Consider the following 63,604-nt stretch of genomic DNA (forward strand, 5'->3'; position numbering starts at 1 on the left):
GGGGACCACACACCTGTTTATATCAACGGGGCAGCAGTGGAGACGGTGAGCAGTTTTAAGTACCTTGGGGTCAACATCACCGAGAACTTATCCTGGGCCCACCACACCAACACCGTGGTCAAAACAGCACGGAAGCGTCTATTCTTTCTCCGCAGGCTGAAGAAGTTTGGCGTGCAATCCCATATCCAGGCCAATTTCTACAGGTGCACAACTGAGAGCATCCCGACTCTGGCTGCATCACTGCTTGGTGTGTGAGCTGCTCAGCCCAGCATTGTAAAGAACTGCAGAGGTTGGTGAAGTCAGCACAGCTCATTACTGGCTGTGAGCTTCCAAACATCCAGGATATCAGTGCAGCCAGATACCTTAAGAAGGCCAGAGCTAAGCTCAAGGATATCCTGGTCACACACTATTTTCTCTCCCGCCGTCCGGTAAACGTTACCAATGTATCCAATCAAAATCAAATAGGCTGCGGGACACAGTGGCTTCTACCTCCAGGCTGTTAGACTCCTAAATAGTCAAGCAGCATCCAAATTCAACAACTCATCTGGTTTTCGTTAAATAGTGTTACTTAGTGGTTATTAGTTTTACTCAATTCCTATTGTGTTGTTTTGCAAATGTTAACTTATTTGTAATCTTAATATATGTTGTTACTTTTTTAATCCCCCCCACCCATGAGCTTGAAGAAAAAAACATTTCATTGCCAGCAACCACTGCTGTACGCTGTATTGTGGTGCATTTCATCAATAAGCCTTTGATTGATTGAGTTGCTTAATTCCATTTATTCATTTATCTGATGCTTTTCTCCAAAGCAACTTATAATGTTAAGGGTACAAGGAGTTACCTCTTTACATAGCTGGCTAATTTTACTGGTGTAATGTAGGATACCTAGGGTCTGCAATTTAAAGACATTACACAAGGGTACTACAGCCAGAGGTGAGGATTAAACCTGTAGAGCCAAAGTCAGCAGCACTAACTACTATGCTACCAGCTGTCTCCTATAACACCTCTGAGAAGTTACTCGAATACGACTGGACTCAACTCTGTAATTTATTGTCACTCCAAAAAAATACTAAGCTAATAACTAAGTTTGTAATGGCAAAAAGTTTGTTTTTCTCAGACCCACTGTACTACATATGTGTAATTTTTTATAATCTACTGTATTATATACATTATTAATATTTTATATAACTGTCTTAAATTTCTTCTTAAAACTTTCTTAAAACTTTTGTGTCTTGACATATAAAACAGAGCTGATTATGTCTCTGGGAACATCCTGTGAAGGCGTACTGGAGTGAGACCAATTCTGTGTATGAACTTTAGTTTCATTCCTGGATGCTGAGGGAGGTGCAGGCAGGGAAGACTTTAGTACATATAGATGACCATTCATGGTCGCTAAAAGAAGTCAAGGCTCTGCTCCCAAGTGTCCCTCACTGCGTCAAAAGAACTAGTACTAGCGCTTTATAAAATGATATCTAATGCTGAAATCATGCTCATACAGATGTTTGGTTGTAGTGAGCTGTTTCTCAACTTCTGTTAATTCTGTCTGTAATCTGTTCTCCTTTTCTAGTGTGGCAATAAAGTGACGGAGCTTTAGATATTTATAGAAGTCCATGTTGGGTAAAACGGGGGCACAGTGGCGCAGCGAGTTTGGCTGGGGTCTACTCTCTGGCAGGTTTGGGGTTTGAGTCCTGCTTTGGGTGCTTTGTGATGGTCTGGTGTCCAGTCCTGGGTGTGTCCCCTGCACCCTGTGTTGCTGAGTTGGACTCTGGCTTGGAACAAGTGGTTTCAGACGGTGTGTATTTGGTAGGTTGTAATTGTTTCTTAAAAGGTTGAAAATCACCAGTGATTGATCTGGAAATAGATATGGAATATCCAACACACCTTTAAATAGCCATTTGTGGAGCCCAGTTTGGCAAATAGCTGGGGGTAGATCTGGGTTGAGAGCTATAGGAGACCATGATAATAAACTGTTCAGGATCCCCGGGTGTCTCTTAATATCTTTCTAAACAAGAGGAATGTTGAATATGACAAAATGCATGAGTAGAGATGGGATCTTATGAAATGTCTTAATGAAAGGCAAAGATCTTAACAGTCTCTTGTGGCATGAAGCAGTCTCCACATCCACTCAGAGAGACTTTGGCTTAGCCTGGAAAAAAATTAGTCATTTGTTTAAAATCTCAACTGCCCAGGGGTAAAATCTCATATTTGGTACAAAAGCCCTGCCCTTGTTTTTGGGTTGATAAAGTCTGGATAGCCTAATTCTGGGTCTTGTATTGTTACAGATAAACCTAGATCAAAGTGTCTAAAAAAAATGTTTTGCAAGTAACAGGGTAGATTTTGGAAAAAGAATAACTAATTCTATCAAACACTGAACTAGGTAAAGAAGTCCACGGGGCAAAATTCTCTTTAATCTTTTTAATAAGCAGCGAGTAGTTGGTGTCTAGAAGGCAGCTAAGAATGAGAATAATAAAGATACTTAGGTATCTAAAACCAGTTTAAAGGGGAAACACCAGGTAGAATTAAGAGGGGTACTCAGTTGCATAGCCAGAGATTTAGAGATTAATTTAATAACCTGAAAGTATACTATAGTAGGATATCACCTTTAATACTGTTGGAACCTACGTCTCCAGTTGACTCAGATGTAATAGTACATGAGCAGATAGAAAAATGTAATGGTCCTATTTGTATACCCTAGTACCAGATGTCTTGATTGCTCCTAATAGCTTTTGCCAAAGGTTTGATCAGAAGTGTGAATAGCAAGGCGGAGGAGAGAGAGCAGAAAAAGTTTCTGACAAAAGCCATTTGTGTTGACATGCAGCAAAGCATTTGAATATAAAAGCTTGATTAGGTTGGTAAAGTTATTACCCATTTTAAGTCTATCCAAGACAGCAAATAAGAAACACAGGAATGTCCTACTGAGTTAGATTGTCAAGAGCACCAAATTCCTTGGTGTTCACCTGGCGGAGAACCTTACCTGGTCCCTCAACACAGGTTCCATAGCCAAGAAAGCCCAGCAGCATCTCTGTTTTCTGCATAGGGTGAGAAAGGTCCATCTCCAATCCCCATCCTCACCACATTCTACAGAGGGACTATCGAGAGCATCCTGAGCAGCTGCATCACTGCCTGATTCGGAAATTGCAACGTTTCGGGTCACAAGTCCCTGCAGCGGATAGTGAGGACAGCCGAGATGATCATCGGGGTCTCTCGCCCCCTTAACACAGACATTTACATCACATGCTGCATCCGCAAAGCCACCAGCATTGTGGATGACCCCACGCACCCCTCACACAAACTCTTCACCCTCCTGCTGTCTGGCACAAGGTACCGAAGCATTCGGGCCTCATGGCCAGACTGTGTAAGTTTCTTCCCCCAAGCCATCAGACTCCCATCCAGTCTGATGAATGAATACCCAAGGACTGGACTGACATCAACCCCACACACACTCATACTCAACTGAACATCATTCCACTCGTTTGGCAATTTTTTGCACTCTTCTTAAATTTCTGATAAAACCTTACTGGTATGTTTACATTTACAGCATTTATTGTATATTGTGTAGGTAGCTCTGACTTGTTTGTATGTAACGACCCGTGTTACTGTGTTCGAGCGGGGAATGCGTTTATTGTAAATAGTTGCATTGTGGGTAACTTGTAAATAACATGTTCAACCACTGGGGGCACTTCTAGGGAAAATGATAGGGTGACCATGTTTGCCAGATAAAATGTTCGAGATGAGCGCTGCCTGTGTGTCCGCCTTCGTCCCATCCAACTCCACGGTGCTGCGTGCCACAGTATGTTCCTATTCTGGAAAAGGCTGAAATGACAATGAAATGACTGAGTTAATGGGAGTTTGAATCCAGTTCATTCTGTGTAGCGTTTACATGTTCTCCCCATGTTCAAAAACATGCGTTTCAGGCCAGGGTACAGGTTCCAGGCAACCACTACCCTGGACAAGTAGTGCAATCAATACATTATTGGTCAACATTTTTTCTGTAGCATTTTTCCCAAGAATTGATATACACACACACATTTTCTGAACTGCTTGTTCCATACGGGGTCGCGGGGAACCGGAGCCTACCTGGCAATACAGGGTATAAGGGGAGGGGACACACCCAGGACGGGACGCCAGTCCGTTGCAAGGCACCCCAAGTGGGACTCGAACCCCAGACCCACCGGAAAGCAGGACCCGGTCCAACCCACTGCGCCACCGCACCCCCCTAGAATTGATATGTTACTGTGCAAATTCCTCTTTTATATATATATTTTATAGTACATGTTTTGTATGTGGGCAATCTAAAAAATTAGTTTCTTCTTGGTGTGAGGTTTGTTTGTACGGATTCTCCATCTCCAACAGCATTTTCAAATTTACACAACTAGGTTTCTTTTACAAGTGTGTAAATTATACTCCACGTATTTGTCCAAGAACTGGCTTTCTTGTCATATCAACCGCTGCTTATTATTTATATGTTAATTCTTCATGGATGGAAAACCTCTTCTGATTTTGGGTAGGTTTACCTCATCAATATCACAATAAACATGGCTCAGCGTCTGTGGTCAAACGTGATACCATCTCTAAAATGTTGCATCTAATCAGCTGCATGAAATATCCAAAGAAAATGTTTCCAGCACAGTACATTAACCGCTGGAGTACCACAGTGTAAAGGGATGTGTTTGTACTGAGACACTTTTTTGGTGTCACACGCATCTCTATTCATGTCAGGCATGAATTACATGTTGCATCCCCCTACAAACACGAAATGATGGCTTGGAACACAGCTGAATCAGGTGTGCTGAATGCAGAATAAAACAAATGAAAGGAATAGCTGGGAGGTCACTGGGTAGTCATTTGGGGTCACTGGGTAGTGTAAGTGAGGGGTGGTGTCTTGTACTCATAAAACTTTGGTTCAAATTGCTGCTGCCACTGTGGCTCACTTTGCAACATACTTAGCCTTAATTGCTCCAGTAAATGTTGCCTAGCTGTATAAAAGGGTATATAATGTAAGTAGTTTAGAATACAGACCTGACATTTCACGGTTCCTTCTACAAAGGTATCAGCTGATTTATGAGGAAAAAAAGATTTATAGTGATGCTCTACTAATTTCTTCCCTTTTTGGTTTTTCTAGTTTGAGGTACTGTACAGTCATGCAATGACATTATTCAGATATTATATAAATCCACTCTGTAATGACAGAATGCCTTTATTGATTATGTATCTTGGTCTTTCATCCTTATGATTTCATCAAAACAAGTCCAAAGCCTTTGGCTGGACTATGAATGACCACTCTTTGGAGTATAATGTATTTTAACTATTTAAAAATAAACTCAGTTTAAAGTTTTCTGGTTAAAACATCCTACCATCATTTTCAAGTATGTTATTTGTATGTAGCTACAGCAAATCTAGTAGGTGTTTAATTGCTAGACACAAGTAATGCAAGGGGTAATAGATATAAGTAACTGAAGAGCATTTCTCTTTACTATTTTACCTGCTCCATGAATGACCTTTATGTCTATAGTAAATGACACATAAGAAAACAGGTAATTTCAAAGTTGATCAAATTTGGAATTTACAGTTTATACAGGCCCAGGAGCTATTCAGAAAAGCTTTCTGTTCAATACAGAGTAGAAACAAACCTTTTAGGCTCTGTGGAATATTCTCACAATGATCAAATCCATTTTGTGCATTTCAATGCATAAATATCCATAAATATTTAATCTCATCACATGACCTTACTAAACTCAAGTAGGTTTTTTTTTTTTTTAATTACAAAAACATTTTAGCATAATACATACATTATTCATTAGAACAACTGCCAACAATTGCCAGTTTTTTTTTTTTTTTGACTGACTTATATTATGAGTCTCAATCTAAAAAAATAATAACAAGGACCACCTTTGTAAAGAGCAGTTTCTTTTTCGCATTTAAAGAGTTAAACAACCTCAGACACATTATTTATTTACCTATAGAATAAAATCCTTTCAAACAAACCTGATATTTTCATGCAATTAAATATATCCTGATCCATTTTCATCTGCTTTACCATGACATTTTCTATATTTTCATTGCTAAAAAAGTCTTGCAACTTCACACTGGTATACTTCAATAAAGTAAGTCTCGATCAGTAACCAAACAATTCTACTGAAAAGCAAGAACAGAGGAAAAACATCCCTATCAGTGTCATCCATAAAAATGCTGCTTTGAATACAGTGCTACAAAAAGAAATGTTCAAGGGAAAATGCAACTGGTATAACAGTTAAACTGGTAAACTCTAGGGTCACTTTAATAATTCAGTCTGGCTCCAGTCAAAATCATCATATTCCTGCCCCATTTTAATAATGATCAATTTTCTCAGGAAAATGTCCTAACAGTCAAAAATCCACATTTCGGGGGGGGGGGGGGGAGAGATCACCAGTTTTTCTTTAAGTGAGAATTTGGAAAGAACCTCTGCCCTTATGCACTCAGAATATGCCTAATACTTCAGAGGAGTGTCAATGTCTTTTTAATCCAGAATGCATGCTGCTAAAATACCACTGTCTGTTAATGTGAAGTAGTGCTAAATTTCATTTGAAGAGAAGCACAGACTATATTCCGAGGGAACGCTAAAGCTGCAAACATAAAACCATCAAGCATGTAAGCCTATAAATGCCCATGAAAACAAAGAGCATTATTTTTACTATGCCGATGCAGCCTGCTTAGTGTAATAATGAACCTAAAATAAATGACCCTCCACAGCCATTATGGGACTGTTCACCTGTATAACATGAGGTTTTGCATTAAACACACTCAGTTAATAGCACAAATTTAAATCGGATTATCAAACAACAGAAGGGAAGTTTCACACAAGCTTGGTGGTTGCCTTAGTAACAGGCTTGAACATGGCCGCATTTCATGATTGTTTTGTTTTTTTTTTTGTTACTATCTGCATTTCCATGGTTGGCACAGCGTTTCCCAGGAAAGCAGGTAAGATCCAATTGTAAGACACACAAACTGAAAAACCTGCTACACGGGAAATCTTAATGGACAAAAACAGGGATATAAGCAAAGAATGCCAGTGTAGATGCAAAAAACTCACACAGCATATCCAGCAGGAACAGCAGCAGTGGGAGAGTGTACAGTGTGAACGATAAACGGAACAGGCATGCCTCGCCTGGCTTCGCCCCGTGAGAAGTATGCTGGGGGACCAGTCGAGACCAGAGACCCTCCCAGGTCCTTCAAAGGCACCTGCTACCCTCGCCACTGCTAATCTCTTCTTTTCACTCCGCTGGACAATCACTCGTCGTCAAAATTCTGCTGAAGCAGGAAGTTTGCCGCAAGATTCTCGTTCTTTTCACAGGCAAAATAGGCTTGAATGACCAGTCCTTCCGGAAATCCCAAGGCTTTTAGCTGCAACGTAAATGAGAAAACGTTCTGAATCTTTTCACACTGTTAAAAGTAGCTTTCTTCAATTTATGGAAGCCATGCAAAGTTGTGTTCTTCTGAGTCACATTGTTACTTGACGACGATTTATCAGTAACAGAACGAGTAGGCTACCCTTTCGATTGCCTCTTTTTCCTGCGGTGTGACCTGGATGTAGTTCGCCTGTGTTACCCTCTGTCCTTCAGCTCCTTCCCCTCCCAGGTCTCCTCCAAGGGGTTCGTTCAGCATCTGCACAAACCGCTCTTGATGCTGGGTGATTTGCTAAAGAAAGCCGATGTGAATATGAACAGATAACCATGCGCTTCTTGAGTGTACATCCCTTCAGTGGCTGCCAAACAGTGCTTCACCTTTAATACTTCTGGAGAACAAGCAAGCAAATTTCAGTTGCTTTTCTTATGTTCTTGTACACTTCAGTCTACAATATAAACTATTCAAAGACACGCAAATGTACACAGGGCTTTCATTTTTTTAAAAATACAATACGTACCATACTTTTAAACCTTTTCAAATTCAATGGACCTATGAAACATCAATTTCCTGGGATCAGTTTTGCAAAAGAACTGGGCAGAAGATATTTAAGGACAATATTTAAGTCTGTATACACACACACACACACGCTGGCTGAGGCTGCTTGCCCCAAGCGGGGTCGCAGCGAGCCGGAGCCTAACCCGGCAACACAGGGCGCAAGGCTGAAGAGGGAGGGGAGACACCCAGGACGGGACGCCAGTCTGTCGCAAGGCACCCCAAGCGGGACTCGAACCCCAGACCCACTAGAGAGCAGGACCCGGCCAAACCTGCTGCGCCACCACACCCCCCCTCCTTTAAGTGCTCATTAACCTCAAATAAGACATTCTAGCATTATTACATCAAAGGTTTGGGGGGGGGGGAAGCCGTAGTGCACTGATTTCTGACCGCTATTAGGCACAGAGCAGATTTTGGATGGGGAGGGCACAGCTTTGCACACACTGACTTGGAGCAGCTGGGGGTTGTCTCTGCCCAACTGCTGGAGCAAAGCAGGCAGCAGCGCCGGGTTCTGCTGGATGATCTGTCGCATCTGCTGGAACTGTGGTTGGTTCCTCAAAAACTCCAGGGGGTTGCTGGAGGACTGCGCTGGGGACGAGGACACAGCGCCTGCTAACCCCACCCCCCGGGTGGAAGTCACACACAGTGAAATAAAACACCTAAAACTGGCAAGGAACCACTGTGAATTCACTGCCAGTTTCAGTGGCAACAGCAAAGAACACAGTAATCCTATAACAGATATCTGCTCCAAGGATAAGAGTGAAGGTGAATGCCAGACAATTACATGACAGCATTTGGTGGAAGCAACGCATTTCAGGTTTGCCAAAGACACGTAAAAGAGAAAGACAAAGGGCTCCTCACTGCTTCCTGCTGGGGGAGGCTGAGGTCTCTCTGCAGCTGAAGGGCTGGGGTTTGCTGTCGGTGGGGGGTGGGTCGATTCCCGGAGCGGAATATCCGCTTCCACAGGAATACCCTGTTGAGGATCATAAAGGGTGCACACTCCTCGTGATGAATGTCCAAACTGGTATAGCTGGTAACACCAATATTGGCCCTTACTGTGCAGTGCATAACAAGTATAATATACATTGAGAAAGTAATTATAAAGCAGATATTATGACGAGAAATAACTACATAGGTACATACTGCAATACATTTACTGCACGCAACTTTGCCGTAGTCTGGGTAGGGAAGACCTCCAGCATTACACTCCTCAAAGTCATCCCACCCTAAAGTGTTTTCTGTTGACACATCCCTCTATCATGAGTATGAGCATGGACTGGCTTATCAGACTTTATCACATTCCTCCCTAGTTCAGTACTGCCTGTATTTCCTGGTCTGATTTCTGTCCTCAGGCCTGCTGGCGTACTGGCTTTTTCAGAGCTTGTCTGCAATATATAGAACCTACAGATATACAGTATATACGGTATATGTATTTTTTTTTATTTAAAGGACTACCTCTACGCTAGTCTGTAGTCAACTGTCTTCTTGTTGTATTTGTTTCTTTGCCTCATGCCTGTGTTAAGCGCTCTGTGTCACCGCGGGAGAAGAGCGCTCCGCAAAAATAAATTGAACTGAATTTAGCCGATGCTTTTCTCCAAAGCTGACTTATGGTTCTGAAGTACTAACTCATACAGCGATTTGCACATTTATACAATAGGATCATTTTTACTCTATCAATTCATGGTAGGTACCATGCAACTCCTGTCTCCAAAGCAACTTACAATTTTTTTTTCCCCCCCATTTATACAGCTAGATAATTCTTACTGGAGCATTTCAGGGTATTTACCTTGCTGAGGGGTACTACAGCAGGGATGTGGTTCAAACCTACATCCTCAGACTGGAAGGGAACAGCTACAGCTAACTACAACACTAACAGCTGCCCCTGTGTTATCCTGAGTGATACATATATGGATATGTGCCTTAGCCAGGAATGGCTGTAAATAAATACTGACAGTTTAACAGCTACGATCAGAATTTGCAACAAGTTCGCAGTTCAAAAACAGCCAGACGATACAGCGTAATTCTATGGGTGAAGGCAGGCCTGAAAAAGAGAGACTTCTAACATGTGCTGACTGTAAGATATTAATTCTGACTTTCTGACAGGCACTGGGAGTTCATTCCACCAGCGAGACATGATGGTAGAAAATGCGAAAGCCCCAGGACGGTACAGAAGCCCTGAAAGGTGGGTACTTGCTGATAATGAGGGCCTACGATTTTTGTTTGTTTTTAACTTGGCTCCAGCCACAATCTGTATAAAGATCCAGAGATGTATTGTGGGAGATTGAAAGCCATCATGGAAATTCTGCTTTGTATCAATTAGGGAGGTGTCCAGCAGAACGGAATGCCTAACAGAAGAGAGCTGCAGTGGTGCACGCATGACGTGATGAGGACCTAATTTGAAGCTGCACAAAAGGCAACCGAAGAGGAACCCAGGAGATGCCGCAGACTTTGCAAAGAAACAGTCCCCAAAGTTAGTGCCGTGTAAAAGATTAAGCGCTCCTCCATGGGGTTTTCCAGCTTGTCCACATAAGCACACCATGACGAGAACATGAACCAGCATGGCTGCATGGGATTTAAATGTGTACCCAGCATTCTGGAAGCACAGAGCTGCAAATGACAGGCATTTTTTTTCTATCTGTACGTAACCAGTGGCTATAATAAATATGTATTTCTTAAAATGGGCTTCTGAGTGAGGCACTGCCCTGAGCACAGTTCATTCTAAATGCACAAGGTGAGGTTACATCTGGGGTTCTCAACCTGGCAACTGTAAGAAACTCCCGAGGGTCAGTGGATGGGCTTCAGGAGGCCTGCGAAGTACAGGCTTGCTTCAAAACAGTCTAACTAAATAAATTAGAAATAAAAATATTTTTATGGCTCCATCATTTAAGGCGTTCTTCTTTGAGAGGGTAGCCAAATTTCTGTTCGATACATTCAGTGCAATATTTATTCAGATTTTATTTTTGGACATTTTTCCAAGAGGGGGGCCTTAGCATTCCTCAGATACTTAAAAGGGGTCCGCAGCCTAAAAAAAGGTTAAGAACCTGTGGGTTAAATGAATTACCGTGAGAAGATATTCCACCGCTCTGTCCGGGTTGTTGTAACTGGCTCGCAATGCTGCGATCACCTGCTCCCTTTCATAGCCCATTGACATTATTTCTGCAACCAAATTCTCATACGCCTGCCCTGTCACTGGTGAAGAGAAAGCAAAAGGATGTTACAATGTCATACCTAACAGTATCAAATAGTATGTTTATTTGGTACTGTAAAGAAGGTGTGGATACATTACCCAGTATTGATGCAGCTTCTTCTAAAAGGTTCAATTCTTCAGCAATGCTGTAGGGAAAAATTGTTAAAGTCAAATACCATGGGTAGCACAAAGGTTGAGCTAAGCTTTAAGCATGCAGATCTTTAGCAGCAAAAAGTATGTTTGAAAAGGACAGGAATGCTTAAATATCCAGCTGGGCACCTGGAAGAAATGAGGGTCGGAGAGGTAGCCAGTGGCTCTTCTCGTGGTTCTTCCTGAGGTTTGGCTTCCACCACCGTAGGAGTACTGGGGACGCTGGAGGCTGCTGCTTCTGTGCTTGTTTCCATGGTTGTGGGGGGTATGGAGGTGGCAGGCTCTGTCTGAGGAGCGTGCTGTTCCTCTGAGGGTGCGGAGGCTGGGACAGGTGCAGGTGTAAGGACAGGGGCAGGGGCTGGTGCTGGTGCTGGGGGAAGTGCAATGGTAGCTGCTATAGCAGGGGTAGGGGTAGGGTCAGGGTCAGGGCCAGGGTCAGGGGCTGGGGCTGGGGCTGGGGCAGGGGCAGGGGCCGGGGCAGGGGCAGGGGCAGGGGCAGGGGCTGAAGGAGCAACAATGGGCAATGGGGTGCTAACAAAAGGTGGAGAAGGTACAGGCTGAGCTGGAACCTGTGGTGTTGATTTTGGCTGTTGGGAAGAAAAACATCTAATCAGAGCTCCACAAAACTACATGCTCTGATTTTTTTTTAAAATCTAAACACAAAGGGCAACAGATATAGTTTCTTGGATTAAAATTTCTTTTTCCAACTTAAAAATTCATTACACTAATTTAGTGACGAAATTTCTGACAAAACATAAACAAGCAGGTTTTTAATGTTTTTGCAACCATGAATTGTCTACATTCTGTGAAGTCTTACCTTTGTTACCATCACCACAACAAAATTCTTCTCATCTATTTTGTACTCCTTTAGGGGTATGTCATCATTTAAGATTTTACCTGAAACGGCACAAATGCTTTTACAAAATCTGAAATTGATAAAATTGACCACAGGCATGAAAAATAATAATAAAAAATCTAGCAAGGAATTTTTTTTTTTTTTTTTTGCACAACATATCACCTGCATAGATGAGCTTCTGTCCAGAAGCTGGATATGCATCCTTCCCCTTTTCTGTTTCAATTTTCTCCTTCAAGGCTCTTACCTGCAAAGGCATTAAGCAGACAGTTTAAAGTATTCCAGAAAGGAGGGATTCTGCAACAAAACCCTAAATTGTAAGAAAAAGTGCAGATCACTGGTTGTGTATAAAAACAGCATTCGTTTCTGATCATGTATTTCATACTGAATTTATATTTTATACACACTGTGTTGAGACTGGAGCCGCAGTTAGGTGATCCATTCGTGATCTAAGCCAATTGTATCATATAAACACCTAAGGAGAGTAAACTTGGGCTTTTTTATGTGTTTCATTTGAAGTCACAGGACCAGAACACTTTTGATGACCAAGTCTGTTAACAGGAATTTAATTAACTAGCTCCACCTTGGCAAATTCACAGTGAAGCAGATTGCCAGAGAATGTGCTGATCAGTTCATTAATCACAATTTTCATCTGATGGACACACAAGAGTTTTGTTTGTTTTCAAATGTACTCATATGTTACTTTATATGGGTACATGGGGTTCCCAGACATATGTAAATGTAGACCAAAAAGGGCTGTGTATAGTAAAACAGTGCATCACTGGAACATCCTCATTGTATAAATAATGATACTACTACTGAAAAGGAAGCAGACCAATATAGCTTTTAATTTCTTTCCAGGGGGCACCTTAGTTTCTCTCTGGTCAGCTGTTAATGACACTTTAGATGAATAAATAGCAGAGATGTAAAAAGTTGCACTGCACAGCATAAAACCACACTTTGTGCAAAAAAAAAAAAAAAAAAAAAAAAAGGCAAAGCAATGATAACAAACCAATGACCTATAGAGGCCATAAGCACAGGATGCATGGAGTATAGAAAAAACAATGAACTACATTCAATATTTACTTTATGGTTCTTATCTAATTACTGTATCTGATAATTTTCCATCCTTTTTTGAGGGTGACTGTACACATACTGTACTATACAGTAACTGAACTTGGGGTATACTTGGCTTTTTATAGGATGCTGTACACACATAATGGCAGCACAGTGCAGGAAGCAACAACACATCAAGAGTAGAGTGGTGTAAAAAGTAAGTACCTGTAACCCAACACCAAATTTCGCTATTTTTGGAAAGTGAGCGCTGTATTTTTAGGGGTTGCACTGTATTACACAGGCTTCCCTCACATAAGTGTTTCTTCCCTGAAAATCTGCTCATAAAATGAATTCCTGTAAAACAAGATCATGACTACTATTCACTGAAATGGGGGGAAAATAAATTAGATTCACCTTTCTTTTTCTTTTTACTATTTTTTTAACCAAAAATGCTAAATTCCTGCCTTACACAGTATTTTAAGCACACAAAAATCAAGTCCAGAATATCAGCTTCTTTGGATAACTTTAAATCCCGGCTCACCTTTAAATCCAATTTACGCTCACAATTGCTTATACAAAACATATTTGCATACCTTCTTTTTCCATTCCATCCTTTCCTTTTCAACATTTATCTTTTTAACTACTGTTTTCACTTTTTATTTGGCTTTACTCTGTTGTTCTTAGGTGGCATCGTGTCACAGCAAGTAGCACTGGTGCCTCACAGCTCTCGGCTCAGTCTGTTTGCTCTGCTTTCCTCCATGTGCTCTAGTTTCCTCCACAGTCTCCACGTTTCAGGTGAACGGGTGATTCTGAACTCTTTGCTCTGCTTCTGTGCGTTAATGAATATGTGCGGGGTGGCACATCGAGTGGTGCTGCAGCCTCACAGCATCTGAGGGGTGTGAGAGGATGTGGGTTCGATTCCCCGCTCAGTCTGTTTGGAGTTTGCATGTTCTCTCCGTGGGTTTCCTCCCACAGTCCCAAGACATGCTGTTCAGGTTCCCACATAGTGTGTGAGTGTCACAGAGAGTGTGTGTTCCACTGATCTATGTATGGATGAGTGATGCAGTGTAAGTGTTCTGGTGCTCTGGTTTCCTCCCATAGTCCAAAGAAATGCTGTTCAAGTTCACCAATAGTGTGTGAGTGAGAGAGTGAGTGAGAGTGTGTGTTCCACAGATGTATGGATGAGTGACCCAGTGTAAGTAGTGTATCTAGCAGTGTAAGTCACTGCGGTGAAGAAGGTGTGTGGGCTCATAACACTACATAGAGTTCATTGGAAGTCGCTTTGGACAAGTGTGTCTGCTAAATAAATGTAAGCATGTGTGACGGTCCAGCAAGACTCAAGTTCAGTCTAGGGTGTACCCTGCTTCATACCTTGTGCTTCCAAGCACCAGACAATTATTAATAAGGAATGGATTTGTTTGTTCTTTCATTTTTGTCACATTTTAAATGCTTATTTTTTGTTTTCTTTTTCCCTGTACTTTTTAACACACATTTATTGCAGAAGTAGTTGCTTTACAGGTGCAACCCACATTTTCTTTTTTGTAAAGCACTGTGAGAAGCTTTTTTTCCAAGACACTCAAAGATTATTGCTAGTGACACTAATGGAATACAACTCAATGAGGACGTTCTTCTAATTTTTGCAATCACTTGTAACCTCTCTCCGTTAAGCAATTCATAAAACATCATTTAAATTTAGCTGACACTTTTCTATAGTGATCTATAACGGGGGCGTAGCACGCCAAGGTTGCCCGGGGAGGGGGCGGAGACAGGATTAAAGCAGCCACAGCTGGGGTTAATTTCATCCCCTATTTCTTCCCCGGTGCCTAGCAGTAGAGAGAAGAGACCAAGGAGAACCACACCGAGACAACCGCCGAGCTGGTCCCTGACACGAAGCCCTCGCCCCTATCGACCCTACTCTCCCAGCCTGCACGAAGCCCTTCCCTACCTGTTCCCTGCTCCTCCTTTCCCATCTCCGTCCTTCTCCGCTGCCTAGCAAATAAAAGCCCACAGCTACGGGCGACCTCATCTCCCCTCTCCTGCTTCGTCTCTTAGAGGGACTAGTTAAGAAATTTATGAATTTTAGCATTTTTACTTTTAAACTGGTAGGTAAGGCTTTCCTTTGCTTTTTGAAGTTTCAGGATTTTCCTAATAACTTTGATTTAGGGCTATTATAGGAGATAAGTTTTACATTATGATGAAAGTCCCAAGATTTGAGAGAATCAGGGAACGCACCCATGTAATGTGCAGGAAAAACCATACCGCTTGAGTGGCGGAGCTGGCTCGCCAAGGCTGAAATTGACTTAAAAGTTTATCGTAAGGAATTTCTCATGCGAGAGTTGATAGCTCACTACACAAATTTTAAAGTGAAAATCACTCGTGCTTCTATGTGAAAATCCTCGCGAATAGAGTATTTGGTACGCTGGAGGAGCCGAAACTGGATATTTTGGAGCCAGTGTCACCGTAAGGGAGTCCAGAGCGCTCTCGTATTGGGACTGAATCCTGTCTGTATACTGGCGCAGCATTAAATTGAAGAAAAAAAACCTTTTTATAATCATATAAAAATTTAATAATACATAAAACCTGACTAAAATGCATTCTTCTGTGGCTCTAGCAATGAATATGCAGGACAGGTCATATAACAAGGCCCATCTGTATTAATGTTCCTATAAACCTATTAATATTAGTGCGGGAATATATCCTGCAACAGGCTGCCATCCAGTCCAGGGTGTCCTCTTCCGAGCCTGGTAACGCCCTGTAGCTCCAGGATAGGCTCCGCACCACCGCAACCCTGACTTGGACAAGTAGTTACCAAAAAGAAAGTGACCGTGTATAGACATACATACATAGTTGCAGGACTGAACAGATGAATTCCTAAGACGAAATTCATAATTCTGTTTTACTTAGCTGCTATTTGGTAATACTTAATTACGTTGCAGAGTCTAACGTAAAAAAAAAAAAAAAAAAAATCGTATTTGGTAAACAGTAAAAACGCTGCTTGTAAGTGACTATTAACTTTCAAGAGATTTCTGTCATACAATATTCAGGTCCGTCACGTGTCACCCCGTTACTAAGAATTTATAAAGGGGACCTTATTATAGCTCAAATATAATCTGACAAGCGCTATTATAGATAAATTCATGTATATTCGCTAGCTAAGCTAACCCTCAGACTTGTTTCGTCGTCAGATTAACCGCAGCACTACTGCCACTACTATGGCAAGAAGAGTCAGAGAAAGTCTGCAAAAATACGCGGTAAAACACGTGAAACGCAACAATAACGGCACGCGCCGCGCGCGGCCCGCCGTGTCGGGGCAAGACGAAGAAGAAGAAGAAGAAGAAGAAGAAGAATTAGAGGAGCCCCCAGCGGGAACTTGCTAGACTTTTCCAACGATGGGCGCTCGCGCAGCGCCGCCAGTCACTGTGTGAGCGACGGGAAAAAGGGCTCGGGCACAACTAGTGCTCCGTCATTCCCGGCTCCACGCAGAGCGCAGGACAGGGCAGGGCAGGGCAGGGCAAGGCAAGGCAAGGCAAGGCAAGGCAGGCCAGGGAAGGAAGCCGTGCGTGCTCCCGGCACGCGAGTCGCGCATGCACCACCCCCGTTCGTCTACGAGATGCCCCCCGCCGCCGGAGGGTGGGGAAGGAGGGAGGCAGGAGGGGAGGAAGGCGGCGGGAGGAAGGCGGCAGGAAGGCCCCGGCTTTGCCCCGGCTTTTCCCCGCTGCTCCTGCTGGCCTCCAGCGTTCCTGCTCGGGCGCCACTTCGAGCCACTTACCGTGAGCTCCTCGTCTATCTCTATTTTAAAGGTCTGCTGCTGGAGCGTTTTGAGCGTAATAGTCAACATCTTCAGGGCGAGTGTGAAGACTGAGCAGCTTCCACAGTGGAGCACACACCGTTAGTTCGCCGTTAGCCTCGCTGCTGGAGCGGCCGCCGCTTGTGTGACTCAGCTTTCTCAGCGCAAGGCTCTGCCTGGTGGTCCGGCGCCGTCTACTTGCTGCCTGAGACAGAGCACGAACGGGAGGGGGCGGGGGCGCACGTGTCACGGGAGGTTCCTCCCACGAACACACCCACTCCCGCCCACACGCGCCGGCAGAGGGCGCGCTTCGCTCGTCACGCGCCGCGAGCGTTCGACTGCTTGAGTAGCGGAGCTACAGGTGCCAAGTGTTGCCCGCCGGTTCTGTTTATAGCTCGCACTTACACTCCTTTTCATTGGTGAACTTATAGTTGGGTTCAATGAAAACGGTGGCGCGGTGGGTTTGGCCAGGTCCTCTCCTCTGGTGGGTCTGGGGTTCGAATCCCGCTCGGGGTGCCTTGCGACGGACTGGCGTCCCGTCCTGGGTGCGTCCCCTCCACTTCTGGCCTTACGCCCTATGTTGCCGGGTTAGGCTCCGGTTCCCCGTATGGGACAAGCGGTTCAGAAAGTGTGTGTGAAAACATTACATATATTTGTCCAAGAATAGACAATTTCATTTTCCTTCAGATAACAATGTGCTGTTCTGCTGATGCTTCTCACAAGTGACTTACATTAAGCTGCTTGCTGTTTTATCAATTTATACTTTGGCTAATTTTCACCGGAACAATTCAGGCTCAGTACCCTGCTGAGGGGTACCACCGCAGAAGCCCTTCCAGTGTTTCTTTCCATATTAACACATACTAGTCCTTCCAAAACGGATCAATCCGAAACCGAGAATGAAAATTTATTTTAAGATTTAACACAAAAAAAAAATCTCAATTTATATCCACCCAAAACACAGATTCATCTTTAAGTACCTGTGCCTTCAGGAGGAGTCTTGTCTTTAAAGGGTCATCATTTTAGTTTTTGGAATCCCCGCTGTGGTAGTCACATAATCCAAAATTTCTACCAGAACAGGTGAGACTTCACACAATGTTAAGGCAACATGCTTTACATACAAAGAGCCATCATACCTAATGTTACCAGCTCTTTAGTACTTCCGAGCATTTCCCCATTATCCCACAATTGTGCGATGCCTAGCCAGTAAAGTATAAGGGAGCTGCTTACTTTTCGTCGTGATAAATTTGTAAATTAAATTCCATAGAAAATATTTACATGATCAGAGGAAATCATTTATAGTATCCATAAGTACCCTTCAAGCAGAGACACTACTTCTCAGCTCAAGTATGGACTGCATTTTAACTTGTTCTTTATATTGGCAAAGACAGGTTTTGACCACTGTCATTAGCCCCTCTGGTTCAAAGAAGACAGTGATAAAATTTTAGTTAATTTTGGGCATGAGTTCTACAGACAGTTACTGTATAAAAGTGCAAAATTCCACCAGTGAAGAAAAACATCATCACTCTGGCTCCCAAAATGTATTGATGAACAGCTGGATGAACCAAGAACTCTCCCATTGGCTTGTAAACCAGGGGAGGTCGGTAGTACTGGTGAAGACAGAGGCACAAGCAGCTACTTTGAGCAATGGCAGAACCTGTGTGCTGGCCTCTAGCCTTCATTTTTATTAAAAAAAAAAAAAATTTAACCCCCTTTCTCCATGCCCCTATCCCCCCCAAAAAAGGCCAACCATTCCATCAGCAAAAAGACCCTGAACTGCTAGAGAAGTCTGAATGACATTAGTCAAGATACTGATGCACATCAATAGTGTCCCTGCCCACAGATGAGGTGTATCTTCATCATGCTTTACAATTCATCTTTTGTTGGGACTTCATTGTCTTCTGCACCCTCATTAACCTCTTCCTCTTCTTCTTCCTCCTCCTCCTCATTATCTTCATCCTCTTCCTCCTCACCATCACCATCTTCCTTTTTATTCTTCTCTTCTCTTTGCTTTCTCTCCTCCTCCTCTATCTGCTCCTTCATTTTCTTCTCTGGATCCTGTTCAGATGAACCATCAAGACAAAGTAAGAAATCTGATCTCAATGGTTATTGTCAAATACTTGGAAGCAATAAAAATTGATGTTACTTCCAAGTGTAGCCCTTGAAGCTCAAAATATATTACTGTGATTTGACTACATGTAATTTGATTCGACACCCCTTGAGGCATTTCTTCACCTTTACAATGATCGAATTGGGATTTCACATGCATCCTGACAGATTAGCAGCACAAGACATTTACTTATATAGCATACACTTTTCTCTAAAGTGACATACTATGATTATTCACTAGCCGACACCTTTATCCAAGTCAACTAGATGCACTGAACTCCTACAGCCATTCTCCCATTTATACAGCACAGCGATGAACCATATGCTATGAGCCATTTAGAGACAATTACCTGAAACTTAACTGTAGGAGGAAACCCCCACAAACAAGGGGGCTATATTCATGGTGTATATGCTTATTTGAGCACATTGCGGTTTTTTTTTTTTTTTTTTTTTTTTAAATAGTTCCTTTCGTATAGTTACAATAAAAACCTAAAATGTTTAAACATTTCTTACTTTTAGTGCAAGTTTCACATATCCCATAAGGTTTATGACGACAGGGTTACACGTTTTTTGGTTCGATATGGTCTCAGCAGCAGAGTGATGTCTTTAAGGAACATGTCTATTACAATTTAAAATAACTAGTTCACCTGAAACTGGTTACAGGGGCATGGGGAAACCAGAGCACCCATAGGAAGCCTACATTAAGCATGTGGTACATAAATGATGTAAGAAGTACAGGTAGAAAGCTATAGAATAGTGTAAAGTAATGAAAGGAAACTTTTTGCTATGATGTGCCCATTTTAAATGGAGATCTGTGATATTTTAGAATTGGTGCTCCTTTCAGGCCTTAGGAATGCATAAAAATTGAAACATAACTAGTTAAGTGAGTTATGAGAATTCATCTCATGAAGGGTTTTTCAAGAACATTACCTACATAAAACATGGGGGGGGGGGGACTAAAGTGTACAAACTTGATTGTCTCATTTGTGTTATACCATCGGTATCAGGGCTTGACATTAACACCCGCCAAACACGGGAATGGGGGGGGGTAACCCCATCATCCATACTAGGCATTTTGGTGGGTGACGTTTTGGTGGCGTGTTTTTTTTTTTTTTAGAAAGTACTTCACAAAAAACTGTTCTTAAACAATAAGTCAATGTCATCCTAAATAATATAAACCACCATGAGCACTTTCTGCAGTGTGCAGCGTTTTGGCACCAGACTCCAGCAAGAGGTGGAGGGAAGAAAATGTGCTGCCACACGTTCAACTTAAGGGCACGAAAAGAGCGTTGCTGCGAAAGCACTTGTCATGATGCGGTTACTACAGTTCCAAAAAGATGATGCTGCTGCTTTTCTGAAATGTCCATGCAATTGGGAAGCATAGCAGAACCTTTGCTGATTAATGTTTACTCACATCCACAAGTAATCGAAACTAATATTACTGTACTTGATTGCTAGTAACTACATTAATTTTACAAATTTTAAGATAAGCAAGGTAACAGTTCACATGTAACACTATTGTCAGCGAGGCAATCTCAGAATATGGGCAGATGAGGTCTGAGCAGCGTAAATTAACATTAAGACTAGACCAGCAATATATATTAATCTTTAAAAAAAGTTACCTATTTTAAGCGAGATGAAAGATGTCAACAGTGTGGATACAGAAAAAGACTGAACTCATTTTTGTTCAAATAAATGATAAAGGTTACTGGAGACTAACTGCCTTTGTGTGTGTGGGGTGCATTTTGGCTAGTAATGTTGGGGGGGAGGGAAGAAAAAAAAAACCCCACCAGCCACAGTGGCTGATGAGCCAAAAAGTTACTCTGATCAGTATATAGAAAAATTTCTCCAAAATTAATCCAATTTCATCAATAAAACTTATTTCTACCTTCATCTGTAGTCCCAATTTTAGGCAAATACATTTTAACAGGTTCTAAAACTAAACACTTGTCTTCCTTTTCAAAAAAAAAAAAAAAAAAAACTGCATACATTTAACTGTGCAAACTGAATTTTTAACTGCAACACTTTGCTATAACAGCTGCATACCTTAGTAGCTCCCCAGGTCTCGTTGCCAAAGTCTTCTGCCGCTTTTTCGTCATCAGTTATTATGAAGTTATCAAAGATGGTGCCCGACTTGACCTATTTAAAAACGAAAGGCAAGGTTAACACAGCCCATTTGTTTCCATTTTCACCTTTTCCACAGGACCAGGTGGAAAGACATTTACCTGCCACAGATCGAGGCCCAAGACCCCAATGTTGTCAAACTTGTAAATGCTGGGGTCAGGAGAGTATTCAGGGTTGTCAATTTCAGGATGGACCCAGACACCTTTGTAATTTGGATTATCAATCTTTCTAGGTTTCCATTCCCCCTGGGGAGAGAGAAAGAAGGAGAGGGGGAAGAAAAAAAAAAAAAAAAAAAAAAAAAAAACCCACTTCATTTGCATGTAGACTAATGGATGCATTGTTCCATGTCTTTAAACAGCATTTCTAAATCTTTACAACAGAATTTTAATACCCATATCTGCACAATTTTGTCTGATTATCTTTACAAAATTATGAAGAAATCATTTTAATGATTTAAAAACACTCTGGTGGCCTACATTTAATTAATGGAAGTTATTTCCATACTCCGGTGGGTCTGGGGTTCGAGTCCCGCTTGGGGTGCCTTGCGACGGACTGACGTCCCGTCCTGGGTGTGTCCCCTCCCCCTCCGGCCTTACGCCCTGTGTTACCAGGTAGGCTCCGGTTCCCCGTGACCCCGTATGGGACAAGCGGTTCTGAAAATGTGTGTGTGTGTGTGTGTGTGTGTGTGTGTGTGTGTATTTCCATACCTTGTACTCAGGGTTAGGAATCATGGGTGGCTCCCACTCGCCATCCATTTCCTCATCCCAGTCTTCAGGTTTTTTAGCATCAGGGTCAGGAACATTCTCTGGTTTGTCCCAGTCCTAAAACAAACCAATACCATGAGTCAGCCAGTAGGAAGCAAGACTACACAGAGGCTATAGATGAAAGTAGTTTAACAATTCATGTCTTACTCCATGTCAGTGCTCAGTGGAACATGTAACAGAATCTAGTGTACTAGCCCCACAAGTTAAACAATTAGGAAGGTCCAATTTGTTTCATTCATAACTCTCAAAAGTACCTTTACACAATAAGTGGCTCCCGATCAAGAAAACTGAGCAGCACAGTGAGTAGCGCTGCAGTCTCACAGTGCCTGGTTGGTGCGAGAGGATGTGGGTTCGATCTCTGCTCAGCCTGTGTGGAATTTGCATGTTCTCCCTGCGTCTGTGTGGGTTTCCTCCGGCTGCTCTGGTTTCCTCCCACAGTTCAAAGACATGCTGTTCAGGTTTGCCCATAGTGTGAGTGACAGAATGTGTTCCACTGATGTATGGATGAGCAACCCAGTGCAAGTAGTTTATCATCTAGCAGTGCAAGTCACCTTGGGTAATTAAGGCGTGGACTCATAACACTAGATACTGTTCACTGGACGTCGATATGGAGAAAAGCGTTTGCTAAATGAAGTAACGTAGATGTAAAACATGAAAGCAAACACCCCTCAATTTACTGCACGTGTTCTGGAAAATTACCAGAATGAGCCTTTTATAAAGCTTCAGACTATGCCAGATTTAAACTACTCTAAAGTTACATGGGGATTTCTGGATTGTGTTAGTCTAGATCTTCACTTCATGTCTGTTTGCCTTGAGAGACCCTACCAGGAGCATACTGCTTCCACCAATATAGCTCTGGAGAGCTCTACATCACACAAGCCCTTCTGCCATGATAAGGCCACGATCCAAGAAGTGAGGCCCCTATCCAAAAATCTCCATGAAAGAGATTAAGAGTACAATGTGTACCCTGCCCGGAATAGGGTCACCGGTGCCTACCCCTGGAGCCAGGCCTGGGGGTAGTGTTCCTGGGTGAGTGCCTAGTGGCCGGGCAGCCCACGTAACCCACCTGGGCTCAGCCCAAAAAGGCAACGGGGGGGACATGTAGGCCCACCACCTGCAAGGTGGAACATGGGTGTTGGGTGCAATGCCTTTCAGGCAGCAGGAGGAGGGGGCAGGGTAGCACATGGCATCCCAGTCCCTTGCAGCAGAAATCTACTCTTGGCACATGGAATATCACCTCACTGGGTGGAAAGGAGCTGGAACTGGTGCAGGAGGTGAGAAATACCAACTAGATAGAGCTCGGCTTACCTCCACTCTGTCGGATCCGGAACCAAACTCCTCGACAGGGAGGCGGTCTCTCTCCTACTCAGGAGTTGCACAGGGTGAGAGGCACCGGGCAGATGTGGGGATACTCACAAGCCCCTGGCTGGTTGCCATACAGTTAGAGTTTGTCTGGAGAGGGTCGCCTCAATGCGACTTAAGGTCGCAGAGAGGAAAACTGTTGTGTGTGCCTATGTGCGCCTATGTGCCAAACAGCAGTTCAGAGTATTCAACCTTCTTTGACAGAGTGTGTGGGGTTCTGGACAGAGCCCCACCTACAGACTCCATAGTTCTGCTGGGGGACTTCAACGCTCACTTTGGCAAGGACTGGGAAGAACAGCTTGCCCGATCTAAACCCGAACGGTGAAATATTATTGGACTTCAGTGCTTGTTATGGACAAACCATGGCTAACACCATGTTCGAACACAAGGATGCTCTAAGTGTACTTGGTACCAGAGCTCCTTGGGCCAAAGGTCAGTGATTGACTTTGTAGTCATTTCATCTGACTTGAGGCCACATGTTCTGGACACTTTGGTGAAGACATTTACATTTTAATTTTACATTTATTCACTTAGTAGATGCTTTTCTCCAAAGCGACTTACAGTGGATACTATGTAGTTACTAGCCCACGCACCATATTCACCAAGGTGACTTACGCTGCTAGATACACTACTTTTAATGGGTCACTCACACACACTGTGGATGAACCTGAACAGCATGTCTTTGGACTGTGGGAGGAAACCAAAGACCCAGAGGAAACCCACACAGACACAAGGAGAACATGCAAACTCCACACAGACTGAGCAGGGATCGAACCCACGTTCTTTCGCACCACTCAGGCGCTGTGAGACAGCAGCACTACTTGCTGTGCCACCATGTCCCCCATGAGGTGCTAAGCTGTCAACCGATCACCATCTGGTGGTGAGGTGGATCAGATGACGGGGAAAACTGATAGACAGACCCAGTAGACCCAAGTGTATAGTGAGGATGTGCTGGGAACGACTGTCAAAGGACCCTGTCCGGAACGATTTTTTAACTCCCACTTCCGTGAGAAGTGCTCTCAGGTGCTGGAAGAGGTAGGGCACATGGAGTCTGAATGGACCCTGTTCAAAACCTCCATTGTGGAAGCAGCCAGGCACAACTGTGGCCAAAAGCTTGTGGGTGTCGGTCACAGTGGCAACCCAAGAACCTGCTGGTTGGACACCGGTGGTAAGGGAAGCCATCAAGCTGAACAAGGAAGCCTTTAGGGCGTGGTTGGCTCTGAGGACTCCTGACACAGCAGGTAAGTACCAGCAGACAAAAAAAAAAAAAAAAAAAGGCAGCAGCAGCTCCAGAAGCAAAATCCAAAGCAAGAGGCTTCCAGGGTATCAGAGTCAATTTCCCTGGTGGAAATCACTGAGGTAGTTGGAAAGCTCCACAGTGGCAGAGCACCGGGGGTGGGTGAGATTCACCCGGAACTGCTTAAGGCCCTAGATGTTGTAGGGCTGCCATGGCTGACACGCCTCTGCAATGTTGCATAGACTTCAGGGACAGTGCCCTTGGATTGGCAAACTGGGGTGGTGATCCTATCTAAGAAAGGGGACCAAAGTGTGTGCCAACTACCAGGGTGTCACACCTCTCAGCCTCCCTGGGAAAATCTATGCCAGGGTGCTGGAAAGGAGACTCCGGCCGATTGTTTCTCTTCAGTCTGAGGTTCAGCTATGCGGATTCCGCCCTGGCCGTGGAACAGCGGACCAGCTTTTTACCCTCACAGATCATTGAAGGGGCATGGGAATTTGCTAATCCAGTCTACATGTGCTTTGTGGACTTGGAGAAGGCCTATGACTGTGTTCCCTGGGAAATTCTGTGGGAGGTGCTTAGGGAGTATGGGGTACCGGGGCCCACTATTTCGGGCCGTTCGGTCTCTGTGCACACGGAGCGGGAGCTGTCTGCATACTCGGAATTAAGCCAAGCCCCTTCAATGTGGGTGTGCGACTCCGCCAAGGTTGCGCCTTGTCTCCACTCCTGTTTGTGGAGTTCATGGACAGGATATCAAGGCACAGCTGGGGTCAGGAGGGTATTTTATGTGTGGGTGGGAAGGCTGATGTCTCCGCTTTATGCGGATGATTATGTCCTTTTGGCACAGTCACATGGTTGCCTCCAGCACACAGTGGAACGTTTTGCAACCAAGTGTGAAGCGGCTGGTATGAAGATCAGCACCTCCAACTGAGTCCATGGTTCTCTCACAGAAAAGGATGGCATTCCCCTTCAGGTAAGGGGAGAGAATTTGCCCCAGGTGGAGGAATTTAAGTATCTTTGGGTCTTGTTCATGAGCGAGGGAAGAAGGGAGCATTGGATCAGCTGCAGGCTGGGAGCAGCGGCAGCAGTAATGCCGTCGCTGTACCGGACCAAAGTGAAGGGGGAGCTGAGCCATAAGGCAAAGCTCTCCGTTTACCAGTCAACCTACCTCCCTACCCTCACCTTTTGTCATGAACTCTGGGTAATGACCGAATGAATAAGATCATAGATACAAGCAGCTGAAATGAGCTTTCTCCGCAGGGTGTTGGGACTCACTCTCCATGATAGAGTGAGGAGTTCGGACATCCGGGATGAACTCTGAGCAGAGCCGCTACTCCTCTGCATTGAGAGGAGCCATTTGAGGTGGGTCAGGCTAGGTACCCCCTGGGCACCTCCCTTTGGAAGCATACCAGGCACGGCCAACTGGGACGAGGACCTGAGGTCATCCCAGTACCCGCTGGAGAGATTATATCTCTCAGTTGGCCTGGGAGCAGCTAGAGATCCCCAGGGTTGAGCTGGAGGAAGTTGCAAGGGACAGGGATGTTTGGGTTTCTCTGCTCTCCCTATTGCGACCCTAGCTGGACAAGCGGTCTGGAAAATGGATGGATTAAAGTTGGATAAACTCCAATTCATCCCATAAGCAATCGATTTAAAAATGAGGCAGGAAGGTGGTTTTATTCATCCAACTTTGGTATCCATTATATTAACAACGAGCTTCTTATAGGCACTACAAAAAAAAAGCTGTAAACACTAGAGGAGAGCTAAAATAAGACTCACCCCTATCCTGCTTTGGTGCACCTTACTGCCATCTAGTGACTTGGAGGATAAGCCTTGACTTAAATTTGAAACATGTCATGTTTCCTCTACTATAAAGTCACTTTTTATAAGCGACTGTCCTGGTCAAGCACACAGCGGTCCAGAGCCTGTCCTGGAATCAACAGGCACAAAACTGGGGGGGATATATTCATGGACAGGACATCAGTGCATCACAGGAAAGCCACATGTGCAATTTAGCATCACCAATGCACCTGGACTACATGTCTTTGGACTTCGGGAAGAAAACCCATGCATACACTGGGAGAACATGCAAATTACAGAGAATTGTCTTTTTTCAATGGGTCCCCATATAGGGACCTTTATATGCTAAAATAATTGGAATGAACATTATGGGAAAAGCATCATATGGATTACACAGAGAGCAAAATTATACTGCTGAGAATTTCTACAGTACAAAGTAGATTTTGCACTACATTCCATTAATTTCAATTCTTAATGAATGTATCAAGTTATTGTAACTGAACTATTACTAGCCAAACAAGTAGCTTTATCTATTTCAGTTTGCATCTCTGCACTGCTTCCACAAGCAGTTTCAACCTTTTCATTGTAGCAAGTCTACATTGTCAAACACTTTTCATATTTTAATTCCTACACTACAAAAAAAGTTTCCATAACCTTGGATTTATAATACATTATGCTTACTTTGTGGGCTGATTTTCCAGAAACACCATTAAGCATAGTATTTAACACCATGAATAAAATGTCTCCGTTGAATGTAGCAAGAAACCAGCCCTTAATTTTTTTTTTTTTTTTTTTTATACACACACACACACACACACACACACGAGCATCAATGCATATAGAATAGATTTTAAAAACTCTGACCAAGATGAAGACAAAACATACTGCATCAGGGTCAAAACATATGTGCCATGTTAAAGGTATGGCGGAAGCATTTATGTTCAATGAGGGAACAAGGTATCCCTCACCTCAGGTTTGGTGTCTGTAACGTCATCAATTTTGGCACGATCATCCCAGTCTTCTGGTTTTTTGGCCTCTGGGTCCTTGATCCGTTTTGGTGGGAGGAAGTCCCAGTCTTCTTCCAGGGAGCCAGACTCCACTTTCTCATTGTCAATCTTCACTTCGTACGTCTGATCGGGCCGCAGAATCAAGGTGTAAACGTGCGTCAGCTCATCATCCTGGAGACAACATACCAGAAACCTGGGAGTCAGAGCCAGACGGGCAGAAGAGCCATTTCGGCTTATCCGAGTCTTAGCACTTACCTTGCACTTTATGTCTTTCTTGGTCAGGTGGTTCTTGCCCTTATAGTTGAAGATAACATGCACCTTCTTTGTGCTGTAACCACAGATATCAGGTCCTGTTTGATGGGATTGAAAAGAGTTAAATTTCCTTACTATTGTACTAAGACCTTTGCAAAGTTTATTATGAAGTTATTCTTGAACTGTTCTTTTCAGGCCCTGAAGACAAAGCGGCACAAAAGCCCTAGAGAAGAAAGTACTGAAGGTACTCACCAAACATGATGTAGTACTGTGACTCTCCATGCATGTCTGCCTGATCCAGGTCTGTCGGGAAGACTTTGACATACCCTCCCCCGCAGTCGATCTTCTGCTCGTGCTTGACCGTGAATTGGATCACAAGTGCTTTACCTTCATTGCTAAAAGGGTTAAAGCGGGTGGAGAGCGCGTAGAAACGGGCATCCTGGCTGGTTTGCAGACCTTGGGGAACAAGCCAAAAAACCATTAAGAGCTTTCTGTATAAGAATGGCACAAAAACAGCAAGCCGTCAGTGTTCCTGGTTTATATGCTTGTTGATGTTTCGACCCGTCATACAGGAAGAGCGCAAGAGGTGTTTGGACAAAAGTATCGTTCCTGGCCAATATGCAGCCCAATCATGATTATTTCCGGAAACCAATTGTTATGGTCATTTAGAGAACATCCTTCCCTCCTGACTGACATTTTATCCACAGTCCACGCTCAGCTTATTTTTGTTCAATACTTCGGAAAGGGCCGATATCAGTGCCATTCAACGAATGAAGTATGTGACCAGACAGACTGGAACCGAAAGAATGTGCCGACTGCTTTCGCTTTCGGGGGATTGTTCGAATCACACGTTACGTACTACGCAAAACGTAACATAACGCAGAAACCGTGCGTCATGCGAAGTGGTCAACCGCGATCCATTTTAAAACGGAGCATTACCGTACCTTTGTCTTTCTCAGCATCGCCGTAAAACTTCCCAGCACTTAGTTTCCAGTCTCCATAGTCAGACTTGTGTTTGGATTCCACCCAGCGACTCTTCCACGCATCTGAGGGGGAAGAACAGGAACGTGATGAGCGAGCCAATGTCTCACTTCAGAAAGGAGGAAGGAAAAGGAGTCCCTTCACACATATTTAGCACTGAAGATCATGAGACGAATGATCCAGACACCTATAAGCTCTAGCAGCTGGCGATCACCTAGTTGAACCCAACTTCCTCAGACCACATGTCTCCAGCCAGTTCCTCCACACATGGATGCGAAAGCTTTCTACACCTTCACACATGGTTAGAAGGGACAAACTGCACCGGCTCGTTTCGGTTTCAACAGGTTGCCAGATGACAAAGCGGACAGTTTTGTAAAAACACTACAGAATGATAGAAAGGACAGAAGAAACCAGGAATCTACACACCAAAGCCCAGCTAGGGTCTTGCTTTATGGAATATATAATTGAGCCCCCTGAAAATGAAAGTGTCAAGTGGCGTAGCAAAAAAAAAAGAAAAGTGGCTTGAAGCTGCTTTACACAGAACCACATCAAATGATCACAGCAAATTAACTGGCTTATGAGGAGGACACACCGCATCTAAGATGCACAAAACGAAAGCGGCTGATCGAGAGAGTGAAGAGAGACGGCAGTGGACTTTATACATTAAGGCTGCACACACAGTAAGTGCTTAAATAATTTCCAAGTGAAAAGAAATTGCGCCTCTTTATGAAACCAAAACGAGAGAACAAACAAACGACACACATGATGATCATGATGCAGACAGGCAAGACAACAGCAAAATCATTCGGAACAGCTGCGGTTTGATCCCATGATTAAGAAACTTACCGCCATCTACAAACTCTTCCTTTAAATATACAGCAGCATCAACTGTACAAGCTACTAGAAACGCAGTAATTAACAACCGAGCCCCCCGCATGTTTGCCCTGCGCGCCTTCTCGCTGCCCCGATCCCGCTGCCTATTGACACCCCGTTTGCGTAAAGCGCCCCACACTCTATTTCTTACTGCTTTTCCTGAACAGATGGCTGTTCCTCATTGGACAAGCGGGTGGCCAATCAGAAGAGACCACGAGTTACTCCGAGGAGGTGCTCGAATTACAATACGGACACTTTGAATTAGTGGGGCGTTAACCCCGGCACGAGCGCTGATAGGGGGCGTGGCTACGACGTGAGCGATGGGCTCTCATAATATTTCAAATGAAAATACTGTAATAAATCCAGTTCTTTTCAAGGCAGACAGCTTCGGGTATATTTGGATTTTAAAAACACGTTCACGTTAAAAACCTTTAAAGTATTGAGCATTTTAGTTGCTATGGGCCGTTTCATTAGTTCCCTATCGCAACTCCGTGCTACCAGTTTCTATCATTATGGGAGGGATTTGAATCATGTGTTTAGTGGCTGAAGAAGATATTTAAGTTGATTCTTAAATTCGTGGTGGTTGCAGATATTTTTGTATTTACATTATTAATGCCACATCTGAACAAGGGCTACAATATAAATTTGATGATGTTATACTTTACATATTTCTTAATTGGTTCTGATATGGCGAAAATCAAATTATTGTTTGTGGGGGTAATTTGCATACGTTTCTGACTGAACAGCTACATTTTTGGTCACTGTACTCAGTTTTACTGTCTGTGCAGTTCAACAACGGTTAGCTAATAAAAGTGGTATTGCAAATGGCTCTTAGTGCTGTACTCATCTGCATTCTCTTACTTCCCTGAAAGGCGTTTCCTCTGTTAACTTGGTTTTTCTCCGCCCAGTGTCTTCTGCTGTCCGTGAATCACCATGGCATGAATACCACCATGTAACTGTTTTTTCATCAGCTGTGGCGTTTTATTTCTCATCCTGATGAAGACAGGTGACGGACTGAAACATTAATCTATGTGACAATGTATAATGATAATCAATCTGACAATGTGTGTGTGTGTGTGTATTTCATATAAGAGGGGGTGCGGTGGCGCAGTGGGTTGGACCTGGTCCTGCTCTCCAGTGGGTCTGGGGTTCGAGTCCCACTTGGGGTGCCTTGCGATGGACTGGCGTCCCGTCCTGGGTGTATCCCCTCCCCCTCCGGCCTTGCGCCCTGTGTTACCGGGTAGGCTCCGGTTCCCCGCGACCCTCTATGGGACGAGCGGTTCTGAAAATGTGTGTGTGTGTGTATTTCATATAAGATATTAAGGTAATTTCCAAACGAAGTGAAATACTAACATCACTAAAATCTCAATTCAGCTTGCCTTACTTTGGTTTTGAAGACCCAGATTTATTTTAGGGCAAATTAGTAGAAAAATGAAATTGAGAAAACTGATTAAAGATTTTTGCATTCAAGAAGTTTTTATGTATTTTTTTCTTATTCAAGTTAATGAAAATGTATGCCCAGTTTTACCAGCAACTTTAAAGAATGCATTGGGTGCCTAAAGTAAGGGTTTGATCTCTTTTTGTGTTGTCAAAATATTATGTCTGAAATTACACAATGGTCGAACCCCAAATATTTTCTCACGTTCTCTGTAGTTTTGATTCTTACACAAATGCTACTTAGGCAGTCACGTATTGTAATTTTCTTTTTTCCCGAGTATGAAGTTTGCTGAATGAATTGAAAATATTGTAGACGAAAATTTAAAAATAGCAATAATATTAAACGGAGTTTAGGACTTACGGAGGTGCAGATTATGCCGGACTGAAAACCCCACAGTTCCCTACATGTGAGGAAGGGGCGCAGAGTTGGTAGGTGGGTGGTGTGGCGCACTTACCTTCATTTGCAAATCATTTATGATCAGTTTAGCTGCATATATTATTTCTACAAACAAAAAATATGAGGTCCAATTGACATGGATTCTGATAAGGGAACCGATAAGGGAACTTGTAGCGCTTAATATGCAGTATTTGCACTTGTTTTGCCTCAATACTATAGCCTCTGTTAAGTTTGTCCTTGCGCCGATCCGTACAGCGTCGTGTGCCGCGGCGACGCTCTTCTGGATACGGACTCGTTAGGAGTCGCTTATTTGTCTTCGGCCGTAGTATGGGTTCATTATGGACTTTTTACGTTCAGTTTCTTTTTTTGCGAGAGGTTACCTTACATTTTCTATGGGCTCTTTGTAATGTTAATAATATTAGACAGGACAAAGTAGCCCTAGCGCGCTACATGAACTGTATCTTTCCGTACCCAGCATCATCTCACCTGTGCGCGTGCGCAGTGTAACTGGTCTGTTACTGAACAGCGTAGGAAGGCAGCATGTGGAATCGCAGCGGCAGCGGCAGCAGGGCGAAGAGTTCAGCGCTCGAAAGAGCCATGGCACACCTGCAGAGACAGAGGGGTCCCACTCGAACCGACCGGCTTGTTGTCCAGATGCCTGCTGCTGCTGCTGCTGAACTACAGGTTGGGAAACAGAAGCAGCACAACCACAAGGCTGTTCAGTCAGCTAGTGTACTGTTGTTGGTTTGTTACAATACTGCTGTTGCCAAAATGTGTGCAACTTCTTTCTGTCCCAAGGAACATTTGGGTTCCCTGACTAAGATGACACATACTAGGATATCGGAAGCCGCCCGGTCCCGCCTCTTCCGGAACTTGGGTGACATCTCCTCCGACGAAAGCGCACCCGAACAGCAGCTCGTAGACGCCGGGCGAGGCGGTCGGGAAGACCCAGCGGCAGCAGGAGGCACGAGGAGCCCCGTGGTGAGTAGGTTCCTCAAAAAGGCATCCTTCCCTCAACTGACTTCCAGTAACCCGTCGCTTGAGATGATCGAGACAACCGAAGGAAGGTCTGCTGGGACGGGCTTGGGCCAGCACCGCTCGCAGAGCCTGGCCCTAAGCAGGCTGGCGCTTGTCGAGGATCGCATTAGGAGCCGCAGACAGGCAACAAGTGGCTCCGGTGCAGGAGCGGACCCACCCCCACCGGCGGCTGCTGAGAGTAGTGCCGAGTCCTCTCGGTCCGGCGTTGAGCCCAGCGTGAAAGGGAGCCGCTTCCTGAAGAAGAGGGACGGGCCAGCGATCTTGCGGAAAGACCCGAATGTCACAGCCGCTTCCAGTTGTACTGCACCACAACCCAAGTTTGTGAGTAAAGGAGTGAATCTTGACAGCGATGAGGAGGATATGAAGAAACTCCTGGGGAACTACGTTCATTCCGATGAGATTCTGTTAGATGAGGGCAGGCCCGTGCCTCAAGACACCTCAGTTCCTTCGCAACAGGTAATGACTTTTTCTTTAAAGTACTCTTGCAGATATTTAAAAGTCATATTAAATGTATTATTGAACTCCTGACTCACTCCACCCATGATCTAAGTTCATGTAATGTGTAAATGTTCATGAGCTATAACTTTTGAGATCATACCCGTTAAACCTTCACGCAGCTACTCCTGTAATGTAAATGTTTATTTAATATATAAGGGATGTGATTAGGAATCGATATGTAGATGGAGGGTTATGCAGCTACTCGTGCGATGTATATTGGTTCATGTGGTGGAAGGTAACAAATTGTACTTTAGAATCACACGTCTGCATCTAAGTGTCTCTTCCTGCTAATGTAATGAACGCATTGTATTTTCTGTGTGATGTACGTCGTTTTGCAGAAAAGCACCTGCTAAATGAATAAATGTAAAATGTAATTTATGAGTGTGTTGCTTTTAGATAGCATTTCATTCTGTTTTAAATCTAGATAAATTAGACCATCTATAGCAACCCTGTTGTGTAAGTACTGTTTTTCTGAATGTAAAAGTTAATAATTGTTGATGTGTACCGCGCTACATTATGCATTCTCTGCCGTAACCTTTGCTGAGTCTGCTTTACTCTCCTCCTTAAAAGTCCTTCGTTTCAAAACGGACCAAACTTTCATACTGCTTTGTTGCCACAGTTCAGCAAAATAACCTCAATCAAAGGCAAATCCCAGTCTCCCTCAGACTCAAGTTATGGTTCAGAGGAACCGTCTGACAAAGTAAATTTTCAGGGAAGCTCATCGTACTCAGTGGAATCTGCCTCAGTGGTTGGCTCCCTTTCCTCATCGCCATCCAATATCACCACAACTGGAAAGACTTTGTCCTCAAGCCCCCAGCTTTTGAGGCCTTCCCAGTCATCAGTTGGGGCGCCCAGTGATGTCAGATCATTGGATGAGCTCTTTGTGGATGGTCCACCTTCCACCGATTCCACCTGTGAGAAGAGTATACTGTCAGATGGTAAGAGTTAAAGTGAGGACATTATTTCAGTGTTATTGAACTTCAGCATTCATTTGTAAAGGTTTTTTAAATGTCAAACAGAGTTCAAGATTAATGTCATGACCTTGGATGACTTAGCCCCTGATGTTTCTGGAACATCTCAGACATCTAAAAAAGAGGTAAATTATGTATTGTGTTCTATACAGCATTTTGCCTATAGTTCTAGTTATTACTTTTGCTAAATAAACTTTGAATGTATTTAACAGGCCAAAACCACCGTGAATGCATTCGAAGAGACTAAGTCATCCTCACACAGCCCAAAAGGAGTGGATGCCAACGAAGAAGTGACTGAAGGGGAGCTGGAGCCAGCAGAAGCTGATTATGAGAGTGATTTTGAAAGCGAAATCAAGACTGAGACGGAGCAGAACGTCAGTGACACATCTGAGCTCCGTGGAGCTCGGAGCAGGGACAGGACCGCCAGTAGTGAAGGCCAGGATTCTGTTTCTGAAAGACTGCAGCAGCATGACCTTTCTAGTCAATCAGAGAGGGAAGGAGAAGCTCCAAGATCTGAACTGAACTTGATCCAGTCAGGAGCAAATAAATATTCTGAGTCACGGAGTAGTTGTAGCAGGGGTTCATATTCGAGAATTGCATCTGAAGCCATCACTCCACTCCAAAGAGAATGCACCCCATCAGAAAGCAGAAATGTGAGAGACACTGCTACTCAGACACAAGCAGATGGGCTGTCCTACACCTGCTCTACTGGTTTGTTACCTTAATTTAAGCATTGTTTGTTTTTACATATACCACTCTTTGCTTAAATTAATTAATGAATCTCCTCTCTTTGGAGGTATGGCTACTTTGGGTCCTTTGGGAGGAATATCCTACACTGATCCTACTCCTGTAGCAAGTGGTATTGTCTGTACTGAGGCACTAGAAGGTAACCATAAATTACTCAGTGGAAAGCACAAATACTTATTAATGAGTTTGGTCTAATAAAGGATTTATCTTTCTGATTTTCCTCATCACCTTGTTTTCTACTCTATTCAATGACACAATTTAAATGAAATTTTCTGTAATTGTCACTTATTGCCTTAGATTACTTTAATACAGGCAATAATTACTACCAGTCCTGTTCTTTCTCTCACCAGAGGCATGTGATAGGGAGGTGTTTATTGGTTGTATTGTCTTCCTGCAGCCTTCACAGCCTACAACCCAGCAGTGCTTGTGCTCAATGACATGCTGAGGCAACAGCTGGCTCTGACCAGGCAGTTTGTGGAAACCAGTAGACACCTTCACAATTCAGTCCTGGAGTCATTGGGACCTGCAAACTACCATTACGCAACCCTACGGGACACCAAGGAGGTGAGCTTGCTTGTCCTTGTGGCACAAGGCTAGGAGAAATTTTGCTGTTCTTGCTCAAACAGCTAGAAGTACACACACACACACACACACACATTTTCAGAACCGCTTGTCCCTTACGGGGTCACGGGGAACCGGAGCCTACCCGGCAACTCAGGGCGTAAGGCCGGAGAGGGAGGGGACACACCCAGGACGGGACGCCAGTCCGTCGCAAGGCACCCCAAGCGGGACTTGAACCCCAGACCCACCAGAGAGCAGGACTGTGGTCCAACCCACTGCGCCACCGCGCCCCCCTCAGCTAGAAGTATCAATTGATAAAAGTTTGTATGTTCTTTTGATTAAACAACTCAGATAATCACAAATGATAAAAATAATATAATTATATTGGGCCATAATACAAATTTAATTCAATTTCAACTGCTTGATAGGTTACAAACCCAGCAAAGGTCATGATTTTAAAATGCAAAGCATCATGTTGTGTTCAATTTGTTTTCCTAGTTCATTAAAAGTCACAAGCCTCCCAGGCTGACAATGGAGGAAGCACTTGAGGAGGTACTGCAGGAGATGCGGGAGTATCACTATATATGATTTGGAAGATCGGAGGCTGAGAGGGACTGAAGTGACTTGTTTCAGTCCTAGGTTTCACATTTCAATCTGTAACTGTGAATACTAAGTATTTTGTAATTTTGGGACATGAAATGAATTGGTGTCAGAGTCGCAGTTTACATTTGATTGTTTTCTTTCTAGCTTCATATTCAAAAACCAGTGAATTACAAACCTTCATTGTAAGTGAATATTGTGGAATAACAATTTGCAGTAATATAGATTACAAATTCTGTACCTTTCACGTTTAAAAATGTTTAACAAGAAAGGATTGAACATGGATGTACATAAGTTTTCTTTTCATTGCCAGGGTATTTCATCAATAGCATTGCTCTTTCTTACGTAATGCGTTTTAGATAAACATTTGGGTATTTTTGGAGTTTGCAGCTCTTTTACAGTATATTTTAATGTATTTAGGAAGTATTGTATGTCTCTATAACAACGATAAATTTTTACCAACTCAGGAAACCCACCTATTATTTGACCAATGGTTTGCATGTTGTGTACGTTTTTCACAAGGGTGTCTGGTCATGGTGTGCCTGTGTCCCCTCATTTTATACTGCTGCTGCTTCCAACAGTACTTGCTTTGTAATGCTTACTTCCTGTTGTCCTGTGAGGGATTCACTGCGTGAAGGTCAGCCATATGGACTTTTCCACAACTGTGTACCCAGTGAACAACGAGATCTAAGACAGCTGGTTCCAAATGAGAATAGCTGCCACCACAAGACAGTCAACAGCTATAAAATCGACATGGTAAAATGAGCCAGACATGGATTCAGTGGCTGTAGTCTTTCTTTCCTTCATGTGAGACAAAGCTACCTATAGTTTAAGGTCAACTAGCAGTTATGATAACCTAGTGATGCCTTTATTCCTCATTTGACTGTTCTTTACATCCCTCACACCTTGAGTCCACTAAGACTGTCTTTGAGATTCTTAGTCCTCACTTGGTACTGTTTCAGACCCAGAAGATCCAAAGGAGCCATAATTTTCCATAAGCTGTAGGCTGCCACTCGTGACAGTTGATTTTAACAGATGTACTTGATTATTTCTTTTACTTCCTGTTCCTGTAGGGGTAGCAGGTAGCATTGGTACTGTACTGTTTGGGGTATTGAACTTGGACATCAGTAAGTATTCCTCAAAAGAGCACAAATGTGTCACATTAGACTGTGAAATATACATATTAATTTTTACAGACTAAGGTCACAGCAACATACAGCTAGAGGTAGTACACATACATCAAACTAGGGGTCAGGGTCTAGAGGTTACACAGTATGTTACAGATGTGATCGTGTAGCATATTAGTTTTCAATAGGCTCATTCCTAGTGGCGATACTAATGCACAGCCTTTATCAGCTACCGTCACCTTTATGTAGGGATATCAATAGTTAAATTTGGATAATATGTGAAGTTAGAAAATAAAAAAAGCCACATTCAACTTGGTAAAATGAGGACTAAAGGACCTATGTGCTTAAAACTCACCACTGTAAGTAGGATTTTGGAAGAGCATACTTTTAGCTCACCAAAAGGTGTTTTATTGTTCAGGATGGACACATTTCGATGGGAAGCCTTCTTCAGCAATGGTATGTGATTAACCCTTTGAAATATTGTAACCTTTAGCCCTTGGACTATGCTTGTAGATTTATTTGAGGTTTATCCATGTTTCTGTGTCTATGCTTCTGTGACCTAGCGATGTTGTTAATCAATTAAAAAAAAAAATCTACACATTAAAAAACATAAAATGTGCATATGTGCGCTAGATTCTAAAAGAACAAATATACTAAATTAAAATCCAACAAATACTTTACAAAGGACCTGTGACGCATGAAGTCAGATTAGTAAAGAAAGAATGTCTGTGAGGGAATGTCCACTTCCCAGCTTTAATAGATTTCTATAATGAATTTGAAACCAGTAACAGTTTGCTAGATACAAGAAAAAAGTTTAAACCATTGTAACAGTTTGCACATCAGGACAGGAGACAAACAGAAAAGCAGGTTTCTATTGGATATGTAGAATGCAGGTGAGTATTTCTTTATCAAAGTCCTGCATCAGCTGAAGGTTTTATTATTTAGGTTAGAACCACATAAATTAACATTCCTTCAGCAAATTTCACATTATCATGTTTGATACTTTTCTTGTTTACACAGTATATATGCTGCTGGTGTTTAGTATGCAGCAATACTTGCAGTGGCTGAAGATAAAGAATTTAACTGCTAAATGAGTCACAAAGTCAACCAGTTTATTAGTACACAGCTTTATGAAGGACTATAAAGAAACATGAAAATGTAAACATGAAATTTCCTTCAGTCTGTTATCATATGTTGTATTGTCAGGATGGTTTAGAAAGGATTGTTAGTTTATAATGTACATTTAAATAGTGCTGTATTTTTGCAAAATGTATAGAACTTGTCAGGCCCTGGAAAGACCCAAAAATCAGTAGCAGTACTCAGTGGAGTTGTAAACAAGTATTGGGTGGACATATTAGGCTTGTTTGAACACTGGGGCATTTGTCCCTCTGCCTCCCTTTTGTGGCATGAAAACCAAAAAGACATTCCAACGGTTTTTCTCTTAGTGGAAGAATGTGCTGTATAGGCAGTCAGTTTACGTAGACTTCTTTGATGACAGTACGGCTTGTTACAAGAGTAGCTGTCTTAACGCAACAAAAACTCGTGGCAAAGGACTGTGATGGCTATGAGCAGGAGCTAAAGGATGTGCTTTAACTCTTGACATTTATGCATGTGGAAGATTCATGTCTGCATTTTTTTGTTTCCCCTGCATGCAACACTCTTGTAATTCAAAATCCGTAGGCTTCCGCGGTTACGGTCAACTGAGTGGAGGTTTTGGTCTTCTGAATTACACCGCACATGGGACATTGGTGCCGAAATTTCGCTTCTCTTGCTGGAAGCATCGTCATTCTTGTAATTCTTTTATATTTATTATCATCAGTCCTTTTGATCATCTGGTTTTCACAGTGGAGAAACATCATGTGCCCTTGAAGCTAGTTTCATTACCAAGATTTTTCTTCCCATTTCCGTAACCTACCGTATCATTTCTGAAAGTCTTTTCAGTATATTTAAAAATTTAAAACAATTTGACATCCACTGATGCAGATGAGTTTTCCTCTTTGTCCATGTATTTGTTTTCAGTGACAATTTAAGAAAAAAACTAATTTTATCAAGGATGAAAATCATGTAATCTGTTGCCTGTGATGAGGAAAATATAAAAGGAATATTTAAAAAGCTTCGTTCATTTTATAACCCTAGCGCCGGCCCAAACCATAAACGTCTACGTTACCATTACAGTATTTGCATCAAGTTAAATCCATACTGTACTTAATTTGCTGAAGCATCACTGCGCAAAATGCATTAAAATATATAGTCTTAAGATGAACATTAAAATACCTATTGAGTAGTAAATTAGTATGTATAAATAATATAAATAACCAATAATAATATATAAAATTCAGACATCTGATCTGAATCATTTTAAATTTAAGTTCACATAATGAAACACTCTTTTCTCCAAAGGGACGTAAAATTCAGAGAGAACAAAAGTGCAGAGTTATTTTTTTAAATTTTATGCACGCTGCTCTGTTTTAATACCGCTCACACCCAGCGCAGCGTGTTACCGGAAAAGATTGTATCGACGAGCACTTGAATAAAGTTTTGTTGAGCCACTTCCGGAAATTTAAACCGGAAGTAGCTCTATCTTGTGAGCCTCTCTGTGTCCTTCGCGCGGCGAAAAAAACTTGTAGCGCCGCCTGTGTGTCTCGAGAAAATGACACGAGCCATTCTTACGTCAGTCCGTTTTAAGCGCGCTCAGTTGCGAAGACTGCTTTCACACGGGTGTGTGGACGTTGCGGTTCTCCTCGCACAGCCGCATAAATTAGGACACAGTTTGGAATAATTGTGCAGTTGTTTAAGTGATGTTATTGCGATTGCAAGTGCAACGTCACCGGTCTTTAAGTGAAACACTTTTTAAACTTTTTCCTTCAGCTCTCTAGAAGAGCTCTGTAAGGAATATTCCGCACCGACAGCGGTGAAAAAGCCTTTTTTCGTGGTCGTTGACACGAACCAAATTATTTGAATTTCACTGCGGAAATGTGTTTGTTAAAGAATGTGGCTTTAGAATACAGCTGTAACAGCGTTGTCGTCTAAAAATAGACCCCGACAGCGTTCGTGTAGTTAATTACATTTACGTTTTTTTTTTTTTTTTTTAATTCATGACGTCTCGGTTTATTTAAAGAATGACAAAGCAGGGAAAACTCTAGAAATCTTGTAGGCTGCGCTGCTGTGCCATTCCCAGTGCGATACCCAGGTGGCGTTTCAATTCCGTCTCGTTTTCTCTTCCTCAACTGGCAACAGCAGCTATGGCTACAAATTTTGCCGCAGTAGGCTATTCTTCTGGGTATGTTTGGCTGGAAGTAAAACATGGTAATACCTCGATAGCATGTGTTGTTTGGGCAGCAAACGGAACATATCCAGGTATTACCATGTTTTACTTCATGGCACCCAACGGTTTTTCGGGATTTTAGGTTTGCAGTAACTGCGTTTACTGGCATTCGTTCAATAATTGGCTGAATTCATTAAGTAATTTGAAAAGATTTTAAAGAAAGAGGGTCCGCAGACCGAGCACAGAGTCGAGGCGCCTGGCTTCGCTCCGCTCGGCACCCCAGGCCCGGCTGTGCATCTGCCCGCCCGAAGTGTCGCAGCAACGCGCGCGGAGGGTTTCTACGAAAGTCGCGCCTCTCGATCGCTTCTACTCGAGTACTGTAAACGGAAGCGTGTGTGGAGAGTACGACACGTTTCGGTCCCCGTTGTTTGTGTGAGGCGAACTCTTGAAGTACAGAGAGCGGAGAGCCCCCACCCCCCCGCTGACCTCCATTTCTGTCATGTGAAAAAGCTGGTGGCGCTGAAAAACTCGCTTAATCAAACCCAATTAATTCCGCTCCTTTCCCTTATTATCAGCACCGAGGATCGTGTCTTTGCTGTTAACTCTAGCCGCGGCCCCAGAGAAACCTGATTATGTAATTAATTTGTCGTTAGAGATTTAATTGTTCTTAATGAATTCCCAAGTCCATTAGTGGAGTAGGCTACCTGTAAATGATTCGTGCGGTACGTGTATTGTGCTCTAGTGCTCATGGCAGTTAATGGCAGCGCACACTCTTACCCTCCCTCCCTTCCCCCGATGCCCCGCTGCTGTTTTTGTGCAGTTGGCCTTCCTCGGCGTGTACAAACTAATAGAGTTAAAAATGGTAGCCTCTGAGGAGGACAGTTTCGCCACCGTCCTCGGCAGAGTGTCCCGAAGGAATGAAGGAAAGCGCTCCTGTAGGGCCGATGAGCACCTAATCTGCTCTCTTTTCTCCACCAAGTCCACAGGGGGAACACGTATATATATTTCTTTTACTATCTGGATAAACCTTCGTGCAGCTACTTGTGTGATGAACATTGGTTCATATGATGGAAAGTAACAAACTAACTGTACTTTAGAATCACACATTTGCATCTAAGTGCCTCTTTCTGCTAATGTAATGTACACATTGTACTTTCTATGTGATGTATGTCAGTTTGTCCCAAGCGGGGTCGCGGCGAGCCGGAGCCCAACCCGGCAAAGCAGGGCGCAAGGCCGAAAGGGAAGGGGACACGCCCCGGACAGGATGCCAGTCCATCACAAGGCGACCCAAGCAGGGCCCGAACCCCAGATCCACCACGCAGCAGGCGCTGGTCAAACCCGCCACGCCCCCGTGCCCCCACGCCTGCCCACCCCCCGCTTTGGAGAAAAGCATTTGCTAAATGAATAAATGTAAATGTAGTTCACTGAAATACTATGACACGATCAGCGGGCTCCCCAAGGACACACACATTTCGCTTTAGTGAAATATTTGGAGCCACCCAGCACTTTGTTGCCAGCGCCCTGTGCGCACATTGTCATGGCCATGGAGGTGAGGTTTTTGGGCAGCACTATTTAGTTCAGTGGTTACCGTTACCTAGCTTGTGTACGTCACATGCGTTGCACAGCACGGCCAAGCGGAGCTCCTATGGAGATAAGACTGACTTATTTAAAAGGGACAAGTATTTGTCTCAGTTGAAGAGGATGAGTCAAAATATCTTAGTGTTTCAGAGCGAAACAAACTGAGACTCAAGAGCAAAAACATGAGCCTCAAAATGACTGCACTGAATTACCCACTATTAATCTCTTCAATCTTCTGTGGCCTCAAACCAGTTTAGACTATATCCTTGTTTAACCGTTTGCTTCCCTACTTCTGATTTTCTTTAATACCTTAATTAGATTAAATACCAGCGAAACTAAAGCTGTATGGTTAGAAATTCAACAATTATTTAGAGAGCCACAAGTGACACTTGTAAGTGAATCAATAACTGGCAGTAATTTATTTGTATGAAAATTAAGCTTTAACACCTTAAGCTTTTAAATTTAATTTTATTCTTTGTTCATGAGTTTCTATTTGAAATTCTCTGGTTCACCATTCTCTGAACCACAGAGAATGTTAAACTATCTATTAAGTTTCACAACTTGCATATACAGCAAAATATTCAGTTTGTACTTTACTGGACTGCTTGTACTGTACTCATTGAGTTTATTGTGGTATTAATTTAGAGTGCTTATTTTTACCATAGAACTGGGAAAGTAATCATATGTAATGTACTGGAAACAAGTAAAAAAAGAAAAAAAAAACTTAAGTTTTGCAAATGTTAAAACAATGAACTAGAGTCTATACTGTTAATGTTTTTCTAAGTAACATCTCGAAGAATATAACATAATACCAGAAGCAGTGTCAAATCATGTGTTTTGAATAACACAATCAAATGTTTTTACTGGATCACGGATTCTGAAACGAAAGTGCAGCTCATGTGTCCCAGCTACAATATAGAATGAAAAACCCCGCTTCTGGTAGAATGGTAAAAAATACAGAACAGAACTGCCCCCTGGTAAGTTACATCTATAAATAGTGGCTGAATTAGTCCAGTAGTCTGCATTGGCTGATCCAAAGCCAGGCTCATGATCTTTTAATGATGACTGAATGACCTGACAGGCTGCCTAATTCTCGGTAACACTGTTTTAAATGTGGTATTTTGCCACATGGTACCTGAGTTTTTTTAAAATACTACAAACCAGTGATGCTACCTGGTACCCAGATATACATGCAGTATTTTACTCTTTGTATAAACACTGTGTATGCATTCTGCCATTGCAGAATATAAGGGGTAACAACACAACTCAAACACACCTAGACAGATAAAAGCGGTGGACCGAACTCTGAGCATTTGTAGTCCACGACGCATTCAGATGTGCATTCAGAAATAAGTGAACTTTATGCTTTGTACTCAGAGGAGCCCGACCACAGATCATACTGATACACTCCAAAAAGGTGTTTGGCTTTTTAAAAGAGAACATAAACAGAGGGTGATGAATGTCACAAGCACTGCTGTGACAGAATTAGAAAACAAAATCTTCCATTTTGACATGAACCTCAAAACACGCTTTTGTGTGAACTGTGCACATATATGCTGGGCGAGGTTCAAAATGTAAAGTACCATACATTACCACACTGTTGGTTCTGAGGCATTAGGCCCTGACAAATGTTTTTGTGCTGATCCGTACCCTGTTCCCATGCTTTCACAAAGCCTCTCTCTGCCTCTCCTGCCTCTGCCCGGGCTGAACGCATGCCTGCCCCAGCCTTGGTGTGCCAGAGAGTCCAGCCGTCAGTGTCTGCGCAGTCCCAGACCCTGGGCCCTAATCCCTGAGCTGTCAGAGGACCCCAGGCTGAACTCATCCCAGCCTGCAGAAAAAGGCTCTAATTGGGGGATTTTCTACATCATTAACCTCGATGAGCAGCCCCCCCGCCCCACACACTCCCATCCCCTCCACCAACATATTGGCCCAGGACCCCCCTTCGCTTCCATCCCCAATGAACTTCACCAGCAGTTTTTCCACTGTGGTTTGTCATCAAAATGTAAGCGGTTTGTTCTTTTCTCTGCATTCTGGTGCCTGCTGGTGTAAACTAGATGGAAGAAAAACCTTTTCTGGCACAGCAACAGAGCACAGTCTTGATTCCCAGTCATTGAAAAGTTACGGAAATGGAGAGAGGGGTCACGCTGCTGTCCTGTCCTGTTACTCCTTTCATAAACACAACCTTCTTTCTGTTTCCAGCAATGACCTGATCTTTACCTTTTCTTCGCTAATACAGAAAATGATCATTCCAGATCAGATGAGTGTTCACTTTCAGTTCTCAGCTGATTTATACTACTAGTGGTGAATGCAGAACCCAGTTACAGAAAAAATGTTGACTTTCCAAGCCTATCTTTGCAATGTACGACAGGTGAAATAAAAGTTATGTCCATCCTGAGGAAAGAGAATAAATCAAATGCCTAAATGTACACATTTTTTCAAAAAGGTGTGTCCCACTGTAGAGCAGAATTCTTAAGGCTCCTTTTATTGAAAGACGACTGTATTGGACACAGATGGTCCACTATAAGGGATTTTCCCAGCATCCCATCTGTCCCGGAGAGAGGTTCACATGCAGATAAAGCAGAACGGACTGGTCCGGCTGGCTCAGAACATGTGCCATTCTACAAGTGCCGGGGGGACAATTAGGAAGCGCAGAGTCCTGAGGCACAGACCCCCTCCCATGAAGCCCTGATTGATTGGAGCCTCATCTTCCTAACAGCCTGGCAACACGCCACCGTGTGTGTGTGTGTGTGTGTGTGTGTGTGTGTGTGTACGAGACCATATGTGTCCAGCCTGTGTGTCTCAGAGTCATGATGGGCTGTACCACTCAACAAAAGTACACTACAATCCATACTTTGCTGCATTTGCATGTACAGTGATGAGATCCCACAACAAAGCCAGACTACTTTAATTTAAAATGCTGCATTTTCTTGCATTACAGAACACTGAAACCAAAATTTCAGACAAAAGGGCAAATAGTCTAAAGCAATGACTACACATGGATACTTCTATGATGTATTTCATGATTTTAGTTACAGATAATTTCATAGTTCTATAGAGCATTTTTGGTGAGAAAATATCTATCCCTGGGCTTCTGCTTTTACCAAAAAGACTAATAACCTACTGTATGAGGTCTGTGACTGAACACAGATAAATACGATTGAATTTTTTGAGTTTTGCTACATTTTTTATGGGGACAAAAGTGCTTTCCATTGCCAAAATATCAACCATTTATTCAGCAGCTACACATGATTGTCAAGTTGCATGAAATCAGAACAAATGTACTCAATTGGATAACAGCAGAAAAATTAAAAGAACAACATTCCATGTCATGAAACTGTCTGCTCCATGAGCAACAGGCATTGTGTTTCCCCTCAGAAATGAAAATCCACTCGTAAAAGTAAAGAAACAACACTGATTTCAGCAAAGTGTCCCAAAATGAAGCACAGCCTTGGCTGGGCAACAGCGCTCAGTTCGAGCAGAGCTAGAATGAGAGCCTCCGTACATGATGGAAAGTTTTGTTAGAAAAGGAATTGTCCTTCCTCTAAGTAAAACGGGGTAAATATGTAGCTAACACAGATTTCACTCCGTGTCAGTGTTGTGTGAAACAGCCTATATCGAACAAGGAACAAACTTGAAACATAAACCATTCCGCTTTACTCTACGGCTTGCTGGTGCAATTAAATTTGAGTGTCCTTCCATATACGTATGCTAGGCAAATTGCACTTTGTGTGAAAGAGTACTTTTATAGCCATGTAGCTGTATTGTACATTATTCATGTGCAACACATTACACATGCACATTGTTACAGAAGGGCAGGCTGCCAGTACATCATTTTCCTTTCAGTTGAAATTACTGATGATTTTTTCATGTGCTTTTCCCCTTCTTTTCCCATTAAAAAAAGTTTTCTTATATGGGAAATTGGTAGGGCGTGGCACAATATCCAGATACGGAGGACATTTAGGATTTATACCCCATCACCACTGCCACACTCAGCTTACCACCGTGCTGCTGACAGTCAGACTTTTTATTTAATTTGGAAACAGCTGTTCAGATCGATAATGGAACACTGTACATACTCTCGAAACGTGACCCGACTACATTCAGGATGTTTCCATCAGATCTACAGCTCTAGGAAGGACCGTGTTGATCATGGTGTTTGAACACAGTCTCAAGTTGTGTAAGGGCAGCTGTCAGTCAAGTCAATTACAAGCTAATCTCTTTTAAAGCAGTTAATTGGGTGCTAAGAGGAACTTACGTCTGCCCAAATTTAATGATTTAACAGATTGTCTTTCGCATCCACTGCCACCATCACCTTGTTCCGGCCAAGCCATATAGTCAGCGAGACAAGGCCAAGAAATCTGAGCAGAGATTAACCTGCCCTTTACACGAAACATGTTAGATTAAAGGTGCAAGGACAGAGCAGTTTAACACCATTCTCACCGCACCTTGTTTATGCGTCGCACTGAAGCGCTGCTCATTATTTAGTGAGCACAGTAGAAGGAGCCTACCATATTACATTGAGCAAGTATTATTGTCTACTTTCAATTTGATTTGCATACCTAGTATCAATAAAACAATCTCCCTGCTACTAAAAACTTACCATTCTAAGTCATTGTATGCACTTTGAGCTGCAAGCAGGTTGCATGAACTTAATTATAAGACCTCAGACAATTAAAATGTTCCACCGGAGACACTACAAACACTGTGGGACAATCTGACCATTTTATGACCGGCTCTTCTGTTTGCTATTACAATTGTTGTCATAGGGTCCCAGTGTCATTCAGGAATTCCATCAGGTATGTGGTAATATTTTGCCTGAATTTTTATAAATGTAGTTCATTCGTCAGATGGGTGCGGCGTTAAACTGCTGCAAAGCAACAGTCACAATGAATACAAAGAAATTATACAAAAAATTAACAAAGACTGTAATTAACTAAGGTAACTAAAGCATTCAACTTATTTCTCACGTAGCTGACACATACATCAAAAAGTGAGTCAAAACAGTCTTTAAACATCCAAGTGTAAAAATGCAGATTGGACACTAGATGTATCTGTGCTTCTTCAAGAAGAAATTTTATCTTGGCTTTTCTATAAAGCTAGGTAGTGTTAGCAAGTTAATAATGAGCTGAAAATCCAGCGTTTTTGAGAAAAAAAAAAAAAAAAAACAAGCTATACATTAACAGCCACAGAGATGCATTTGCAATGTATGCATATTAATAAGTTACAAATCCAGCTAACATAAAAAAAACGGTAAGTTTACATTTTGCAATTAACGTGTGACCATCAGAGTTTACAGCTTCATTAATATTCACAACACTGAGTGACTGTCTAACTCTGAAAAAACATCTACTAAGACATTTCTGCAAAAATCACAGGTTTATTGTGATGAGAACTCAATGTATAATTGCATAGAGTTTCATTTTCTTTGCATAACTTTTTATCTACGAAAAACAATCTCATTAAAAAAACCTGTGTTTCACAATGTTCTATGATTACTGTAGCTTTAGTAAAAGAGAGCACACGACTCTGGGCTCCAAGGGCTACAGGCTGTGCTGGTGTTTGCTCAATTTCAGCTCATAATTGCTGTCCTACAGTAGACACCTGGACCATGCAAACCTCAACTTCAACATTTGAAATGTGTTCTCTTTAAACTGTAGGACATCGGCCCTTGGAGCCCAGGCCTGGGCGCCCCACAGTAAAAAGACTTACTGAAAAATTCAGTATGAAGCTGATCAGGCTACAACTGTGAAAGACTCCAGAGGACATAGGAAGATCTTAAATATACTATTTGCCTATTTTATTGTACAATCAATTGAAATCTAAAAGTGTGTAGGGAAGAAGAGAATCCTCATTAAGATCCTGTCACGAGATTCTCTCTTCAGGCAAAAGGACACTGGGAGTTGAATTAAAAGCCTAATGAATATAAGGGGCACATGAATTACTATTTGCTTGTTATTTGACTGTACGTACAGTAAATAGAATATAAAATGGTCACCCACTGATAAGCAATCTTGTCAAACATTTGGTCCAGTCAACTAAAAACCCTCAAGAGTCTGAGATTCTCTTTTAATTAGTACTACTTGTACATTTTTGTTTATTCTTTTTATGTATTTTTCTTTTCCAGTCATATCCAAGTTAGTTGCAGAACGATTAATATCCAGCAGCCCTTAAGAGAAAAGTCCACTTTTCTCGTGTAGTGAAGCGCAGATTCATCCTTTACACGTAGAGGCCGTTGATCTCGGCAGCGTGCCACACACATCCGGCATGTATTCCAAGGACTTGGACAGAATGGGATGACACGGAAACTCCAAACCTACTCCCTCCAGCATCAACCAGTGAGAAGCTGCAAAAGGTGAGGCCAACAGACAAAAACAAGATGATACTGATGAAGAAGAGTCATTGTGTGTTCTAATGACGGTGTGTTTTTTTCCTTCCTACTGTATAGTCACATTTGAATGACGAAGGGATCGGTGTTTTCAGTATGACTTGAGGCCAGCGCAGTCTATCACATGGGCTGCCAAGTTTTGTCCATGGACTGGATGTGCTCCTTAGCCTTCATCCTCAATGAGGCAATGCTGGAACTGCGCTGGTCCACATCCTCCAGCGGGTACTTGTCAGTAAAGGTTGCTGGGCACTGATAAGGGGGCGGCGCCATTGGCTGCATGCTTTGTGTCATCGCCGGGGGGCTGTTCAGGAAGCCATGGCTGGGGTACGTTGGCTGCAGGCCCTGTGTTGGGCCCATGAACCCCGGGATGCTATGTACCGGTGTAGCGCTCGACAAGGGTGAAGGCAGCCAGGGGTCCAGGGGCAACGAGTTGCTCATAGGTCCCACGTTGGCATGCATTGGCGGACGGTTAAAGGAGAGCATGGGTGAGTCATGCAACTTCATGGCACTGGCATCCATCTTCTCTTGGCGCCTCCATTTGGCTCGCCGGTTTTGGAACCACACCTCAAGGGGAAATGCGATTAATGTAAAACAAGTCTGTAACAAGGGATTTCCATGGGTGAACATATAAAATATATGTTGTGATTGAAACTGTCACCCAGAAAAAAAAAATACGTGAGATCAGCATATCACACAACTTTGTAACGGCTTGGGTCTCCATTTTCACGTTAACATCTTTGTTTTTTCTGAATGACATCTAGTAGTAACATGGCTGTCCTTGGAATTTACAGCATATGTGACACTGAGTAAGGGAATACAAAGACTCGTTTTAACAATGTGCTACACAGAACTCCGCTACAAGAAACCCCATATCAACTAGGATCAACACCTCCGACGTTTCCGATTGTAGCGCACAAGGTTACGGAACCAGAGATTTAGATTTTTTTAGTCAAGAACTCTTTCATCCGTTACAAAATTTTAAAAGTACTTTTGGGACTGGACCTCAGAGTGAGCAAAGATGACAGAGCATTACTCCTACCTGCACACGGACCTCTGGGAGGTTGACTTTCATGGCCAACTCCTCACGACTGTACACATCAGGGTAGTGGGACTTCTCAAAGGCGCGCTCCAGCTCATGCAGCTGGTAGGTGGTAAAGGTGGTGCGGTTCCTCCGATGCTTCTTCTTGGGCTGCTCCTCTCCGAGCGGATCGGGTGACTTGCCGTCGCTTTCTACGCCCTTCTGCAGCTCGTTCAGCTCCCCCTCACACTTGTTGGCAAACAGTCCTGGGGCTGTAGGAGAAACGACACAAAGAAAAGATATGCGAGTTTGTTTAAATAGAAGGCATTACGTGACGAGAGAAAACAAAAAGGCCATTTAATACACTGATTAATGTTTTTCCTTTAGTTTGCAAGTTATAAGGAAAGGTATACTGTCTATGGACAGAAAGCGAATTCTAGGGTGTGGTCTAAAAACATTTGTCTTCCGTCAGTTCGGTCAGCCTTGTTCAAAATAACGTGGAACATACTACACCAACTAAATTTTGCATATTGATGCTCCATATTTAACTTCCTTTAAACTCCACCCAGAACACAAAAAATAAACAAATAGTCTTCAAATATCATAAATAACTGCAATCAGACATGCTGGACCGCAATCTCTGAAGCATAATTTCAAGTTATTCTTGACTCTAATTAATTACTATTAATCAGACATTCTTGACTCTCATTATTACCATTTAAAGTCAAATAGCAGCAGAAAAAAAGTTGAGTAAAAGAATGAGTTCTTTCCATTTTTTATAAAGCAAATCATGTGACTAGACATTTCTACCACACAAAAGAGTAATAATCACTTCAGAGTTTGCTGTACAAAACTGTGCCCTACTGTATATTCTGCAGAAGGAATGTTGCCCATGAGCACGGTCCTCCCAGGGAGCATACCGCCCTGTGCGTTTTCCGCCAACTCTGACTATCAGATTATCTCCTTAGCGAGAATTCAAAATGGTACTAAACAGTCAAGCGCAAGAATCAATGTCTCTACTTCAGCTACTTTCTGTACACGCAGACATTATGCTTGTTAAGTTCAGCCCACAAGCTCAGTTGAAGTTAGTAACTAGTCCTTCAGGGAACAGATGCAGTGGAATAACTAACGATGATATTTGTTTTTTTTCTTTCCGCTGTTTTTTTTTTTTAAAAAAAAAAAAAAAAAGAAAATTACGCTCCCATCACATTTATTCAAATAGCAAATGCTTTTCTCCAAAGCGATATAAAACTCTAAGTAAAGAAATATGCATTGCACTCGGAGAGACAAAGAAGCAGACGTGCGATTCGTAAACTACAGTCAATTAGTCCACCGTTTTTGTCAGCACAAATTCCGCAAATAGCTGAAAACAGAATAAAGAGGGAGATTTTCTAAACAGATGTGTGTGGTGAAAGTTTACGGAGCAGGCAGGAAATCGGGAGCGAAATGGGTCCGAAAGAGATGTTTCGAGACTCATTAAGCGTCGAGATGGATTCAGCAGTTCCGGGAGACGAAGGGAGATCATTCTGCCGTGATGGAGCCAGAAGAAACTTACCATTTATCATTATGTATCTCCTAACTGTCAACTTTCATCATGAAGGCCAACAATTAGCACGTCAAAAACGCACCATGTGTGTTTCTCCCGAACAGCTCGCTCATAACTGAGAAATTAAAACTTCAGGTGCCTCCGGCACCCTCGAGCCCCCGGCGAAAGCATGTTATCCGTGACTCGGACGGTCCTCGGAAAAGGCAGCGTAACAAGGCACTCGTCAGTCACCTAACACGTAGAGGCTTTTCAGTCCCGCCGATGGCCCTTTCATTTAAGGACAGTGGAAGCGCCCGCTGGAGGTTTAGAGGCCGTTCCGCACTCCAGCAGGGTGTGACACCAGCACAATGCAAAGGTCGGGTTCGGGTCACAAACAGCTTCACGGCCTGTCATTTCTGTTGTAACACTTCAGGGCTCCACAGACCATTAAAAGAACCTTCACATTCAAAGACTGTTTCTTTGTTTATTCTAACATCCTTGTGCAGTAGTACTTAGAGGGGGGTCAAACAAAAGGGGTCCAGACATGTAATGCAAAAGGAGCGGTCTACGTCGAAGATCACAGAATTCTTGAATTCTGCAAGTAAACAAACTGCCTCCGTCATTAAAGTTTTTTTTATTTGTCTTTAAAAATCAATTATCTTGGCTCGAACACGGATTAAACAAGGCAGGACTTTTGCTCTGACAATGACCGACAATGACTGTGAAAATGAGCCACTGTGCAATTTCATCTCTGTAATCTCCGTAAAGATTACATGAATTCCGTGAGGGGATGAGAGCGGAGATGAACACCCGTCGCAAAACTTGGTTTGGGAATCACCATCTTCAATCTGTGATTAATCTGACTTTTTCCAGATCATTCCTTTGTGCGGTATCAGTTTTAACCGTTTTCCCATCATCTCACAACAGGCCTCGTAAGCAAACACTTTTGTTAATCTCAGAAACTGAAATGCTATTTTTAAAAAAAAAAATCATGCATTCGTTTAATTAAGTAATTACAGGAATTTTACCCAGACCACTTTGTCTCTGGATAGTGCTTATTACCCATAACTTATTTTAACGACTTCTTTCTGGTTGGCACTGGACTGCACCTAATTTTCTTCTCCCACATACTGGGAACGACTTTCATCAAACACCCGAATGTATCAGGAGCACGAAGGCAAGAAGTACATTCAGCCCCATCAAATAATCACTGAAACACGGGTGGAGCATGAGAAAGTACGTTGATGGGAAGGTTTGGTGTTGAGGCAAACTTGGCCACCCGGGCGAGACTCACTGTGAAAAGCAGGCTGCTCTGTGCTCTCCCCCAACGCGGGGAGGTGTCCATAGGCGTGAGGGGGATCCTGCTTCCCAGGGTCTCCCAGGCCCTCGGTCCCCGCTTTGTGTGGCCCTGCCTGGTTCAGCATAGGGTCCTGGTCCTTGCTGAAGCCCAGGATGACATCGATGCTGTGGACACGGCTGCCCACCGATGCCGCCCCTCCCTTCACCATGTCGTGGAAGTTGGTCGGTGAGAGGCAGCTGTCGTCCACCATGCTCATGGAATCCAGAGACAAATGCATTCGAATGATTGGGCTTACTCTGTTCCAGTAGGGAAACTGTGTGCAACACGTTGCTGAGGGAGATCCCGAACACACGGCTGCGCGTGAACTGGAGAAACGCAGTGTCAGTTAAAGAGGATAGTGACAAAAAAAACAAAACTCCCTTGCAGGAGGAAAACAGAAAAGGAAATAAGTTGCAATCCTTTAAGTCTATCTTCCTTTGAAGAACTTCTGACACCTGCAAAAGAAGAAATGTGAAGTTTATTCACAATTTCTGTACATTGACTTCTTAAAAATCCATATCCCCTAATGTATTTAAGTTTGCTTCTTAGCGTAACCTGGAAACAATGCAAAATTTCTTACTGTGTACAGTAACTCCAAATATGTCTAATAATGACAATGTTATTCAGTGGCTTGGATCCCAGATGTGCGAGATGTTCCTTGGTAAGAGGCAACTCCGAAATTGTGCGTTTATTAGCAAACTACAGTTAGGCCACTTGACCTATTCACAGCCAATTTTTAATATTTTCACTCATATGTACGGAATATATTACACATAGCAGTCTAGTGAGCAAACAGTCTTTTTTGAGCACAAACTCAGTACAGCTACAGGTAGGCAAGATGACATGTAGAGTTTGCTCATTCATCATTGCACGATACTTCACAACTTTTGTGTTTATTAACTTATTTCTTTGATTTAAAGAATCTCTTAACTGCTGTTAACTCTGCGGAAAACCGAAAAGGCAATATATCTCAAAGACGTGATGAAAAAAGAAGTGAAAACGTCAGTATTATAAACTCCTATGAGTTCAGGCTCCAGTTAACTAGTGGTCCGTTTTCGAGATGTGCGACTGACTGACTTTTTTATTACATGGCATGATTATGTTATATACCTAGAGTTCGTTACACTACAGGTCTACCACGATAATTATAGCTTTCTAAATGTTTTTCTTCGCTGTGAGTGAACTAAGATGTTGAGTCCGTTGCCCGTTATTCATACAAACATCACCAAGTATTTATTAGTCAGTGTGAAAAACTTAACACAAATTCGGCATAATGTAATGAATTTTAATTAATTCAAATTCAATCGCACGTGGTTTTCAGCAAATCCCCGTTTTGCTGTGAGGCGTGAGCCGGCATTACCCAGCAGGCCAGTCCTTCTCGCCGCAGACGAGCGCACTTAGTTCGCAGGCAGCGCAGAGCAGCGCAGAGCAGCGCAGCTCAGCGCGTCTCAGTCTGAGCGCCGCAGTCCCGCAGCGGAGGGACGGGACGGGACGGGACGGGTCGCGCCGCGTCGCCTCGCGTCGCCGCAAAGCCGCTTAGGTCCCGCGCGGGGCCGCGCGCCTCCTCATTGCCGCGCGCACGGCCTCTCCGAGCTCCCGCGAGCGATCCGGCAAAGTAACGCAACAGCCATGAAACTAGTGTGACGGGCGCGAAGAATATTATATTCTTGACTTTTACTTGTTCCTCTAATTATTTCATTACTTTTTTTCCCGTCCCTCCGTGCTGCGGCGGCGGACCGCTGACTGAGGAGCGTCCCGGGCGCGCCGGGATTAGAGGCGCATTAGAGCCGTGCAGTAATTGGAGTCCTTCCCCTTTAAGGATGACTGACAGCTGCTCGGCGCTCGGTAATTGCGGCTCGCGGCGCGGCGCTCAGTCGGCCCGCAGGAGGAGGCCGCGGCTAATGAAGGCTGCGCAGGACTTCCTTTGAAAATGCTATTGTTTTAAAGACAAAGCACTTGTACCCGAAGTTTTCCTTAATCCCCTCATTATTCCAGTGAAAGAGTATATTCAAAAAGACCAAAAACTTCGCGCAGAAACAACTTTTTTTATGATCCGCCGGGACATGATGCAGAAAATAAAGGGCAGCGGGCGGCAGGATTCCTGTCTTGTGTGGTGTGTGTTGTGTGTGTGTCACGCAACTCGTCAAGTGTGTTGCGTTAGTGTTCAACAGTTGTGTCTCTTCATTGATTGTCTGCGGGAGCTGCAGCAACAGACGCGTCTGCGGATCTCCTTGACTGATGCGCTCGCCTGAAGGGAGGTGGGGCTCTCACTTAAAACCTGCACATATTCACTAGAAGAAGAAGTTTGATCGTAAGATACCTATTAGCAGATAACATGTGTACCTGTAAGAACTGTGCTCTGCAACAGGTTGATTTATTTAGATGAGCGCAATTCGAGCTGAATTAATTGAAACTCTAAAACCCCCCAAAGAAGGGAATTCCCAGCACTGGGCTGTGCAGAGAGAATAAACGTTCAACAAGCATTCATTCAATTCATACATAAATATATCTAAATTTTCAGAGTCCAGTAACACTTGGTTATTGTCGATTTGGAAGAAGTAAAACGACCTTTCGTACTTCATTTACACATTAACCCGTCATAAAATGCATTTTCAAAAAAAAAAGAACAAAACACATCATCATGTTCATTTTCACAGAGAGCTCAGAAATAAAGGCTTACGGAGAATGTTCTTTATTCCACTGTTATTCAGTCAAAACAAAAGTAAAAAAACAAACACATCAGAGCGAGCGACTGAGATTTATCCTTAAGACAATAAAGATAAGTTTCAGAAGAATAGTAGTAGAAACACAAAACAGAACGGACCAGCTGTACTGTCCAGTTACTAAAGTATTTTAAGAAATATTCGAAACTTTCAAAATATTTCAAATTATACCTTTTAATTTAAATTTAGCCATGTATCGTCCTGTGTTCGGACAATGTCATTTCAGTAAATTCAACATGATTAACAAAACCATATATCTAAAGATCTAAAACACAACAATTAGTGACATAATCAATTCAAGAAGAATGATCTCAGGCCTGTTTAACAGCTCATTAAGGATTTAACCGTGATTTTGTAAATTGGCTTTAACTAAGAGATGCTGAAAGTGTGCCATACATACTGTTAATGGCACACACAGATTGAAATGCGCAAGGGTGGTGGGGCTTAGAGACACACTGCTTTTTATGATCTTCTTTAACTTCCGTTAAAGGGAAACGACAGTTCCTTTCATTACCCGAAATGTACTTTATTTGTTAAAATGGAAGCATATACTTCTTTAATAGGCTAAAGATCTGCAGAGTCTCTATGTCCAGCCTCTGCTCCTGGTGCCGCCGCTGGAGCTGTGGCTTTAAGATGTTCTCTGGACCAGCGGGGCACTCTGAAGTCCCGCTTGAACCGAAAGAGGTAAGTGTCACAGAGATCAACCCTGCCTTTAATGAGGCTAAGTACTTCTCCGGAGATTTCCTCTGACCTCAGAGAAATCTAAAGATAAGTTTAAGAAGCTCTAGAGATCGCTTTTGGGAAGTTTGACATGGTGAGGCTGGTAGTATCGCCATGCTAAAATGAACGTTTGCACCAGGAAAGGTTGGGCAAAGACAACAACTGATCTACAGCAGTTCATTAATTACAAAAAAAAAGCGTAAATAAAATATTCCATAGCTTCTAAAGAATTTTCTTTTTATTTAGCTCCACTATAGAAGCAACTTCCCGTAAGTGATGAAAAAGTGACAGCATATATTATGTAACTCGTAAGAGAAAGGTGATTCTTCATTACTAAGATTAACTTGTTCCAATGTTGTTACAGCAAGATCATTTGCCCGCAGGAGAGAACAACTGATCCATGGGAATGCTTAGAGAGGATGCACCGCAGAATGTAGTTCTGGGTGGTGTATAACAAAAATAATTTATTAGTTTAAATTTAAAGAAGCACTTGTTTTCTGAATGTGAATCATTTAAACTGTTGATGATAGTTAAGTGTGACCCAGTGCATTTCGCTCTAAGGAAGCCAATGAGTAGATATAGTTGCCAGGCAGTAAGAGATCTTTCTTTAAACCCTATCAGCATCAGTTCCAGTGAGGTCTACTGAATCTGGATGGTTATCCTGAACATCGGGTAAACTGACAGCTGTTACAGATCTGCATGACGTTTAATAATCGGGACATTTCATGTGAACTTTCCGAAAGACACAACCAAATCCCTGATCAAAGGAATGTCCGGGAAGAGCACGGGAATTCAGTTTGGCATGAATGAAGTTTAGTGCCCTTGTCATTCTGCACATGGTCTTTCGTAGCTTGAAAAACATACTCTTTATATTTAGCATAGCAGAGTTTTACGAACACCAAAAGACCAAATAAATGTTTCTGCAGCTATAAATTATTGTCATTAGAGCTAGTTAATTATCATTACTGGTGTTTTTGCTGTTTTCCTGGCAACCTTTTATGAGTATTTATCGTCCAACATTATACTGCTTGGTACTTACGTAAATGCTTAGATTGTGCATGGAAACCTTTTTTTTTTTTTTTTTTTTTTGCTGGGTTCTTCATTGTGGTTGGAGGGAAAGCCTGAAACATGAAAACCCTGTTGGAATCTCCCAATGTGTTTTATGTTCCATAAAATTGCACATTGACTGCGTTAGAAGTGATGGCTTGGAAAAAATGCTGATTGAGAATAAAAATGTTACATGTGATCTGTACACTTTATTAAACACATGAACTGCGCACTCCTGTGAGGTAATGGTACAACCCAGTATTAACGTTACACAAGAGGTAGTCGTCTCGCCCGCCTTTGGGAGGGACATTTTTGCTGAGATTTGTGTTGGACGCAAAATGATATGCAGAGCAGCCTTATCAGACTCCGTGTCCAAATATCAGAAGGTTTAAAGGCTCTGACCATATTCTCTCAGTCCACAGAACTTTCCTTCTAGGAACCAACTAAGAGGCTAACGAGTCTTTGACAAGCTTACAGATGGTCGTAAACGCTTATGTGTCCCTGTGACAGAAACACAGCAGGAATTCAAAGTGATGGTCAAGGATGGTCCACCTGTAAACCTGGGATTTATTGTGGCCAGCTGGCGGTGGGCCCATCCAAAAAGATCTTCCCTCCGATTCACTGTCGTCCTAATGGGGTGCCAAACACGGCCGGCTTGCCAGGCATAGTGAGTTTGAGAGACAGAAGGATGCATTGACTTTGAAACTAGCATCACCCCTCATCCTTCTGTGCCAAAATGAAGCGAACCTGAATCTCTGATACCGGTGGCAACTGTTACACAGTAGCACAGGTCAGGGTTTGGAAACTTAACACAAAATGCATAAAATGTCTAAAATATCCTTTATGAAATGCTTTCCATGAGTAGCACAGGTGCCTCAGGTCCTGGACTGCCTTATATTTACATTTATTTATTTAGCAGACGCTTTTCTCCAACGCGACTTCCAAAGGCCTCTATGTAGTGTTACGAGCCCACACACCTTTTTCACAACGGTGACTTACACTGCTAGATACACTACTTACACTGGTGCACTCATCCATAAATCAGTGGAACACACTCTCTCTGTGTCACTCACACACTATGGGGGAACCTGAACAGCATGTCTTTGGACTGTGGGAGGAAACCAGAGCACCTGGATGAAACACGCAAACTCCACACAGACTGAGCGGGGATCGAGCCCACATCCTCTTGCACCACCCAGGAGCTGTGAGACAGCATCGTTACTCGCTGTGCTACCATGCTGCCTTCTTGGGGCTTACATGTACTCCTTCTATTCGCATGGGTTTGGGTACTCTGGTTTCTTCCCACAGTCCAGAGACATATGTCTCAGGTTGACTGGTGATTCAAATTGCCCGTAGTGCATGTGTTCGCCCTGAGTGCCTGGTGTCATCCCAGGTGTACTGTCTTTTGCGACCTGAACCTCCGCAGTATTGGCAGTTTCTGTAAACCGATAAATGGATATTTTGATAAATGCTTCTCCACAGCAAGTAGCCTCTCATTAGGAAAGTCACTAGAAAGCCAGCATCCAGACTGGTGAGAAATGGGCCAAACTGTTTGGTTAATTGCCTTAGTGAGGTGACACGTCTGGCCAGGCCTCCAGGCCGCTCTTCAGGAAACTGACCGCACGTCACAGTCCCCAGAATTCCGGGAGCCACGTTTGCATTCTTCATATCTTCACGTGGAGCAGGTCAGGGGACCCTGCAGTGGGTGAAGATCTCATTTGAGACAACAGGATGAAATGTAAAACACTGGCTAGCTTAGTAAGCTCCTTACCTCAAACATAGTGCTGCTGTCAGGGTACGGTGTTACCTGTCTTCACCGCAAGTGATGGTCGGGAATTATAGAAATGTTTTTCCAGCTCTTAGGAACGTAACATGCATATAGTATAGTTGCCTTGAAACAACTGGCTCCGGATGATTGGAAGAGCCATTCAGACACTTTGCTCAGATTTTCTGCAGCATTATGAACATCTTGCGATCGATGGGTTGTACCGCTTCACTTTTTTCCCGCTTTCCGAAAAATAACCTTTATTACCGTAGCGTTTTTATTTTCTTCGTCAGCGATCTATGCCGTCACAGAGATCTGTGATGGGAGCGGCAAACCCGTGGGTTACGGGAGCCACCGGGTGTGGAGAAAAAGGGAGAGCGCGATATTCTTTAGTCTTTGACTTAACTAGCCTCTTGTTAGCACCTGTGTAATTGCCTTTTGAGTCCCATCGTTGACGGCAAATTGATTTCTATTCAGCAAGCAAACAAGCATGTAAGGAGGTTATACAGTATTGTGCTTACTGTACTTCCTCGCTTGTTTCCTCATTATCCTAATTGAGAACAAATTGGTTAAGAAGGTACAGCACAGCTATCAAGCTGCTTAGTTTTATCAGATGACAAAGTAAGCCCCTCTGATCCTATTAGGGATAAAGCAGCTAACGCTTAAAGGCGCTGTGTCAGCTTACTGGGGGGGGATGGGCGGGAAGAGTGGGAGGGGGGCCACACGTGATGCTTCGCTCCCACTCTTCCTACTTTAGCACTTTCATGGTTCCTCTGTCCCTCCGCTTTCCCTGGAGATCAGGCGTCCTGCGTTCTCCCTGAGCACCCTCTCTCGACACCAGCCCGCAACTCCCCGAAAAAGAGCAGCACGGCCCTGCTAGGAAGAAGTGAGCCAAGATCGGGCTTCCTCTTTTACTCGTCTTTATTGCTGGGAAGTTGCTTAAAAAAAAAAAAACAAAAAAGTTTCCGATAATACGGTTTGTAAAATACAAAACTTTCTGTAGTAATTTATATTCACCAATTTATTTTTTTTTTCTCTGTAGGTTTGTACCTGCTGGTGTTCCATAGTTCCATATAATGCAGTGTTCACGCATTATTCAACGGCTTCTTTTTTCATCATTAACATATTGTTAACATGTTTTCGGGTAACAAACCGATTGATTTCCCATGATAAAGAATATAGACTTGCTCTCATGTTTGTCGTACCCAGAATGTCCAAGGCAGGCCAAACATTGGTTTTACGCTCCTCTCCTCTTAATCTTTAAGCATCAAAGACCCTTCGGTGGCGCTCAGGTCAATTGTCCTAACATATTAGGTAATTATTCAGGCACTACATCCAAGGTGGGGATTTGCACGGTGTATAGCACTTAAAAAAAAAAAAAAAAAAACAAAGTTTTTCCTTTTTCTAGGAGTCTGTATCTCAGTTTGCAGTTTCAGCAGTGCTTACTCTCTTTATAATGATTTATAATAAAATAAAAAGCACATAACATTTATATGCTTGCATTTAAAGAATAACTTGTGACATTATGGTTAATCCAATGCAGGTTAATAGGGATGGCATTTTCCCAGTATTTACTGTGCTTGTGTTTCGAGGGTTTGCTGTACTTGTCTTGCACTGTTGCCCGGGAACATTGCACACAAGACATGCTGATGTGCCTGGAGTCAACACACAGCATACGATAGGAAGTTTCCAGAGGATCATTGCTGCCTGTTCTCTAAAATGTCTTATTTGTGGTAGGAATTTTTGCAGTGCTGTGCGGCAACTATTTCGAAGGCGAACAGTCTTCTTACACCATCTAGCTCTGCGGACTCTCCAGCACCGTTCCGATTTCCTTCCTCCCTTTCACGGTATCTGGAAAATGATCTTACCTTATCACTTAATCCGATACTGTCAATGTCATTAAGAAAGATGAATCCCTAGGAAACAGTGACGTCTGCTTTCGTATAATCCACCGATTAGTCGGCACACCTGTCAATCACCCTCCCTGCTTTTCTTCCTCCGCCTACACTTTTCCCCATCCGGCATTTCCCCACCTCGCTGACATATCCTCTATTGACCTTTTTTCAGAATTTACCTCTTTCGGACTCCTCCCGCATGTGACTACACGCAGCCTAATCCGCAGCACTACCTCGCCTTGCCAAGCGTAAAGGAAAGCAGCGTTGCACGCAGCACATAGGAAATAAAAGAGCTCGGCTCAGCTCGGCGGCCACGTGACACCTGTTTCTTTCCACTTTTCTTTTTTTTAATCAAAACTGTCTCAGCCACTGGTGTTTAAAAATTGCCATGAAAAAAATTCTCAATGTTTGTGTAATAACAGTAAACGGAACATGCAGCTCTTATTTAGAAATAAAATCTTGTGCGGGAATATAATTATTATGTACTATTGCACTTCAAAAATATACATATGTGTGCCATTTTTAATACAGTCACTCATGGTCACTAACATTTCATGTAATGAATAATAATTATTCCGTTTCATTATTCTTATTATCGTATTAGCCTATAAATTATAGTGCAAATACCTATTTACACCATAGAAGTATATATCTATATATACTGTATGAATTGTCTGCACAAAACACACATTGACACCAAGTACGTGCCTGTCTTGACCCCCTGGGAGAAATACTACAGGGACCATGTGGGGTGCCACTCTGGCCTACCTAACTGGAGCAGCACAATTGGTCATAATAAATCAAATATCCAGGGGGCGCAGTGGTGCAGCGGGTGTGGCTGGGTCCTGCCCTCTGGCGGCTCCGGGGTTCGAGTCCCACTTGGGGTGCCTTGCGACAGCCTGGCGTCCCATCCTGGGTGTGTCTCCTTCCCCTCCTGCCTTGCGCCCTCTTTTGCCGGGTCAGGCTCCAGTTCGTTTCAGACGCTGTGCGTGTGAATCAATCATCTGATGACCAGCCCTAGAAGAGATGCGAATAACAGAGACAAGGTTGTAAATTCTTAATCAGCATTTCCATTGCTTTGCCAGAGAGAAACCTTGCTCTTGTTTCATGTGTTGTGTACTTACCTCTTGTTCCGTGTCCTATTCGCTATGTGCTCCAAACCAAGTCCCTGCTCCTCTTCATTTTGAGACAAGAAGAGATAAGAGGAGCTTTATTGTCATTTCAACCATATGCAGCTGATACAGCAATTTCTCTGTGTGTCTGTGACAGTGTGTGTTAGAAAATTTCTGATTCAAGCCATTGTACAGAATAAAAAGCGCAGTGTAAAAAAAGCGGGGTATGCGTTTCCATGAGCTGCTTTAACAGTTCTTTGTAGTACATGTCCCAATTCATACTAAATGAATAAATGTAAACGTAAAACACTCAAATGTCGATAAAACACACCACCAAGGAATCCTGTGGAATACTAAGCATTTATACATGACAGGTGGGTGGCACAGCGAGTGGCGTTGCTGTCTCACAGCGCCTGGGTGGTGCAAGAGGGCATGGGTTCGATCCCTCCTCAGTCTGTGTGGGTTTCCTCCAGGTGCTCTGGTTTCCTCCCACAGTTCAAAGACCTGCTGTTCAGGTTCCCCCACAGTGTGTGAGTGACAGAGAGAGAGAGGGAGAGAGAGTGTGTGTTCCACTGATGTCTGGATGAGTGACCCAGTGTAAGTAGTGTATCTGGCAGTGTAAGTCACCGCGGTGAATAAGGTGTGTGGGCTGGTAACACTATATAGAGTTCATTGGAAGTCGCTTTGGAGAAAAGCATCTGCTAGATATGTAAATTTAAGGCACTCATTACTTTATTATTTAACACTTAATGAACTCATTAGTGGGTATGATTGTGTACCGGATCCAACAATACTGTACAGTATTGAATGGGAATTACATTTCCTTCTACACTGCAATGAACATGCAGGCCATAAAAATGAAATAATATACTAATGATACACAGTGAATGCAAATAACATTTGGCAAAATAAAATACATATAGGAAAATTTTTAAAGGATGGTTACTTCCTGATTGAGTGGCCTGAGTGAATTAGGTGATGAGAAGAGGGAGAAAGGGGCTGTATGCACTGCAGATGGGGACATGCGCATGGTGAATATTACCTCTTTTACACGTTCCCTCAATGTGTTTTGTCAAGTCCAAATTTTCTTCTAATGCATGTGCTTTGCTAGGCCTTTTAAGCTCGCCTGCTTTCTTTAAAGGCTTTTCCACTTTCTTAGAACACATTTTCACTTAACAGTGTGGGGTAAGACGATAACGAGCGGGTTTTCAATTCCAATAGTGAATTTTGGAAGCAAATTTTTGCAAGGTGTCATAGTGTAAAAATTGTAGAAATTGTAAAAAATCTCTGGATAGTGAAAATTCAGATTGCGAAGGACATCTGTATTTTTATTCACTATAGCTACATCCAAGATCTTTAGAAAACCTAACACAAAAACAAATAAAGGAGCATCTCCTTCATTAAGATTTAACTGATTGTTTAGGTGATGAATTTGAAAATTGTTGGAAGCCGACAAGTTTCAGACGTTAGTGGGATTAAGTGGTCAACAGTATTGAACGGGAGGCTGTGGAGATGATCCTTTTTTACTTTCAGTAATTTCAAAAAGGTTTTAAATTTATTGCTATTTGAAGTTAATAAAATAATCAAATACTAAAAGTGTTACCTGACATGTGAGCAGTGTCACACCACTTGCAGCCTCCCTTGTGCCCTGGGCTTCCAGGATACAGCGGACCACTGTAACCCTGCATTAGACAGAAAGATACTCATAACAACCCACGTCTGCAACCGCTTGTCCCAAGCGGGGCCACGATGAGCCAGAGCCTAACCCGGCAACACAGGATGCATGTCCAGAGGGGGAGGGGACACACCCAGGGCGGGACACCAGTCCATTGCAAGGCACCCAAGCAGGACTCAAACGCCAGATCTGCAACACAACAGGCACTGCCCAAACCTGCCACCCCACTGCACTACCCTAGATACTCATAACAGATGGATGAAAATGTTACCAAGTACTTTTTTTTTTATCTTTGTCTGAAGCTTTTACAGAAGCAATCCTGTTAACGTGTGAGCGGACATCTGGATTATTGTTTTATTTTTTTTGACTGTGATTAAGTTGTAACTAAAATAACTTGGGAGTTAAAAACAAATCGAGATACAAACAGTCCCAACTGTGTTTGTAAGTGGAGAACCCAGAATTCTTTACTCATCCACTGACTGAGTCTCCCTGAACCAGGAGAGGGAGACATTCCTCATAGTAGCCACATGCTATATTCAATTCAACACACACGCACACAAGATGGGCAATTCAATTCAATTCTTTTTATAGAGTACTCTTCTGACAGAGGAAAGGAACAAAAGACTCCCAACTGAAAGTTGAGGGAGAAAAAACCTCTGCGGGTCCAAGTGCCACTGGCTGCCCAGCCCTCCTGGGCATCCTAGATTAAA

At 43.0% G+C, this 63,604-nt stretch overlaps 4 protein-coding genes across 8 annotated transcripts; 1 reads left to right on the forward strand and 3 right to left on the reverse strand.

Moving 5' to 3' along the window:
* Positions 1–5,859: 5,859 nt before the first annotated feature.
* Positions 5,860–17,200, reverse strand: rad23ab (RAD23 homolog A, nucleotide excision repair protein b). Of its 4 annotated transcripts, none has more exons than XM_018728344.2 (10): positions 16,951–17,199; positions 12,291–12,372; positions 12,090–12,169; positions 11,402–11,859; positions 11,222–11,268; positions 10,997–11,124; positions 8,797–8,908; positions 8,384–8,544; positions 7,528–7,674; positions 5,860–7,380 (listed from the first exon to the last, which is right to left on the reverse strand). In XM_018728344.2, the coding sequence occupies exons 1-10, from the start codon at positions 17,017–17,019 to the stop codon at positions 7,267–7,269; spliced, it is 1,398 nt and encodes a 465-aa protein (XP_018583860.2). In that variant the 5' UTR covers positions 17,020–17,199; the 3' UTR covers positions 5,860–7,266. The 4 variants fall into 4 exon arrangements, with proteins under 4 accessions (XP_018583860.2, XP_018583859.2, XP_018583861.2 ...); XM_018728343.2 differs by having other exon boundaries at positions 5,861–7,380; positions 8,384–8,547; XM_018728346.2 differs by lacking the exon at positions 5,860–7,380 and adding an exon at positions 7,901–7,932 and having other exon boundaries at positions 7,665–7,674; positions 8,384–8,547; positions 16,951–17,200.
* Positions 17,201–18,660: 1,460 nt separating this feature from the next.
* Positions 18,661–29,616, reverse strand: LOC108919939 (calreticulin-like). The gene is made up of 9 exons (XM_018728364.2): positions 29,445–29,616; positions 28,562–28,663; positions 27,870–28,073; positions 27,621–27,715; positions 27,327–27,536; positions 21,906–22,019; positions 21,300–21,443; positions 21,121–21,213; positions 18,661–19,023 (listed from the first exon to the last, which is right to left on the reverse strand). The coding sequence occupies exons 1-9, from the start codon at positions 29,533–29,535 to the stop codon at positions 18,832–18,834; spliced, it is 1,245 nt and encodes a 414-aa protein (XP_018583880.2). The 5' UTR covers positions 29,536–29,616; the 3' UTR covers positions 18,661–18,831.
* A 1,946-nt stretch (positions 29,617–31,562) lies between these two features.
* Positions 31,563–37,405, forward strand: c9h19orf44 (chromosome 9 C19orf44 homolog). Of its 2 annotated transcripts, none has more exons than XM_018728052.2 (8): positions 31,563–31,989; positions 32,104–32,799; positions 33,461–33,779; positions 33,861–33,937; positions 34,025–34,523; positions 34,609–34,698; positions 34,957–35,123; positions 35,619–37,405. In XM_018728052.2, exons 1-8 carry the CDS (start codon positions 31,846–31,848, stop codon positions 35,706–35,708), a joined length of 2,082 nt encoding a protein of 693 aa, XP_018583568.2. In that variant the 5' UTR covers positions 31,563–31,845; the 3' UTR covers positions 35,709–37,405. The 2 variants fall into 2 exon arrangements, with proteins under 2 accessions (XP_018583568.2, XP_018583570.2); XM_018728054.2 differs by having other exon boundaries at positions 33,554–33,779.
* A 10,592-nt stretch (positions 37,406–47,997) lies between these two features.
* On the reverse strand, positions 47,998–52,223 carry rx1 (retinal homeobox gene 1). Its single transcript, XM_018728129.1, has 3 exons — positions 51,913–52,223; positions 49,115–49,365; positions 47,998–48,639 (listed from the first exon to the last, which is right to left on the reverse strand). The coding sequence occupies exons 1-3, from the start codon at positions 52,193–52,195 to the stop codon at positions 48,196–48,198; spliced, it is 978 nt and encodes a 325-aa protein (XP_018583645.1). The 5' UTR covers positions 52,196–52,223; the 3' UTR covers positions 47,998–48,195.
* Positions 52,224–63,604: the final 11,381 nt, after the last annotated feature.

This window comes from Scleropages formosus, chromosome 9, assembly GCF_900964775.1.
Source record: "Scleropages formosus chromosome 9, fSclFor1.1, whole genome shotgun sequence".
NCBI lineage: Eukaryota > Metazoa > Chordata > Actinopteri > Osteoglossiformes > Osteoglossidae > Scleropages > Scleropages formosus.

Coding starts and splice junctions, on each gene's coding strand:
- rx1 (XM_018728129.1), bottom strand. CDS start 52,195: ATGCATTTGTCTCTGGATTCCATGAGCATGGTGGACGACAGCTGCCTC. Junction 49,366..51,912: donor AGAGCAGCCTGCTTTTCACA/GTGAGTCTCGCC, acceptor TTTCTCCTACAG/CCCCAGGACTGTTTGCCAAC. Junction 48,640..49,114: donor TCCCAGAGGTCCGTGTGCAG/GTAGGAGTAATG, acceptor TTTCCCCTTGAG/GTGTGGTTCCAAAACCGGCG.
- c9h19orf44 (XM_018728052.2), top strand. CDS start 31,846: ATGTGGAATCGCAGCGGCAGCGGCAGCAGGGCGAAGAGTTCAGCGCTC. Junction 33,780..33,860: donor GAAGAGTATACTGTCAGATG/GTAAGAGTTAAA, acceptor AATGTCAAACAG/AGTTCAAGATTAATGTCATG. Junction 34,524..34,608: donor GTCCTACACCTGCTCTACTG/GTTTGTTACCTT, acceptor CTCTCTTTGGAG/GTATGGCTACTTTGGGTCCT.
- rad23ab (XM_018728343.2), bottom strand. CDS start 17,019: ATGTTGACTATTACGCTCAAAACGCTCCAGCAGCAGACCTTTAAAATA. Junction 11,860..12,089: donor TTGTGGTGATGGTAACAAAG/GTAAGACTTCAC, acceptor TCTTCCCAACAG/CCAAAATCAACACCACAGGT. Junction 11,269..11,401: donor CCGACCCTCATTTCTTCCAG/GTGCCCAGCTGG, acceptor TTTTCCCTACAG/CATTGCTGAAGAATTGAACC.
- LOC108919939 (XM_018728364.2), bottom strand. CDS start 29,535: ATGCGGGGGGCTCGGTTGTTAATTACTGCGTTTCTAGTAGCTTGTACA. Junction 28,664..29,444: donor GGAAGAGTTTGTAGATGGCG/GTAAGTTTCTTA, acceptor CTTCCCCCTCAG/ATGCGTGGAAGAGTCGCTGG. Junction 27,537..27,620: donor AGAAAGACATAAAGTGCAAG/GTAAGTGCTAAG, acceptor TGTTGTCTCCAG/GATGATGAGCTGACGCACGT.